The sequence below is a fragment of the Rhinolophus hipposideros genome (genome assembly GCF_964194185.1).
Source record: "Rhinolophus hipposideros genome assembly, chromosome: 10".
NCBI classification, from domain to species: domain Eukaryota; kingdom Metazoa; phylum Chordata; class Mammalia; order Chiroptera; family Rhinolophidae; genus Rhinolophus; species Rhinolophus hipposideros.
Genome location: NC_138056.1, coordinates 11607254 through 11679342, shown reverse-complemented (window position 1 = coordinate 11679342; position 72089 = coordinate 11607254). Strand labels below are relative to the sequence as shown.

At 39.6% G+C, this 72089-nt stretch overlaps 2 protein-coding genes across 2 annotated transcripts in view; both read left to right on the top strand.

The window, feature by feature from the left end:
* Window positions 1-19940: 19940 nt before the first annotated feature.
* LOC308504329 (fatty acid desaturase 2-like protein FADS2B) lies at window positions 19941-51071 on the top strand (the record flags this gene model as incomplete). Its single annotated transcript, XM_081064674.1, has 12 exons — window positions 19941-20303; window positions 28825-28935; window positions 32285-32482; window positions 33783-33884; window positions 38821-38946; window positions 41508-41568; window positions 44155-44231; window positions 44430-44527; window positions 45517-45613; window positions 47449-47528; window positions 49407-49532; window positions 51020-51071. The coding sequence occupies exons 1-12, from the start codon at window positions 19983-19985 to the stop codon at window positions 51069-51071; spliced, it is 1449 nt and encodes a 482-aa protein (XP_080920800.1). The 5' UTR covers window positions 19941-19982.
* Window positions 51072-71199: 20128 nt separating this feature from the next.
* LOC308504323 (putative olfactory receptor 5AK3) overlaps window positions 71200-72089 on the top strand; it is a gene marked incomplete at both ends in the record, with an annotated part of 930 nt that continues 40 nt past the window's right edge. Inside the window, one exon of the mRNA XM_081064669.1 lies at window positions 71200-72089. This exon is cut by the window's right edge and continues 40 nt beyond it. Within this exon, the coding sequence (XP_080920795.1) occupies window positions 71200-72089 (890 nt within the window).

Genomic DNA, 72089 nt, shown 5'->3' with positions numbered 1-72089 from the left:
ATTGTAGAAATCCCAGACTCCCCAAGAATTCTAAGATCCAATCACATTGGCATTCAAAGCCTTTCACAATCCAACACTAACATTATAATTCCCATTTTACCTCTGAGTTCCTGCTTTCATTCATGCTGTGACCCAGAAACTTTGAGTGTTCTCATTCCCACTCCGTACTCTATATTTTTGCAAATGTAGTCTCTGCTCATCTTATTACCTCTGCCCACATGTACTCCCCTGGCCACTGCCACTGGAAAGCTTCTTTATCTTTCCTAGTCTCATTCCGTGTTGTCTCCTTTATGAAGTCTTCCTTGATCATGTCCAGAAAATGCGAATTCTTCCAACTTTCCTAACTCCCCACACTAAGTTGTTTATACCACTTTCATGACAGTTTTAAGATGCCGCCTTGTGTTATCGTTATTTGTGAAATTATTTTGTTACCATTATAGACAGTGAGCTCTCTAAGGGCAAAACTAATCAATTTATCTTTAGATCTCCCAAAGGCTGTAATACAATGCCTGGGGTGCAGTGAGTGTCAGTACTACCTTTGATGAAAGGAAAGTATCAACAGCTCCCGTTTAGAACGAGCCCATAGAGAACAGGTCAGAAGTTGAAGTGAGATTCCTTTATGAAATATCCAAAGGCTGTGTCCAAACAGAGAGGAAAGGTGCAGGGTCATTGCCCTGCAGCTTGACAATAAATAGGCATCCAATAAACTTAGTCATAGCTGAATGACACGGTGTCAAAATAGAAAGAGTTTCGTCTATGAAGTCAGATACAACCATATCCAAATTCCAGTCACTTCCAGCTTTGTGACTTTGAGCAGGTTCTTGTTTATTCTGAATCTCACCTGCAAAATGAGGCTAAGGGTTAGGTGTGAAGCCTGTTTGAGAAATTGCAATTCACATTTTGGAACCTAGTAGTTATGCGGCAAAAAGTAAAAACGACTACAGGAATCAGAAAATCAGCTACAGAGCTGAATGTTTATCACTGAACATCATCCTTCAGAAGCATGAAACTGCCACTTGCAGTAGCAAACACCTCTCAGAAAACAGAAATTTGGGTCTTTATCTTGTCCCCTGAACAGTCTGTTAGCCCTTCAGAAAGCACCTTTCTCCCTCCATGAGAAGTTGTTATGCAGGCTTTGCAATTATCATCAGATCCAAAGATGATGTGAATGACAGAGTGTACATAGCACATCCAAATGAAACAAAAATGAGTGTATCTGGAGTGAAAGACATAAGGACACTTCTAATTATGCTGGAAGAGAGTAATCAGGGATGACACAAAATAAGTCACAAGGTTTAGCACTGCTAAGATGAGATGGGAGCTGGAAGTTTATTTTCAGAGACATGTACCCATCCACCCTGCCCCCTCCATCACAGAGAATATATTGCCGACAGAGTAGCGTGCGAACATCGCTGGGTCATAGTGAACCATTGATCCATTCATTCATTCTGTCATCAAGTACTGAGCACTAGTGAGTGCCAGGTTTGAGAAATGCAGGAATGAAAAAGGCATGATCCCTGCCCTCCAACAATTCACAGTGGAGGAAAGAGAAAACAATGATGACAATGCAAATAAGATGTGACAGAAGCTATAATCCCACCGTGGCCAAAGGACAGGGAGACCACAAAGAAAGAGCTCCAGCTTAATGAAGGTTGGTCATGAAAAAAATAAAAGTGCTGCTTAAACTGAGTTTTGAAGAATGAACATGAGTCCCTGCACAGGCAGGGTGCTGTGCATATGCCAACGCTCAGCATCTTCTTTGTGGCTCTACACACAGTCTAGTGCAGCAGCACAGAAAATATTAGGTTGGTGCAAAAGTAATTGCGGTTTTTGCAATGATTTTTAACCTTTTAAACCGCAATTACTTTTGTACCAGCCTAATACAAGAATAGCAGATGGCAAACCACTGGTGGGTAGATATCACACACTGTCCCTTTCTTGTGTATCTTCTAACAATCCCTAATGTAATGCTTGGCACGTAAGTTCTCAGGAGAGAACGTGTTATTAAACCTCATGTTATTTGTAGATTTAATTTCCATATGTGACAGAGCAGAATCAGAAGTATACTTTGTCTATGGTCAGACAAGAGGACTGAAGAACTTACTACAGAGGGGAATTCAGACATAGCTTCTTTTCATCTTACAGATGGAAGGAACCTCAGCCATTAGCCAATATATTGGTCCTCAATTTGGCATCCTCAGCTACGCTATGAAAGATTTCATTCCAATTGTAAACAGAAGGTGTATATTAGAACGATGAACTTATTATCAAGTTCCTCCGTGCCTTTTGGTAGTCAAGTTTTGTGTTTGTGGTTTTGAACCTCTTGACACCAAATGATCAGCTCAAGCGATAACTGTTCCCTTCTATTTCAGTAGTCTTTGGGACCCCCAAGTCCTCAAGTGTGAGAACAACTTTGTTTTGATACAATCTCTCAGTGCAAGATAAGGATATGGAGACCCACAAAGGAGAAATGGCTTTATAACGCATTCAGCCTATCAGCAAATTCAGCCCCAGATGCCTGGATCAATGTCTCCTGGATCAATGTCTCCTGCATCACAGGTCAGCCGCCAGCCCTCTGATGAGGCAGCCACCACTCTCATGGCGTTAAGGGTCTCTAAGTACAGATCCCAGTTTATAATTCACAATGGTGCAATTTGCCTTTATGGTTAGAGTTTCTGCTTCCAGTTTGTCCTGACTGGTTCTGCGCCCCACCTCTCTGAGAGGCAAGCAGAGAGGGTCAGGGTAAATCACTCTCCAGCTTAAGATAATAAGAATAGCTTTTTCAAAAATCCATACTCCCTGACCCTCTTATACTATAGAATTTGTGATTTCCCATATATGAGAGGGATTTTTCTTATATTCTGATGGGATAGTATCATGAAACTTCTGACCCTAAATAAGTATTACTTTTTTTGTTCATTGGAGGAAGGTAGTAATTGCTTCCCTCTTAAGAAATTTTAAAAGCAGAGCAGTCAATCAATTTGTGCCGTGCTTTACATACATTTGATGCTTAATAAGTAGTTGCTGAATGGATGATAAATTAATGTTACCTAAAACACCCATCTAATGCAATAAATAGTCTAATTTAGAACTGGGAGTTGATTGAACTGCAGGTGTGGCAATTCATGGACTTCTGAGAACCTGGCTCTTCAGCAGAATTACCCAGGGAGCTTTCGGAAAATGCAGACTCTGGAACTCCACCCCAGACTAATTGAATCAGAATGTTCACAGGCTGATACCCAGAATTCAACATTTACAAAAGCCCTTTAGGTAACTTTCAGGATTATGTAATCTGCCCAATGAACTCTTGCCATATTTTTCAGAGCAAAATATTTTAAGTTACTATGAAGGAATCAGTTGCAGTAGTCAATTATAATCCTACCTGAGATATAAGAACTTCCAGCATCAAGGTAACTAGTACGAGGTCTCCCTTTCCTTAGTCCAGCTATTTCCTGTGCTCGGAATCCTCCTTATTCATTTATTGAACAGATCAATGAATCTACCAGGCTAGACCTGGGGATATAGTAATGAACACAACATAAATGGTCATTTTCTCATGGAGCCTGTAAATCTCAGTCACTTGAGTATTACAAGTTCTATCCAGGAAATCTTCCTGAATTTATAAACTTGACTTTTTTTCTCACCCATGCTACAGACAATCTTTTTGGCTTCCCAGTCCAAATGGTGGAAAGCAACCATTGTCAACAACTTTTAAATTTTTGTCTCCTCCATTCAAGACAGTAGTCAATTCCAAAAGAAGCTCACTGGCTCAGGGCAGGTTGGGTAAGTCTCCTGGACCAGCCACTGTAGCCTGGAGGAGAGGGGTCCCATGACAGGGGAGTGGTTGCCCTGATGGAACTATATCATCAGAGTGAGGTTGGGGCAATTACACTAGGCAGAGATGATAGACAGACAATTTGATACATTTCAACCCCACTTCTCTGAGGGCAATTCATGCACCTCAGTGCTTAAATGCTGTGCCATTCATCTGCTTACTGTCTGAATTTTGGCTCTGTTCAGATAATTAAGTGATTGTAGTCATTCTTTCATTATTCACTCATAAAGCATTTCTTAGACACCATCCTGGTCCTGGTCCTGAGGATAAGAAGAAGAAAGAAGCAGTGTTATTTCTCTTGGAGCTCACAGTTTAGTGACGGAAGCAAACATATAGACACATGATGATAATTTAGTATGATAGAGTCATGTGTCAAGTACCTAGGAAACACAAGAAAAAATAGAGAAATCATCACAGATTTCCTTAAATGGGGCTTCATGGAGTTTTCTAGGTTAGGTTGAGTGAGGAGGCTCCCAAACAAAGCATACTATAAAAACAAAGTTAAGGCCTGTGTAGCAGAAGAGAGTTTCATGGTTGACAGGTGAAGTAGTAACTGTGGCTAGAAAATTAGTCACTTTGTAAGTGACTTACCAGCCCTAACACTTAGGGACTATGTAAACTTGGGCAATTTGCTAAACCTTTCTGTACTTACAGGATTTCTGTGAGAATTCTCTTTTCTAATGCATGTGAAGTGTTTAGAATAGTACTGGCATTTCTTGAGTGCTTAATAAATATTTTATTATTATTGTCATCATCATCATCATCATTATTACTTCAAACAAATGTGCTCCTACCTGGTATGTTTGTTTTACTTGTAAGAGAGAGCCCGATTTGTTTATCATCATACCACCCAGATTGTGATTTGGACTTGGCCCAGGGTAAAGAGTAATAAGTTCAAAGATCACATGCATTAGGTTGCGGGCAAGGTCATATAGGCTGAGCAGAGGAAATTCCCGTGTAACCTCGCTCCCCACAAAATCACATGCTGCTTTTGAATAGTTTTATAGTCTGATCATGAGGTGTCAGTCCACTTTGTTTAGTTAAAGACTCTGATTGACTACACCAGTCATTCAGCCCAGTTCCCACCAGGGAGACTTAACGCTTAACTGTGATGATGATGAGGATGAAGATAAGGATGAAGATGATGGAGTGTTGGCTACAGGCCAAGCACTGTGCTAAATATTTTAAATATATTATTTCAATTCATCCTCACCAACGTTCCTGTGAATTAGATTCTATTAAAATCTCCATTTTATAGATGAGGCTGAGAGAGGTGACAAACTTTTCCCAAAGTCAGTGAGCCTGTTTAATTTTGAAACTTAGAATTATCTAGCTCCATAGTTAGACCATGCTATATGACCAAACGAACACCCTTGGTGTCTATATATAGACACCATGCTATATGATCAAACGAACACCCTTATCTTTGGGAAGTACTTTTATTAAAAGGTCACTGACCTTGGGCTATAGACCCTGCGTGCTGCCTGGGTCTATAATTTATTCCATGTATGACACTGGGGAAATCCCAATCTCATAGCATTTCACCTGTTAAATGAGGAGGTTGAACTCTAGGCTCTCTCTGGTTCATGACCTTTAGGTCACTTGACATTCTATGATCTTTGTTCTAGTTGATATGCCAGACATAGTTCATTAGGTAATTAACAATCCAAGTCACCTTGACTATATGCCAAATGAATGGAGCAGACTATAGATAGCAGACGGGTTAAAGGAGAAATATCTCCAAGAGCTATAGCAGGTAGAGAAGGCTTTTAGGACAAAATGGGCCTAAACCATTTACTATTTTTCTCCATAGACACTATATACACAGATTTTATTTTCACTTAACCTAATGTGATGGCATGGCCTAGCAAAGGCGAGCAATTACAACCCCTTCGATAAAAAAGAGGAACCCTGTAAGCCCCAGAAAGAGTCAAGCAGGGAGGCAAGTTGGGGACTGCATGCTTACTGCAGACCACCACAGTATGAGGACAGCATTTTGTCATCAGCTACAAGTCAGCCAAAAGTTGTAGCCAACTGCCCAAGAGTTGTTCAGAGTTGAGTCGTCCATCCTCAATGGGGCTTATGGGAGCCTCACCCATCCACACCATCCTTGCCCTTGTGGAAATTATCGTAGAAGGTAGGAATCCCCTACCAGGGGTGATTTTGTCTGCCACTAAACAATTGGCAATATCTGAAGAGACACTTTGAATGTCATGACGTGTTGGGAGAGGTGGAGGAAGCTTCGTACTGACACCTAGCAAGAAGGTAGAAGCGAAGAATGCTAGTAAACATCCTACAAGGCTCAGGACAACTCCACCCCCCCCACCCCCTCCAACAAAAATAAATTATCTGGTTCAAAAGGTCAATAATGCTAAAGCTGAGAAACTCTGATATAAGGGAACAGCGATTACAGCAAAGGAAAAGACAGCTAACTCACTAAGAACAGCCACAAATAGAAGCATCTTATTTCTAGTCTCTCCTGCCTCCTCCAGTATCAGAGGTAATGGAGAGTCAAGTACCTTGAGTCACTAGGTCAACTTTCACAAGGTTTTTGCGGTAGTGTAGGAAAAGCTTTAAACTGAGTATGAAGTTGACTTTTTTAATAAATTTTTATGTTAAAATAATTTAAGACTCATGAGTATTAGAAAAATAATGGTACAAAGTTCCCATGCACCCTTCAGCTAGCTTCTTTCAGTTATATGTTACATAACCATAGCACATAGTCAAAACCAGAAAATTTATTGTCACACAATATTTATAATACTATTAACTCAGAAATAGACATTACTTGGACTTTATCAGTATTTACGTGCAAGTTTTTTGTCTCTGTTTTGGCATACAGTTCTATGAAATTTTATCACACATGCAGACTCAAGATGCAGAACTGTGACACCATCACAAGGAAACTCCATCATGTCACCCCTTGAGACACACCCTCCCCACCACACTAATCTCTGATAACCACTGATCTGTTCTCCATCATTATAATTTTGTCACCTTAATCATGTTATGTAAATGGAATCACATAGTATTAAAAAGCCCTTTGAGGGTTTTTTTTTTTTTAAACTTGTAGTCACTTTTATTTATTTATTTTTTCTTGCTGTTAATTAGTATTTCTTTTTTTTTTAATTAATTTATTTATTTATTAGTTTCAGGTGTACAAAACAAGGTAATACTTAGACGTTCATCATTTATATCCCTCATACTGTGAACCCCCCTCCCCCCTTCCACTATCCCTCCGACCTTTGAGGGTTTTTTTCACTTAGCATAATGTCCTTGAAAGTCATCCACGTTGATGTATGTGTCAATTATTTATTTCTTCTTACTGATGGAATGTATTTGTTATATTCCATTGAAATACAATGTACTCTGTTGTATAGATGTACTACAGTTTAACCATTTACTTGTTGGTCATCTAGGTTGTTTTCAGTTTGGGCCTATGGTAAATAAAGCTGCTATAAACTTTTGTGTTAAAGTTTTTGTGTGAACATAAGTTTTAATTTCTCTAGAACAAATACCCAGGAGTGCGGTTGTTGCATCATTTACATAATAAATGTATATTTACCTTCATTTACTAAACTGTTTTCCAATAAGTCTGTACCATTTTACATTCCCATCAGCAATGCATGTGAAATCCATTTATGAGACTCATGTTTTAAAATGTAAAGGGCTATGTTTTAATAACCCAAATGAATAAGTTTTGATAACTAAAATGACTGCACAGGATCTGACTGCAATCATATTAATGGAACTCACTGCCCACTGAAAAGGGAGGTTCCAAAGAGAATAGAAGGTAGCAATTATTAAAGAAGATAAAACTATTTATCTTTGTATCCCAATTAGTAGAGACTCTTCAATCAAACGTTATGTTAGTAAATGTGACTTTCTTTGAAAAGCAAATTTCTACTCCCAGTTTTTATTTCTTAAGGACATAGGTAAGTGCCACTTGGAGCTTCTGATCACCATGTGATAACTCGTGGCATCACTGAGATAAACAAATTCCAGCCAAATGCAAAGAACCTGAATTCTTAGTGAGTCTAGTTGATGTTATATATATTAAAAAATCACTACATTTAGTAAACCTGGAAGCAACTGGATCTGCCAATTAATGATATGGGTCTGATATCAAGTAAGTTACTTAACCTTTTCAAACTATTGCAAAATGTAGCAAACAAGAGTTTCTACATCATACTTTTTATGCAATTTGATAATATATACAAACCACTTACTCCAATGCCTGAGACATAGTGAATGCTTAACAAGTGTTCACTATTTCCAGGAGAAAATGGCATGTAAGAGAGCAGAATAAAAGATTACAAGATTTTTGATTTCTGGTGGCTGAATGCATAAATCATCCAAAAAGAAAATCAATAAAGAAACATCAGCCTTAAACAACACATTGACTATATTTAGACTACATTGACTTAATTAATATATACAGAACATTCAATCCAAAAGCAACAGAATACACCTTCTTTTCAAGTGTATTCTCCAGGATACATTCTCTGAGATAGATCACAGGTTAGGCCAGAAAACAAGTCTCCATGAATTTAAGAAGACAGAAATCATATCAAGCATTTTTACTGACTATAATGGTACAAAAACAGAACTCAATTACAAGAAGAAAACAGAGAGAAAAAAAACACAAACACTTGGAAACTAAAGAACATACTACTAGTTAACCTATTAATGAAGAAATGAAAAGGAAAATCAAAAAATATTTTAAGACAAATCAAAATGGAAACATTCCAAAATCTATGGGATGCAGCAAAAGCAGTTCTGAATGAGAAGTTCATAGCAATACAGGCTTTCCTCAAGAAACCAGAAAAATCTCAAATAAATAATTTAACTTTACACCTAAAGTAACTAGAAAAAAAAAGTTCAACGTTAGAAGGAAAGAAATAATAATGATCAGAGTAGAAATAAATAAAATAGAGACTTAAAAAAATAGAAAAGATCAAGGAAACAAAGAGCTGGCTTTTTGAAAGATAAACAAAATTGACACACCTTAAGCCAGAATCATTAAGGGGAAAAAAGAGAGAACCCAACTAAATAAAATCATAAATGAAAGAGAAGTTACAACTGATACCACAGAAATACATACCTCTTTTGAGAGGCTACTATGAACAATTATATGCCAACAAATTGGACAACCTAGAAGAAATTAGTAAATTCCTAGAAATACAACAAATTCCAAAACTAGTAATGAGATTGACTCAGTAATCAAAAACCTTCCAACAAACAAAAGTCCAGGACCACACAGCTTCACAGGTGAATTCTGTGAAAGACCAAACACTGAAAGAAGATTTAATACCTATCCTTCTCGAACTATTCCAAAGAACTAGAGAGGGAATGCTTCCAAAATCATTTTACAAGGCTAGCATGACCCTGATATCAAAACCAGACAAAGATAACACACAAAAAAAGAAAAATACAGACCACTATCTCTGATGAACATAGATGCCAAAATTGTCAGTAAGATATTAGTAAACTGAATTCAACAATACACTAAAAGTATCACACACCATAATTAAGCGGGATTTATTCCAGGGGTGCAAGGATAGTTCAACATCCACAAATCCATCAACATGATACACCACATTAACAAAATGAAGGATAAAAATCATATGACCATGTCGATAATTGCAGAAAAGGCATTTGACAAAATTAAACATTCATTTATAATAAAAACTTTCAACAAAGTAGATACAGAGGGAATGTACCTCAACACAATGAAAGACATTTATGTCAAACCCACAGCTACATCACAATTGTGAAAAGCTGAAAACTTTTCTCCTACGATCAGGAACAAGACAGAATGCCCACTCTCATCACTTTTATTTAGCATAGTATTGGAAGTCTTAGTCACAGCAATTAAGCAAGGAAAAAAATAGAGAAAGCATCCAAATTGGGAAGGAAGAAGTAAAACCATCACTCTTTGCAGATGACACGACACTATATATAGAAAACCATAAAGACTCCACCAAAAAGCTTTTAGAACTAATACATGAATTCGGTAAAGTTGCAAGATACAAAAATCTGTTGCATTTCTATACACTAATAATGAACTATCAGAAAGAGAAATTAAGAATACAATGCCACCCACAATTGCATCAAAAAGAATAAAAGGAATAAATTTAAGCAGAGATGAAAGACCTGTACTCTGAAAACTGTAAGGTATTAATTAAAGAAATTGAAGAAAATAAAAATAAATGGAAAGATATCCCATGCTCGTGGATTGGAAGAATTAATATTGTAAAAATGTCCGTACTGCCCAAAGCAATCTATAGACTCATTGTAATCCCTTTCAAAATTCCAATAATATTTATCACATAACTAGAACAAATAATTCTAAAATTTATATGAGCCCACAAAAGATCCCAAATAGCTAAAGTAATCCTGAGAAAGATGAACAAAGCTGGAGGTATCACACTCCCTGATTTCAAACTATACTTCAAAGCCACAGTAATCAAAACAGTATGGTACTGGTACAAAAACAGACACACAGATTAATGGAACAGAATAGAGAGCTCAGAAATAAGCCTATACATATATGGTCAATTAATCTACAACAAGGGAGGTGAAAATATACAATGGGGAAAAGATAGTCTCTTCAATAAGTGGTGCTGGGAAAACTGTACAGTTAAATGCAAAAGAATGATACTGGACCACTGTCTTATACCATGTACAAAAATTAACTCAAAATGGATTAAAGCTTTGAACGTAAGACCTGATACCATAAAACTCCAAAAAGAAAATATACACAGTAAGCACCTTGACATCGATCTTAGTAGTATTTTGTTTTATATGACTCCACAGGGAAGAGCAACAAAAGCAAAAATAAACAAGTGAGACAACATCATTAAGTGGGAGATGATATTAACAAATCATACGTCCAACAGGGGTTAATATCTAAAATACATAAAGAACCCATATAACTCAATATCAAAAAACAAACAATCCATTTGAAAAACAAACAGAGGACCTGAGTAGACATTTTTCCAAAGAAGATATGCAGATAGCCAATAGACACATGAAAAGATGCTCAACATCACTAACCACCTGGAAAATGTAAATCAAAACCACAGTGAGGTAACACTTCACACCTGTCGGAATGACATTATCAAAAAAATAAATAAATAAACAAGTGGTGAGGCTGTGGCAAAAGGGAACCCTCATGCACTGTTGGTGGGCATTGTAAATTGGTGCAACCAATAGGGAAAACAGTATGGAGGTTTCTCAGAAAATTAACAACAGAACTACCATACAATCCAGCAATTCCACTTTTGGGTATATAGCTAAAGAAAACAAAAAGGCTAATTAAAAAAGATATATGCACCCCTACATTTAATGCAGCATTATTTACAATAGCCAACATACTCATATGCAAGCAACGTATCTATCAACAGATGAAAAGATAAAGAAGATGTAATGCGCGCGCGCAAACAATGAAATATTACTTGGCCATGAAAAAAGAATGAAACCTTGCCGTTTGTGACAACATGGATGTACCTTAAGATTATTGTAATAAGTGAAATAAGTCAGAAAGATAAATATAAATATTGTATGATTTCACTTACATGTGGAAGCTGAAAAACAAAACCAGACTCATAGACACAGAGAACAGAATGATGGTTGCCAGGGGACTGGGTGGCAGGGGGTGGAGAGAAATGAGTAAAAAGAATCAAGAGGTACAAACCTCCAGTTACAAGATAAACAAGTCATAGAGATATAATGTACAGCACAGGAAATATAGACAATAACATGATGTCAACTTTGTGTAGTGACAGATGGTAACTAGACTTATTTTGGTGATCATTTCATTATGTATATAAATGTCTAACCACGATGGAGTACACCTGAAACTAATATAATATTGTAAGTCAACTATATCTCAATAAAAAAAGTAAGTGTCATTACATATGAAAAAATGCTCAACATCGCTAATCATCAGAGAAATGCAAATGAAAACCACAATGAGATATCACCTCACCCCAGTCAGAATGGCTATCATCAACAAAACAAATAGTAACAAGTGTTGGAGAGGCTGTGGAGAAAAAGGCACCCTCATACACTGTTGGTAGGAATGCAGACTGGTGCAGCCGCTATGGAAGGCACTGTGGAGGTTCCTCAAGAAATTACGAATAGAATTACCATATGACCCAGCAATCGCTCTCCTGGGTATCTACCCCAAAAATATAAAAGCATTTCTCTATAGAGACACGTGTACGCCAATGTTCATTGCAGCTTTGTTTACGGTGGCCAAGACATGGAAACAACCAAAATGTCCTTCGATAGATGAATGGATAAAGAAGTTGTGGTACATATACACAATGAAATACTATTCGGCATTAAGGAAAGATGATATAGGAGCATTTGTGACAACATGGATGGATCTCGAGAGAATAATGCTAAGTGAAATAAGTCAGACAGAAAAAGCAGAGAACCCTATGATTTCACTGATATGTGGTATATAAACCAAAAAGAACAAGACAAACAAATGAGAAACAAAAACTCATAGACACAGACAATAATTTAGTGGTTACCAGAGGGTAAGGGGGTGGAGGGTGGGTGATGAGGGTAAAGGGGATCAAATATATGGTGATGGAAGGAGAACTGACTCTGGGTGGTGATCACACAATGGGATTTATAGACGATGTAATACAGAATTGTACACCTGAAATCTATGTAAATTTACTAACAATTGTCACCCCAATAAAATTAATTTAAAAAAAAAAAAGTAAGGGTCATTAAACAACTAGAAAAAAAAAAGACTCTTATGACGGGCTTATGTATATTTGAAGGAGATGGTAAAAGAAGAAACCTGGGAAAGTGGAGTTTTAAAGGTTTAAAAAGTGAAACTAGAGGTGAAGGGAATGTGTAATGAGGAGAGATACATAGGATTATAGTTGAAATATAAGTCAGTATCAGAAAAGCATCTAACAAAACATGTTGCAACACTTATGTTTTGAATATTAAAATTTCAAATGTCAAATATAATAAATATTGAAATCATAAATAGTGAAATCATCAAAAAGGATGGTACTTCCTTGCTGTTGAAAATCATGTAGCCTTTTATAGCTGTGATTTTCAGAGACTATTATACTGAGAGGAAATGTTAAAGAAAAATATGTTAGGTGGATAAAAGCAAAATATAAGACAGCATTGTGATTTAACTCAAGTTCTTTTTGGGGGTTCTTGAACTCTATGCAATAACTCTCTAAAATGTCCCTATTCTCTCTTGATTCTATGCTTTCTGAATCCCTCAGCTGTTCCCACATTTCTTTATTCTAAATTCCCTGAAAATTCTGCTCTCTTCCACCAGTATAAGTAAATATATTCAAGCACTTTCCCTCTCATTTTCAGCACCTCTACTATATAAGCCTTGAACTTAGCATTAGAAACTTACTAACTAAAATACATGCTAAGCATCATATCAAAACAGTTTACCTTTTGTAGGAATTAAGAATGGCAAAATTTAGCATTCTAATGAAATGGAATGTGAAGACTGTCTGTGTGAAAGAGTTAATTAAATTTTAAAATGGATGTGTGAATGATCGGGGTGAGATTTTACTGATCAATGATCATTGCATCTCTAGGTTTCAAAGAGATGAAACTTTTTATTACCAGAGAGTTTTTGAAGTCCATAGTTCACAGTCATTTAAAAACGAAGTCACTTGGTCCAATTATCGCACCCCCACACAAATTTTTATAATCTGAAATCTGCATTAAAGATGCGAGAATAGGGAAATGAATATTCATATACCTACGATCTGGATTCACCAATTGTCAAAATTTTACCACATTTGCTTTATCTCTTTCATGCATGTGAAGGACATCTATCTATCTATCTTTATGAGTAAGGACTCATGGTTTTTCTGTGTGTGTTTTTTTGTTTGTTTGTTTTAAATCAATGGACTTTAATCTATTCCTATCACTATTCATTTTGCACTTTTTACCAATTATGGCCAAAGATAATCCTTTCAAGTTGACTTGTCCTTTTGACATAACCCCATCAGTGAGAGAGACTCATATACATGCATTTAGGGGAAGTACCATTGAGATCTTGAGAAACACAGGTTAATTTTCTTTACAACTGAAGAGACATGGTGAAAAGATATACTTTACTAATCTCTGAAAGGTCCACAGAAAGGTAGAAAAAAAGGAGAATGAAGCGAGAGAGAAGGAGGAAAAGGATAGGGAGAGGTGAAGAAGGAGAGGAGAAGGACCAAGACATGACATCAGTTGTGGGAGAGTGTCAGTTTCAATAAATGAGCATATTGTAATAATATTTACCTACACATTTGACCCCATGCATCCACAACGGGTACGTAGGAAGGGTGTAAAAACACCTCTAAATGTGGCCTCCATGATCTAGATGCCAAGTGACATTATGCAAGGTTCACCAAACCCGGGGACCATGGGCCAAGGTCTCATGAAACCACACGGTAAACCTACAGTATCTTCCAAAATTGAGATGAGACAACACTGGATATGACTGAGCAGGAAACAAAATTTCCATGAAGTTTTAAAACAAAACTGCATTAACCAGTCACTTGAAGCATAACCACCAGGGCATGCATTTATTGTCCTTGAATATTAGAGTCTTTAAGAGGAAAATTTCAAGAGGCCTTCTCTATCTCCACCACTTGTGAGCTATCTGATTTCTGGCACAATATTTAATCTCTCTGAATCGGATTTCCCCAGCCTGAGAAATGGCGCTAATTACAAGCTAATGATAATGATAACAGCAATAATGTTATTGTTGTATTAATGATAATAATAACAATTATATCAAGGTCACCGACAAACTGAAACTCAGTCCCATTCCCCTGGTCATTTGCTCCTGTATTTATCCCCTTGTTTAACAAATATTTAGTGAAGACCTGATGCTCGGCCAGTCTTTACAAATAGAGTGATGAGCCAAACAGGCAAAATGTCTGCCCTCCTGGACCTTAGGATTTAATTTCCTACTCTGGCCTTTGGCCCTCCTCGTCAATTCTTTGACTAAATCAACACAAAGTGTTGGGTGTCCCTCCATGTTTCCCTCTTAGGAACAGGCCTCCATTTCTCTTTTCTCGCCATGAAGTAACAGAGTGGCTGAGGCCACAAGAATATGTTGAGTCTGCAAGAACCTAAGGCCATGCTACCCCACTAGAATCCTGCCCAGAGCAGGACCAGGGCCAACCAGCTGCCTGCTGAGAGGGGACCAGCTGCGTGCTGGGAGCATCTGTGACTAAAGCAGTCCTTCCTGAATGTCTGCGTTGAGATATTGAGATTCTTCAAAGCCAAAGCACCAGTAGATAATTGGGGGTGTTTCTCCAACGAACTTCGTTGAAATGATAAAGCAGCACTTTGGAACAGTTGCCCTGGGGAAAATGGACGTGTAGTTAGTTCACACAGTCACTCCACTTACACAGAGCCAGGGCGTGCCCCAAGCCAAATGAACTTTCTGGAAAGCTGATCAATGATAGAAATAGTTACATTCACAGGCACTTAGATAATGTCAGTCCTCAAGGAGCTCAAAGCACTTGATAAACAGATAGGTAGGTGGATGGCGACTAACCGTAGTGAGTCAACATTCCGCATGCTTCTGTAGTTAATAAGAATGGTTACATTTTTTTTCTGTCTGTGACACACCGGATCCAGTTCCCTTGAAGAATTTGGGAAATCTTGCACTCATTGTAAAATCACAGTTATCATAATAACAGGTTTCTGCTGTAAAACCACACTTCTACTTCCATTATCTCTTATGAGCCTCACAACCCTTCAAACAACAGGCAGAATGGGTGCCATTCTACCCAATTTAATGGAGAAGGAAACTGAGATGCAGAGAGGATAAGTGACTTCGATAAAGATGTTCAGCTTGTAAGAAGGAAACAGCATAAAAGAGGAAAGACCCGTCCTGCTCACCCTCTGTGCTATTTTCAAAGAAATGCTTCTTTCTCCATTAGTAGAGTTTGAATCCTCAGGACCAAAAAGTGGCATAGACTGGTATCCAAGCCTGTTAAAGAATTTCTTTTTAAAATATTTTCAATTTTTTTACCTGAAAGAACAACGCTCTGGTTTTGAGGACATGACTACTGGATTGCATATAAGTTGGGCCTTTTGTGCTGGTTTATGACATTGCAGAGCTGGAGAATGGTCGTTTACTGATTTTAAAAAAAGACAAGGAGCCTGGAGGAGAGATTCCAAGTGGCAGAAGGTGGTTCAGAGAACCACACCCGTGACAGCTCAGCCTGTTTGCTCAGTCTGTGGTTTATACTTTGGTATTTTTTCCCACTACTTTAGTTACTGAACTGATACATGCTTGTCTCTTTTTTCTTGCCCATTTTGCTGTCTTCCCACTTTCTTTATGAAAACAGAATTATTGTAAAGATGTCCTGTCTGGCAATAGCAAGTGCTCCTCAGATATTTGCTATGGTTGAATAATATGCTGACTCAGAGATAAGAGAATAATACCAGTAGCAGAGATTTATAGAAAATTTAATACATGCCAGGTATTATCTTAAGCACTTTATATGAATTAACACATGTAATTTTCACAAAAGAAAATCTATGAGGTAGTCAGTATTATTAGCATCATCCCTATTTTGGAAAAAAACTCAGGTTAAAGTACTTGTCTAAGTTTATAGAGCTAAACGCAATAGCCCTAGATTTTGAATACTGGAAGTCCGACTCTCAAAAAGAAACTAAATGCTTGGTGGGGCAGGGAGGGAATTTTGTTAATCTGTGTTGTTTTCAGCAGCAATCCATACAGAGAAAAGGACTTTTTGTTAATCTCTCATCTCCGGGTTATAAAACATGCAGTTAGAAAATAATAAATTCTCTGTAAATCTTTGATAAATCATATAAAGAGAAGAAGGTCCTTGATATCAGAAGAAATGTCTATAAGCCCTCGACAAGTTTCAGACTGGGGGTGGGGCTGCAGGGATTATGAAGGCCCTGAGTTTGGTCTAACCTGTCTGGCCCAGGGATACTATGTTTGGGGTGAGCATGTGCAGTAAGCAGACATGGCTATATACATGCATTGCACGTACATAAAATGGCTAGTAGGCCCCGCCTTGGGTGGAGATTTTAGTATTATAATGAGGGTATAATGAGGAAAGTTCATGCAGAAGACTTCAAGTGTCCTCTGGTCCATTTCAATTCATTTTCTAGTAGCTTTTCTTATCTCTTCCTTCTGGCCTTGAAGGAAAACATCTCAAGCAAGCATCATTAGGAATCCATCAAACAAACTTAGCAAACGTTTAGGTAATCTAATTCTTAACCCTTCTGTACCAGCTAGGTAGGCTACAACGTCTTTCACATTTATTCACCTCTTCTACCATTTTCTCCTCAGCCCACCCCCTGCTCTGTCTCTCTCTTTCTCCCACAAAATGTAGTAAAACAAGAAAGGAATCCACGGGAAGTCAGTTCCTCCTGAAAGAAGATAGAACAGAACACCTACCTTAGAAAGTCCCAGATGTTGGCTCTTTGTTTTGGGGGTGGACCAAAGGTGGAATTAAAAGAGCCTCACCTTCCATAGTCAAACACTTCTGCTCTCTCCTCCTGGGCCTTAATAATGATGGTTGTTTTAATAACAACATTTCTTTAAAAACAAAATGAAGTGAGGCCCAGGGAGCTAAAAGAATAACTAACAGACACAGATGACTACATTCCAAAGCAAAAATAAAACACGGGCAATAACAACAATAACAGCTGCTACATCTATGCCATATGGCCAAGAATTAGTTACCAGGCTAGCTTTTTCCAGTACATAATATAATTTATCTCCTCCACAAATTTATGAGTATAGTTTTTATTCACCCCATTTTATAGAATAAGAACACTGAGGCACAGAGATAGTTAGAAGCTTGTGCAAGAATACTCAGCTTAGATATTTCTGGTTCCCAAGTTTACCATTATTTCCAGGATTGTAAACAGCCTCCTGGCTGCCAAAACAAAACAAGCACAAGTGTTTTAAAGGAATGTAGCTATTTTTATAAATCTATTTGATATCCAAACAGGCACAGACAGGAAACTAACAATTACAGAACCCCTGCAATACACCAAGTGTTTCCAATAACACCACTGGAGGGATGTGAAGGTCTTTAGCTATCTTCCCCAATGCACGAGCGCACACACACACACACACACACACACACACACACACACACACTTCTCACCGTGTTTCTGTATTGTGTGATATGACAAAATGACGTTAGCTCAAGCTTACATTAAGTGCCAGCCAACTCCCCTAGACAAACCCCTTACCTTCCCCCACAAATTTCCAAACCTCACACTGAAATTCTGAAACTGTCTTGAATTCATGTACATAACCTACAAATACCAAATGTATGTGTGTTGGATTTATTAAACTCCCAATCGGAAATTATGGGAAATACTGAGGGTTTTTGTAGTATAACATTTGTGTTAATTTAATGTAATTGTGAGAATTGTGTTTATTTTTTCATTTTACAGACGGAGAAATGACAGCCCAAAGAAATAAGGTAATTCTACACCTAATAAATGGTAGAACTCAAATATAATCCCAGCTCCATCTAGCTCCAAAACCCATGCTTTTGCTTTCTTTCCTTGGTTTCCTATTTAAAAACAAAAACAAAAAACAACAACAAAAACCCTGCTTTTTCTAAATTATGAAAGTAACATGTATTCATTTCTAGAAAATTTGGGAAAGACCATAAGGAATAAAGAAGAAAAAAATGTCAATAATGCTATATTCCAAAGTGAACTAATGCCAATATTTCAGCATTTTTCCTTCCAATCATATACCATTCAGTAAGCAGAATATTATCGACTAAATTTTTTCACTTAGTATATTGCAAACATCAGTCCATGCCATTAAAAATTTTATAAAAACTTCTTTTTTAATATCTACATAATATTAAATATATACATAATAAATCAGCCCTCTTTATTGTTGAGACAATTAGGCCATTTCTGATTTTTAACAATTATAAATTGTACTGGAATAAAACCCTGAATACATAAATCTTGCGCTGATTTACTTAGGACTGATTTCCAAATATAAGAATGGGCTTTTTCATTATTTTATGCTACTGCTTTTCTTAACATTAAGACCCTCCCGCCCACCATCGCCGCCACCCCAGAATCTCTTCTTCTGCCCCATCTTTAACCACTGAGTCAAGTTATTATCATATATACGTAGACCCCAAGTTCAGCAAACAGAGCAAAGAGGTAACGGCTTGGAATCAGAAAATCTGATTTTACTTCTCACTGACAGAGTGACCGTAGCTCACCATACCTGAGGTCTTCAGCCAGTGTTTTAACACCTGAAAAATGGGACACCAAAAGTATCTCCCTCTCCTTTCATCTGAGGATGAAATCAGATAAAGCATGTGACCAAGGTTTTGTAAATCATCACGTGTTCTAGCCAACATCAGTTGCCATTACCTTTAGATGTGTTGACAGATTTAGACAGCTTTCAAAGGGAAATAAAAGAGGAAAACTGGTTTACCATTGAGCTGCCTCTTTGGTAAATCGAAACCTTTCTTAAAAAAAAAAAAAAAGTCTTTTATTAGAACAGTTTAAAAGTCCTAGGGAGAAATAACAGCTGTCATAAAGAACATTTCCCAAGTCCACCAAGCATTGACGTCATCCTGGAGATTTTGAAAGCTTCTGCTCACGTGTTAAATTAACAAATCTAATTGTGTCCATTCATGGCATGTCAGAGAGCGTGCGAACCCAATTTACCTGGCTGCAGAGTAGGAGTTTTGAGACCAGAGCTTAGCCCCTCCTCCCTGGGGGTGGGCCGCAACATCCTGCCACCCTACGATTGGCCCCAGCTCTTTACTGAGGAACATTTAACAATGGAGGATGCTGCTAAGAGACCAGCCAGCAGGGAGAGGAGACCTGAAGAGAGAAAAGTGGTCTCCCGTCCCAGGAAAAGAGGTGGTCCAGCCTACATCAGGGCAGAAAAAATTCAGGACAGACAGAAGCGAGAGGATGGGGATATGCTCACTCTCAAATTTGGGAAGAGATAACTAGGCTTTAAAAAGTGTTCTGTGCAGGCACCACCCTCCCATGCAATAAAAGAGGAGGAAAGAGTTAGTTTGTGGTCCAACCACAGGTGAGTATTAGAAGTTTCAGGAGTCCACCCAGAAATCTCAAGAGTTCAGTGACGATGACGTTTGAAGAAAAGCATGCCGGCAATGGGAGCCAGGTAGGAAAGAGTGAGCCATACCTGGGGGAGAAGCATCAGGCAGATGGGAAACCAGTAGCGAATGGGAAAACCCAGGTCTCCGTAAAGCAAGAGGCAAATGGGAAGTGTGGCGTGCCCAGGAAAAGCCTCAACGTGTACAGCTGGCAAGAGATACAGACACACAATCAGGAGGCCGACCTATGGCTGGTGATCAATCGCAAGGTCTACGATGTTACTGGCTGGGTCGACAGGCATCCAGGTGGGCGCCGGGTCCTCAGCCACTACGCAGGAGAAGACGCCACGGTAAGGACAAAGCTCTGCCTTCTTTCTGTTTTAGCTGCAGGGTGGCTGGGACCTTGGCTCTCTTCCCAAAAGTACGTGTTCAAGCTCCACAATCGCTCACCTCCTCCCAAACCAATTTTTCAGGATTCTTATCCAGCAAGCATTTGGAAGCAATGTAAGCCTCAGGGCCTAGCTATTACCTGGACCAGGTTTGGGATGAGCTCAGATGTTGATATTGGAAACTGTGTGTGTTCCGACATTGGTTTTGTTCTTGGTGTTCTGTTTTGAAATGGAGTCACTGTTTTGTAAGGAGAAAGTTACAAATAGGTGAGTAAAATCTAGAGGGGGGGGAGCACCCAAGTATAAGTTCTTCAGACTCTTATAATTGGAGTGTCTAAAAGAAAGCCAGTGATTCATCTGTGAGGCATCAAAATGTTAATAACAACAATGAACACCTACAATTACATAGGCTTTTGGACTTTGCAGAGCTCTTTGCTTCGTGTTGCTCATTCCATGGATACAGGTGGTACAACCCACTTTTATGGAAGAAGAAATTAAAATCAGAGATGTTAACTCATTGGCCCAAGGTCACCCAGCAGCAGACCTCAGATTCAAAACCTTTATCTTTCTTAACTTTCAGTCTTTCCACTTTTTTTTTTTCATTTCTTCTCATTACCCTTCCCCAACAAAATGGCTAAGGCAAAAAAAAAAAAAAAAAAAAACTATAACAAACATTTAATGCATCCTTAGATGCCTTAGACACATTCAAATACATTTCCTCACTTTAACCTCCCATAAGGAAAGTGGATAATTTCCCCATATTACAAATGAGAAAATTAATGTTCAAAGAGGCAAATAATCCACACAGCCAGCAAATAATAGTGCCAAATTTTGAAATCAGGTAAGTTTTTTACCATAAAGCCCTTTATGTTGAGTACTTACAAGTAAAATGTCCATTTAACATTTGATAGGGAGTCCTCTCAAATCCTTAAATGCATTTAGGAAGCCCTTTTAGAATAGTCCATAAGGAAATTTGTTTTATCCCAATTAGGAATTTTATTCTCCACATTATGCAAATGAAGAAACGGAGACTAAGAAGGACTCAATGACTAACTCAAGATCAGAAATTAATATATGACTGAGAAGAAATTTAAACCCAGGCTTTCTTTTCTTTTCTTTATTGCCCTTGTTTTCAGTTTAGCATGTAAAGTCTCCAGCTGGTTTCAAAGTATAGGATTGAAAACATTGTTTTACTAAGAGCCGTTCTGTAAATAATGCTAATAATAGCAAACTACACAAGCTCCTGGTAAAGTTGCAAAGTAATCAAGGTTTTGTCTTTGGATGCTATGGACATCTCCACCCCCACCGTCCGAATTTCTCATCTCCCTTCTGTAACCAGGTTCTTCTTTTTCTATCATCTCACTGTCTTGATCCTGCAATCAGATGATGGTCTTTCTGAAAGACCCTATTACATCCCCACTGCTTGTGTCAGATTGATATTTTTCATAAACAAAGTTCAACCTTTTCTTGGGATGAGAATGCACTTGTAGCAAAGGGTGAGAGTATCCTGTGTGTCCGGAAGATAGATGCTGTGTAGGAATCCAGAGAGCTGAGAGTAGAAGAATCAAGATGGAAAGCATGCATGCAAGAATAACAGGAGAAAGAGTAACAAAAATACAATGAAAGAAAACACTACAGATCCCTATCTAGCCTATCCCCCCATTCCCACAACGCAGAGAAAATATGGATGATGCTCTTGTATCACAAGTCATAGAATTAGCTCAGAGGATGTGCTGGCAAAGATGTGGGTCTCGGCCACCTTGAAATTCACAGAGAGACTCACTCTGCTTGACACAGCTCGGGTAATAAATCTGTCATTTGCTGATCATTTTTACCTCCCAGAAGTTAGGGGAAGACCATGATTCTGCATCCAATTCTAGCCAATGAGGAGGAATTGATTAATAAACTAGAAACCATTCGAAGCCTAGAGGAAAATATCATGCCTCCTTAGGATTTATATCCTGAGAGTAAAAATCCTGGGCATGGTCAATCATGTACCTTTGACTTTAGGAAGGTAAATCCAAAAATGTTTGGAGAAAAGATTCTCCAAAGGAAGATGGCTCAAGAAGACTGGAAAGTACCAGGAGAATTCTGACAACCGTGGCTAGGAGTACCAGGAGAATTCAATACTCCATGGCTACTCAAAGTCTGGGGAACCTGGGCTTTGGGATCACAGTATGAACCTGGGAAAGTTACTGGACCTATCTGAGTCTCAGTGTCATGATCTGCAAAAGGAGAATGACACACTCATCTCACTGGTTTATGGTAAATGGGACTGATGCTTGTAAAGTGTTCAGTATAATGCCAGACACTTTAATAAAGTTCCATTCAACTGTAGCTATTACTATTCACATTACCAGCATCCGTAGCCTCAGAGATGCAATTGTCACTTCCTGCTTACCACCAGCTTGGAAATCCTGATTGCATTTGGTGCCATCTGACTGGGAACACAGCCTACAGGGTAGAGGGCATCATGCTCTCTAGGGAAGGAGGGCAGAACATAAAAGTCAAGGGATCTGAGGTCAAATGTTCACTCTCCAACTGAAGAGATCTTCGTGGGTTGTGCCCTAACAAGAAATGTGGGCCTAAGTATGGTCTCTGTGCCAGCCCTGAACCCACAGCTGCACCTGCCCAGAGGGGGTACCTTTTTCTTCCTTACACTAGTGAGGGGCCCAGCCTAGTGATTAAGAGTACAGGTGTGGGGACGAAACAAGTCTGGTTTGTATCTGGTTTCCACCACTTATTAGGAGTGTCCTGAGGAGGTTGCTGAAGATCTTGGAGCCTGGCTCCCTGATCTAGAAAGTGAGGATAACAATCCCTTCATAAATGACCATGCTGTGTTTTATCACTTAATTCTTCTGAGATGGGTTATAATTTTCTCCAAAGAACTTTACCAAGAAAAATAAGCCTATAAAAGAGAATTGGCACATCAGCTCTTATTATTACACATATGAGTTATCTGATTGTTCTCAAATTATATGATTTAAAAGTAATGGCACAACGCTAATAACTGGAATCCAGGCTCAAGTCTTCCCACTTGGAACAGCTCATTTGGGAAAAGCCAGAGATAATCTATAAGTCCAAGAACTGTTTACATACATTACAATATATCCATAGGATGTATTATTTTGCAATCATTAAAATGAGGATTACAGAGCATCTCCTGATAGGAAGTATACACGAATAAATAGTTAGCCACAAGTTTTAACGCAACGGTATGTTCCAGACTCAACAAGAGAAGTAAGTGCAGTCTCATGATGTGTGAGCATGAGCTTCATGTTCAGAACAAAGAGAGTAGGTGTATCATCCTGTGTGCTGGTCAGCCCACGCTATCTCTGGACACCACTGTCCAAGAGGGACACTGAGAAACTCAAGTTCTTTCCCACCAGAGTCAAAGGCCAGCATGACAGGGAAGGGATGACAAAAAATTAGAGGAAACAGAGCAAAGTCCATTTCAACTATTTGGAGGACTGCAGTGTGGAGGAGGGTAGATTTGTGTGTGGCACCAAAGGAGAGCATCCCAAATGCCTTAGGACGCACAGAGCCAAGAGAGACAGACTGAAGCACGGGGAAGGAAAATGTGCACAGAGGAGGAGTACAGGAATAAGTGACCAGCCAGAATGGGCATCCCACATTTCCTTTGTCTTAGCACAAGACTGGCAAATAGTATGTACTCAGTTAATTTCAGTGACTGTCAGGGAATGAGGACAAGAAGAGGAAAAAGAGGAGAAGATGAATGGAAGGGAGAGTTAGGGAAGAGAAAAGAGAAGGAGGAGAGGGAGAAAGGGTCTTGACTGCTGAGCTAAGGAGTCTGCATTTTACCCTCACCGTAAGTCTTCCTCTCCTTCAGCTACGCATGATGGCGCTTGTCTAATACAACATCCCTCCCAACCCACAACCGGAACGACAAAATCAACTGGGGTTTATAAGGAAAGCACTGTGTTTCCCCGAAAATAAGACCTAGCCAGACCATCAGCTCTAATGCATCTTTTGGAGCAAAAATTAATATAAGACCTGGTCTTATTTTAAAATAAGACCAGGTACAATACAATACAATACAATACAATACAATACAATACAATACAATACAATACAGTACAAATGATACCGGATATAATATAACATGACATAACATAACATCACATAATACCAGATATAATATAATATAATACCGGGTCTTATGTTAATTTTTTCTCCAAAAGACGCATTAGAACTGATGGTCCGGCTAGATCTTATTTTGGGGGAAACACAGTAGTAATCAGTAAGAATTGCATCTTTGCTGGGTTGTGAAAATGTTATAAATAATCCAATTCTCATTTAAACAATGGTTCAAGTTGGAAAATGGATAAAGGAGTAGAGCGGGGTGAGCAGCAACAAAACTGCCCGAAGAGATGGGAAGCAGTATCTGTGATTGAGTTTTGAATATTCTGGTGAGCTTTTCGTAGGTGAGTCAATCAAGGTTCCAGTTATTTTGTTTTGTGACTAATACATGTATTCACCGTTTGTCTTTTATTTTCTGAATTTTGGGAATTTCAACCCACCTCAGACAAACTAAATAATGATAATATAAAAATGCAGTCATTTATTGATGCTTGATACTAACACCTAAGCTTGTAGCCACTAGGTTAGATCCTCAATAAGATTTTAGAATAAATAAATGAAGGAATTAATGAGCCCATGGGGCAGACGGGAGTATTAGTATTCACACTTAGGAAAAAGACCTAGGCTTGAGAAATTGAGTCATTCCCCCCTATAAACGGCCTACTCCTGTTACCCTACACTGTGCTTTAGTGTGAATAATGTGAACGAGGAAGGTCCAATCTTTGGGAGGCTGCAGCAGATTTGACTGACAGAGTGCCTGCTGGGTTTCAGTCCATCCACATGCCCTGGGCTCGGTGCCTTTCTGCTGAGCACAACCTAGATATAGCGCTTAAGGGTAAAGGCAGGACTTTGTCTTGGGCCTCCTGACTTTGCATACTTTTCACCTCCCCTGGGGATCACACAGGTTCTACAGTGAAGCACATCTCTTCATCCCCCATTAAACAACAGCAAAACATTAACAGGATTGCCAAGCTATTTGTGAAAGCACAGTCACAATCCCATCTTTCCCGTGTTGGTACTGTTTTGGAAACAATCAGTTTTGAGATAAGCTATGACATACATTTATGAATAGGCTAAAGAGTAGAGATGCTGCTTGAAAAGGAAATCAGAAAGGCTAGCAGATGAAAATGAGAAATACGACAGCAGCAAAAAAGGTCAGAAAATGAGGGATGCTGCGGGTATTTCTTAAGACCTGTATCCTCTGAGCTCAACAGTTTGATCATCCCAACGTTCCCTGTATTCACCTGTGCATTCACCTGTTCCCTTATTCCTTAGGCATCCATTGATCACATGCCATTTTCCAGGCATAGCGCTCGATGGTATATATAATTTAAGCAACAGGATATGGTCCCAGTCTTCAAAAAACTCAAAAACCACTAGAGAAGGGATAAATACACAGATTTCTTATAACATCGTTTAAAAAGTTCTAGGCACAAAGTGTCATGGGAGCCCAGAGGAGATCATAAATAATGTTCCTGCATGAGTTAGGGGAGGCTTGTATTTCCTCTGGATCATGAAGGGTGAGGAGGAGCTTTTGTGTAGAGAAAATGGAGGCAAGCAATCAAGGCAAAAGAAACAATATGTGCAAAGCCTCAGAAGCATAGAGGGGCAAGGAATGCTTATTGAATGGGAAGAGATCCAGTGGACAACGTGGGGAATGAAGGGTAGGGTGAAACATAAGCCTAGAGCGGTAGGTGGGAGCCAGAGGCAAAGTGATTCACGTGACTAAAACCTAAGGTGGGAGACACTGTTACTATCTGTTCAGCGGATACAAACTGATTTTAGCACCATCCCCCAAACAATCTGGTGATGTTCCTCTCTTGAGACGCTTTTCAAAAAAAGAATTATGCATGTCTAGGTTGGAATGGACCTTCAGAGCTTCATGGCTTTAAAGTCACAGAGCCCTGAGTTCAAATCCTGACCTCACTATTCACTGTGGCATTTTGGCCAAGACACTTCTCCCCTCTGAGAATTGGTGTCTTTATCTTTCCCACTGCAGCGACGGAACCTCACAGAACTAAGATGATGATTATGAATTGGCCCATAGAGTGCCTTGTACGTAGGACATACTCAATCACCGTTGGTCGCATCTCTTCTCCCCTTCACGTTATCCCTTCTCCTTCCTTCAGCAGGAACATACTTGCCCAAGAATGTTGACGACAGAACCCGTTTTTGCAGGTCTTTCAAGAAGAGGATTTCACAACTTATTCCATACTCAGTCTCTATTAGGAAATTCTTCTCAATCAAATATTCTCAGACTACCTAAGCTTCTTTGTCGAACTGCCCATCAGTACAATGAACAGAGTTCCACAGAGCAGGGCAATGCCTACTATTCTAGAAGACTCTGTAGGTCTTCAGTACCTGTTATCACAGTATTCATCTGTGCAGGTGGCTGGGAATCAGACGAAACAATGAAGCCAGGAGAATGTTATTGTCAGCACTGTTGTAGGACGCTGGATGACTGCTCAGTGGAAGATGAAATTGCAATAGCTTACCTCTCCTTTGCACTCTGATCTTAATCTATCAGAACATTTTCCATCCTCATCTGCTCCTAAACAACAAGCAGAACATGATTTCTCTGTAAGGATCATCCTGAAATCACTTTCTTATTCACTGAGTGACTCTCTTCCTGGTTAGGGGAACTAAGGTTTAGAATCATGGAATGTGATAGTTAAAAAACACTTTTAAAATCATATACTTTAGCATTTTCCAAGAGGGTCAGAGGAGATATGCAGAGCAGACTGTTCTAGCAGATACAAAGCCCTTTTTACATCATTGAATCTAGGAAAGTAAGTTTAAAAAGTTGATATTTCATCCTTCCAATTAACCTTATTCATTACATAAGCACCTTCTTACAAATACGCTCATATGTACTTCTTAGATATAGCTAAAGTTGCTTTATGATTTAAAGATAGAGAATTCCTTATCTTCACTAAAATAATTCAGAGCTCACACCACATTAGGCATTAGAATATAGGAATTTTAAAAATCTTTGAATTGCTGTCTTGAAGAGAAGGTAGGTACTGTTTCCCCAAAATAAGACCTAACCAGAAAATAAGCCCTAGCATGATTTTTCAAAATGACATCCGCTGAACATAAGCTCTAATGTGTCTTTGGGAGCAAAAATTAATATAAGACCTGGTCTTATTTTGGGGGGAACACAGTAGTAAGTTCTTATCACTAGGAGTATACATCTAAGAAAGATAACTAACATGTATTGAGAGTTTACTACATGCCAATCAGATTCTAATTAATGCACTTTGTCCTTATAATATCTTTTTGCATTGAGTAGCTATTATCATGAACCCCACATAAGAGAAAAGAGGAGCAATGAACAGGTCAAAAGACTTGTCCACAATCATAAAACTAGTAAGTGGTAAAACCAGAATTTAGACATATGAAGGCTGCTTCAGGGTCCATTTTCTTAATCCATACTATGCAATACCAGCACTGCACAGTAATGTGTATTGTTCCCATGCATTCAAGTTACAACCTTGGTTATAGTCCTTCATTTTAATCACTCCCCTTCCCAAAGCCATCATAACAGAAAGTCCAGTATCTTCCTCTTAGAGAATTCCCCTTCAAAAACTATTTAAATCCCTGAGCCAGAAGATACTCTTACTTCTACATATAAGCAGGACTGAGGAACCACTGCTGCTCCTCTTATTCACTTGGAGTTGTTACTATAGTGGGACCTGAGATGGAAAAATACAGTTGGTCAACTCAGTTCCGTGCCTGGCTATCGCAAGCCCTGCAGAGACTGCCCTAGTGTTTCTCAGGAAGAGTGATGAGATGCCTTCAGCTTTAGCCAAGAGTGTGATACTTCAGACAAGCCAGAGCTCAAGGGCTGTGCTCCCACACTCTCTTACACATTGGTCTTAAGCAACCATCAACTTTAACCTGTCTTTTGTTGGAAATAACTTAATTCCAGGGCTTCATTCCCCTGGTCCTTCGCTAAGGACCAAGAGGCAGACTTCGCTGGGAGATGGGATTTGCATAGCCAGTTTGGGTTGCTGCAACTTCTACACCAAGCCTAATGCTGGACTTCAAAGATGTATCATGGCCCATAAATTCAAACCAACTCTCTCTTCTGGTGCTCGATGAAATGGATAGCAGTCTCTTGCAGTGCTTGGGGATAACCTGGCTGCATTGGACTTGCTTGGGGAAGCAGGGCATTTGGTAGGCGGATCCCAGGTTTCATGAAGGATTTCTAGGAGTAATTTTGCTCAATCAACTTGAAGCATCAACCTGGAGTTAGAAGCAGATGCTAAACAACAGAGTGTGCGTTGGTTCCCAAGATGCGCACAAGATGCAAGAAAGGGGACTAATCTGTCATACGCATGTCTCTTCTAAGCCTCTAACGGTTCTCTCTGATTTACAGGATGTCTTCAGAGCCATGCACCTGGAGCTTGACATTGTTCAACTGTACCTTAAGCCACTGCTCATCGGAGAGCTTGCCCCGGAAGAGCCCAGCCAGGAGAGAAACAAAAACGTGAGTGAGGTCCCAGGACTCAAGCATACGTGCAGTGGGCTGGACCGGTGGCTCAGGTGGTTGAACTGCCGTGCTCCTACTCCTAATGCCGAGGTCGCTGGTTGAAACAGAGTGTGGGGGAAGCAGAAGAAGGGGAAAGAAGAAAAAAAGAATATGTGCAGGGATGGGGCTAAGGTATATTTTAGGTCCAATTTATCACATTTCCTTTGGTAAGCCAGCCATCATGCCTGGCTGGGCCTGTAATAGTATGAATGAGTGGATGCCACCTCTTTCAAAACAATATCATCTTCCCACTCAGAACTCTGAAGTCTATGTGAAACAAAGGACTGGAATTTTTGGTCTTCTGCCAAAGAATAATCCCATGTCTGCAAACACCTACTCTATGCCAGGCAACTCACACATATAATTTTTTTTTCAGTGATTGCTTGTAATTATTTATTTAATGTCTATGTTCCCCCACTAAACTAAGTTCCATGAGAGCAGAGGATATGTCTATTTTGCTTATCTCTGTGTCCTCATTTTCACAGGATCAGACATGTAGTAGGAACTCCATAAATAGCTGTTGAATGAAGGATGTGACTATATCCTAACTACAGCCCTTTTTACACTTGAGGAAATTATAGTCCAGGGACAATAAATTACTTTCTGAAAGTCCCACAGCTGGTGTGTTGAAAAACTGGGACTCCCAGTTACTTCTTTCTGGCCCCAATTCCTTAGGTATTCCCAAGGAAAGGCATCATTCTTTCTTTCTCTAATACTTTGGCTACCTGAAATACTGTCTTCCAAAGGACGGGGTCTCTATAAGACTAAAAATACACTAAGATGGTTTTACATAGAGCTTAAAAGAATTTTAATATTGAGCATTTCCATTTTTTTGCAATTTACTTTTTTTAAAAAGCTTACATTTAGTTCTTTTTCTACAGCAATGAAAAGGTATTTACTGGCTTGTTAGTTTTTTTATTATATTAGTTTCAGGTGTACAAAACAACATAATGATTAGACATTTACACCCCTCACAAAGTGATAACCTCCCCCCCAATCTCCTACCCCTCTGACATCAAATATAGCTGTTACAATTCCATTGACTATATTCCCTGTGCTGTACTTTACGTCCCATGACTATGTATTCATTTATTTATTTTTAAATTCTAGTTGACATTCATATGGGGGATATAATCAATAATGTTGTAAAGATCATGTAGGGTACCAAAGGCTACTGGGCTTATCAGGAGGGTCACTTCATAGATTGTGTAGATGCCTGACCACCGCACTGCACACCTGAAGCTGAAATAGAATAATATGGAATGCAACTTCTTTTGAAATCATTTGTACAAAGTGCTGATCCATCTATCACTGTGAGGCAGATAGGAGAGGATGATGTGTCCCCTCTAAGAAACGAGGAAGCAAACTCACAGGGAGAATCCGAAGGTACAGAACTGGTTATGTGCAGACCTGACACAGACACCTACGCTCACCCCTTAGGTCCACCTGCACCCCTCGAGGCTGTGTCAGGAAGTGTGGCTCTGTGTGCAGAGGCGTGGGCCTGGGGGTGGACAGCTTAGACTCACAATAGCCCCGCCTCACATTGCATGGGTTTAGGACAATTACCAAACCTCTCTGCAGGTCACTTTCTCTCTCTGTAAAATAGCAACAAAAGTACCAATGTCATAAGGTTACTGGGAGATTATTGACAGAGTTAGAGGCATTTACAGTGCTCAGAACAGTGTCTGGAGCACAGTAACTTCCAGATACATTTTAGATGCTATCGTGATGGTGAACTCAGTGGGGGCACTAGTCGCTGACAACCCTCCAGATATGTCCACTTCGTTTAGAGAAGGAGGCTCCAGGTTGGAAAATGAAGATGATGCAAAGCTTAATTGCTTTACCTAAAAATATTTTCTAAGGAAAAGCAAACCCCACTAAGGCTAAGATCTATAGGCTAATCATTCGATGTTTGATGGTCTACCATAAATTTTCTTTAGTTTTATATACTTATGTATATACATACATATCTCCACATAGATGCACTAAAGAAAATTTATGATAGTTACCTCCAGAGACCAACACAAAACAACTATCCATTGTTTTTAGACAATGAATAATTATCTTATATTTAACCAGATACATGTACTTAGACAATTAGTGTTTGGGCATAAAACTAGGTGTCAGGAAAAATAGGTTTAAGTCTAGCCTCTGTCACTGAATTGCTGATAATTTCAGGCACTCTTCTGGGCTTTGGTGACCCCTTCTCTGTACAATAAATGGGTTGGAAAACATGACACTCTAGAGGCACTCTAGAGATGACCCATTAAAATTATCTATGGCCTCCAGAATTCCAGGGTTGATGAGGACTTGATAAATGAGTCCATCCAGACTTTTCCCAGGCAGTGAATCCTTTCAAAGTTGCATCAGTGAATTTTTAAATGGAATTTTTGGCTTCTAGAATTATGTTTATATCTTTTCTTTATTTCAAATTTCTCTCCTTACATCTGAACAATCCTGATCTCTTTCTCATACTATGGACACTTTCTCAACTGTGCAGGTTTCAAACACATTAGAGTCAGTAAGCTAAGAGGTATTTCTTCCCAGCCCTTGCATTAACTCTCCGGTGTGATGTGGCAAGCTTAGAAAGCAATGCTGGCATTGTACACACACACACACACACACACACACACACACACACACGCATATGTACACAGAACCAGGACACTTCCCACCAGCAGACACACTAATGCAACCAGAGACCCTGTCTTGTTTCTGGGGATCCACTGAGCAGCTCACAGGAAACACATTCACTGAGCTAATCTAAGTAACCTATATTTGTCTATGTTCATTGTCTTCTGTGAATGAACCCTTTACACATATAAACAACTGTAGAAATCACTTTGTAAACTGTACCAATAACTATAGTAACACAGGTCCATATAGACAGCAAAGTTCCCCAAAGCATAACCAAAGATCAATCAGCACCTGAAATAACACTGATGGTTTAAAGGGCAACCGTTAGACTTCCATGTCTCTTTACTGATCACCGCCACACACACACACACTCACACACACACACACACACACACACCAATTGTGAGTTTCATAACAGTTTGAGGACAGGTTACAAATCATTACCCATCTTTCTCTTCTCTAGACAAAAAATAAATTATATTTTTCAAAGGTTTTGTTTGTTCATTGTTTTTTGTTGTTAGTGCTACCCAATTAAATTTATTAAACTAATAAATTTCTATTCATAAAATTGAGGTACTAATAAGGTAATAAAATAGACTGTTAATTATGCTCATTTGCATTCCCTTTCTCCTGAAGGAACTAACTTCTTCCTTGAATATTGATTTCACAGTCCCAGTTGGTGGAAGATTTCCAAGCATTGCGGAGGACATTAGAGACTATGAACATGTTCAACGCCAACTTGGTGTTCTTTTCTCTTCACTTCATCCAGATTTTGATTTTGGAAGCCCTGGCTTGGCTAATGCTGTGGTATTTTGGCAACGGTTGGCCAATTACAATATGCATTTCCTTTCTTCTCACAATTTCTCAGGTAAGCAGGTATCCTAAGCTCAGGCAGGGGCTTCAAGGGATAGGCTCAGAATTTTTTCTTCTCTCTTTTGATTGGTGTCAGCAGCTGCCTGACACCTCCTGGCAAACTACTCATGTGTTACACACCAGTAGGTTATCAGACCGTGCTGGGCCTCAGTTCTGTTGTCTGTAAAATGGGGATAACAATGTTTTGTGGAAACATTCTGAAGAGGACTAAACAAGTTAATGTGTAAAACACCTAGTACAGTGACTGGCATAATGTAAGTATTTAACTCAGGACAGTTGCTACTCTTTGCCCAATTTATCCACATAAGTTCAGTAACTGAAGTTCCGTTCTTGGCCCCTCTCTTTATCTCTCATTCATTGACCAAACGAAATTTATCAATGCATCAGACCATGGATTCTTCAAGAGCAGAGACTACATCTTATTACATGAGAATGAGAATGTACGGATTCTGCTGTAAATGACAACCAGCACCCGGCACATAGCAGGGCATTTGATAAATCTTCATTGAATAAAGTGTGACTCTCTAAACATAGCGTTCTACGAGCACACTTTGTTGTGGGCACATAGGGAAATGCACCTGGCCCCCGTCATCCAGTGAGGGAGATTGTCATTCAGATATCTAAACATATTACAAGACACAATGGCACTGATGCCACAGAGAGGAATGGCATGTGCTGTTGGAGCAGGAAGAGGCATTTAATTCTAATGGAACAGCTATGGAAGGTTTCGTGGCGAATTAACATCAATGTCAATTCCAGAATTGTTTTAAGTTAACTTTTTTATTGAAAAGCCAATTTGCACTATTCTTTGAAAATGACTTTGGAGGCAAGAAAGGAAGCATACACGTGTTTGGTTCTTAGCATAAGCCAGGCACTTCGCATACACTGAAGTTTCACAACAGGCCTATGAGTAAAGTGTTATTACCCCTGCTTAGCAGATGAAGAACTGAGGTTCAGAGCTCCTGAGAACTTGCCAAGAGTCGTGCAGGTAAAAAGTGGTGAACAGTTTCGAACCCAAATCTTCCTGACTCCAAAGGCCATGCTCTTTCCACTCCACTTTGGAAGATTTTGACAGCAGCAAGGAGAGTGTTCTAGGCTAAGAGAACCACCTGCACAAAGAAACAGAGGTGGGAAAGAACGCGACGTGTGTGGGAGATAGAAAGGAAACTTGATTTGAGGTCAGGCCAGATCTCCCACTGTTCTTCTCAAATAGGCTCCTGAATCAACTAGCGGGCATGTTTATTAATTTCCTCTTGCCTTCTCAACTTCTCTAAGAACAACTTCATCTCTTCTAGGCTCAGAGTTCATTTTTACAGCATGACATAGGACATCTTTCCATATTTAAGAAGTCCAAGTGGAACCACTTGACGCACAAATTTGTGATGTGTCATCTCAAGGTACAGGGTGCTCAGGGTGTAGGATGGGATTCTCAAAGGTCGTTTCCTAAAGGCAGTGGTTTCCAAGTTTGTGTGTGCACTCAAATCAGTAAAAAAGTGTTTGTGCACACCCCACAAATAAATGTAGATATACTAACAATGTAGGTACCATATATACGTTAATGTGTAAAATTACATTATAATATATGCTAAATTTAGATTTTTAAATTTTTATGAAGTGGTTTATAATATATATGCTAAAATTAGAATTTTAAATTTCTATGGAAAAGGTTTATTTGTATTTAAGACGTTGTAATTTTTTTTCTTACCCCAATAAACTACTTGGCCCAATCCCCGACATCCCCCATTAAGGAACTACCTTGCAGGAGAAGGATTATGCCTTTAAAAATGAAGATGTGCCATGTAAAATCATGAGTGGGAATATTCTTAGAAGGGCTTTGAACATTTACTGCTGGGAAGCTAGGGGAATCCAAGGCTGATTAATCCTGGAAGAGTGGGAAATAAAGGAAAAGATGCAGGAGAATGGATAAAAGTGAAGAGAAAGAGGAAGAGTGGGCAAGGAAGGTCAGATGGCTCTGTTCAAGGGTTGAGGATTGCTAAACCCAGAATGATGGAAAAAACAGGTGGCGGTGATGGCAGGTGGCCTTATCCCCGCTGACATAAGCTCCAGGAGGGCATGCATACTGTCCTATGAACAACCGCAATGCAATGCCCAGCAGAGTGCCCAGCACATAGTAGGCCATCAATAAGCATTTGTTGAATGAATGGATGAATGAATGAATGAACCAACCAAGGTCTGCTAAGAGTGGCTTCTAGTCCTGACTCTGTTCATGCTCACTGAGTGACCTTGAGTGACTCACTGTCTATCTCTGGCCCTCAGTGTTCTCATTTGTACTATTAGGAGTTAAATTGGGTCTCTGCTTTTCTACAGCATTCTAGGACTTGGTGACTATGTACCCTGGCCCAGGAAGATAAGAAACACCTCAGAGCCTTCCACTAAGCCAAATCCTTGCCTTCAAACAAAGCCCTCTCAGGAAAAACTCAAGCCCCAACTAGGAGCCTTTTTTTTTTTAATGCAGTGGTTTTATGTTCAATTAGAAGATATTTGGTTAGAATCACCATCATATCCTACCCTGTTCTCAGTTAGGCAAACTGAGGCTTAAATACATTAAAATAACAGTTGGATCAGGATTCATATTAGATATATGTCTGTCCCCCAAACAGAATGAATAATATGTTGTCATTTTATGTGACAAGTTTTGTTTAACGGGAAAATTCTTGTAGGCACACTATTCTGTCCTTTGTCCACCGGTGTTAAATGGATGAAGTGTTTCTAGATTTACTCAGAAATCTTTATCAGAGAAATTAAGCAGAGATGGTTTCTTATGTCATTGTAAGATTCAGGTAACAGACCCTCCCGCCCTCCCTTCCCTACTGTGAGGAAGTTGAAGGAAAAGTGAGACTCATCTCCCTGGAGATAATGGCAGTTGATTTGGTGCCAGTGTGTGGAATGTGTGGAATATTCCAAATAATATTTAATATCATTTAAAATATTTAAAAGTTGGCGCTTTTTTTATATCATTGATTTCCCATTGGTCCAAATTTATACACAGCTCTCTCACTATAAATTGTGTCTCCAGAAACAATTTTGCACTAGTTAAAATGAATATAATCTTTTTTTTCCAGTTTCGGGTGTATAAAACAATGTAATAGAATGTTATAGAAAAGAAGAAACCCATTTAACTATTTAACTCCTAATAGTGCAGATGAGAACACTGAGGGCCAGGGATAGACAGTGAGTCCCTCAAGGTCACTCAGTGAGCACGAACAGAGTCAGGACTAGAAGCCACTCTTAGCAGACCTTGGTTGGTTCATTCATTCATTCATCCATTCATTCAACAAATGCTTATTGATGGCCTACTATGTGCTGGGCACTCTGCTGGGCATTGCATTGCGGTTGTTCATAGGACAGTATGCATGCCCTCCTGGAGCTTATGTCAGTGGGGATAAGGCCACCTGCCATCATCGCCACCTGTTTTTTCCATCATTCTGGGTTTAGCAATCCTCAACCCTTGAACAGAGCCATCTGGCCTACCTTGCCCACTCTTCCTCTTTCTCTTCACTTTTATCCATTCTCCTGCATCTTTTCCTTTATTTCCCACTCTTCCAGGATTAATCAGTCTTGTTGGATTCCCCTAGCTTCCCAGCAGTAAATGTTCAAAGCCCTTCTAAGAATATTCCCACTCATGATTTTACATGGCACAGCAATTGATTTCATATCCAGTTAACCTCCCCCCTCCCAGAAAAGGCAACAATATTGACAGATATTGTGAATCTTTGTAATTTTCCTTCACCAGCTGTGAGACAAAAAAAATATATACATTCCAGTCTTTGTGACATTTGCACAAAATAAAAATAAATAGTCTGAAAATAAACCACAAAATGTCTGCATACATTTTGGACTTCTGCTCAGTGTTAAAATCAAAATGGACTCCCTGTAGCATATTTCTCCCCACCCTACCCCCAGTATGTATATTTTGTAAACTATAAGAATCAAGTGTTATTATAGGGATAAAGAAGCAGAATAGTTGAAATTAAGACCTTCTCTGAAAATCTGGTCTATACTGTTTCCATGACTACATCTTAAAACACTTTTGGGGGGAGGAGTGTCAAGCATATTATTTCTTGTAATCCTTCCAATAACCTCATTCATTTTACAGTTGAGGAAATTGCCCAAGGCCACACACCTACTAGCAGGGCTTAAAATACAGGATGGTTTCAGTCCAAAGCCTGGATTCTCTACACTGACCCAAGAAAGGGCCTAACTTGGAGGTGAGGAATGACTTAGGGTGGTTCCTGTATGGAACTTGGTGCCAGGGTAGCCTATTTTGCATGTAGCTGATAATCCTCACCTCCCTTGTCTCCAGTAATTGTACTTCCAGACAGAAGGGCCAGGGTGAAGCCAGCTGCTTTAGATCACACCCACAGTCATCCTGACCACTGTTCTAAGCTCTAGGACCTTGATTTGTCAAGATCTGCTCCCTTACCTGTCACGAACCAAAACTTGTCTGTCATATTATCAATTTCCATAGATACTCATTAGCTAAAGGGTACAGTCAGCTAGTAAAAGAGGCCAAGATATCGGCTCTCAGAAGATTTAATTAAAAAGAGAGAATCATTGCTTATCGCAGCGTCCTTGTTTAATTGTATACTGCTCCCATTAGATTATATGTTTCATAAGTGTGGGAACCCCACTTTATCATGTCTATCTTTACATTCCAAATACTGCTTAGCTTAGTATTCGATACATGGGACATACTTCAAAATAAATAATGAATGGGTGAATACACAATTGTAAGAGTGAGTGAATGCTATACCATTTGATAGGAGAAAGGCAGTCTGTTGGAGCCCCAGAAAGGGGAATAGAAACTGATGAGTACACATTGAGTTTGAGATATGATGAGACATCCAAAAGGAAATGTTTGGAAAGCGATTGCCCTTTCATGCATGAGATTCAGGAAAGAGATCGAGGCTGGAGAGAGAGAGATTCTGAGGATATTAGGGAATGTTAGAAGTGAGGAGAGACTACTGCTCCTAATAGACTCGGTGGTGGATTCAGGTTGCTAAGAGAAGGACTGCAACAAACACTATGGGAAGGCAGCACTTAGAGATTTTCAAAAAACCCGTCCCCTGTACTGTGGACGTATAGTGTCTAGACCATCATGGTGCAACAGAAAGAAAATCAAGTCACGTTAAAATGACATGAGTTATTTTAAATTTCCTAACAGCCACATCTTAAACGGTAACTTTATTACTCTCTATATACTCAAATATCACCATGTCAACAGGTAATCAGTATATAAATTATTAATAAGACATTTTTCATTCCTTTTTTCATCCTGAGTCTTCAAAATTCAGTATGTATTATACACTTATGGCCCACCTTAATTTGGTCCCATTTCAAATGCTCAATAGCCACACGTGCCTCTGGCTACAGTTTTGGACAGTGAAGATCTAACACATGTATAGACCAGTTATTGGGAGATTTCAAATACACTGTAAAAACATACTACGTTTATTCTTCTGGAAATGATTAACACAATAGGGGAACGGAGGGGAAACTGAATATTTCAGTGTGCCAACCTTTTACATACCACATCTCATATCTCCGCAAATGACCCACAGCGGTAAATATCTTATACAATATTTACATGCAATTGAGCCTTAAAGAGGGTGGGTAATTTGCCCAAACCACGCAACATCTCCTATATGAAATGAGGTTGGTGTGCCTCTAGATCCTGTGCTCTATTAAGATCTTCAGACTTTAATTCAGAGACTTAAAAATCACAAACAACTTAATCAGAGATGATTGGAGCTTGGCATCAGCTAAACTATTTTTATTCTCGTTTACTTTTACGAGAGCATTGAAGCCCAGACATGCAATGATCTGAGCCAAGTCCCCCCAGGAGATCACTTCAGATCCATGATTCTTTGAAATATTCATTGAAGTAGGATTCCTGGGGCCATTTTTTTTTTCCCTAAAAAAACTAATTAAAGTCTTGGAGCTAAGATTTCTTTTTCTTTCTTTTTTTTAAAAAGAAAAAAACAGGAAGAATACTCTCTGCCCCACTTACCTTCAGAATTTTTTTAAAATGAGAATCAAAAAAACAGAAGGATGGGAAAACATTTCATTTCAACAGATTTTTGGGTTTTTGGTATCAGGTGTTACTTGAGCAGGAACTTATGTTCCTGAATGAGATAATTATTTATTTGTAGGCTTTGAGAGCCTCTGTCCAATGAATCATTCTTTGATCCAGCAGTGGGGGCAAGTTATGTCTCATTCTGACTTTGCAGATGCATGCAGAAAACTCTGATAGTGAGGGATATTTCAGGCGAGAAATCTTACCACAGCTAATGAACACTCTCTTCTCCTCAGGGCCTGTCAACAAAGTGGTGGAATCACCGACACTTCCAACATCATATAAAACCAAACATTTACCCGAAAGACCCAGATATTGATGTGGGCCCACTTTTCCTGATTGGAGATTTACAACCTGTCAAGGTATGTTTAGAAATCCTAAGCATCAGAAAATGTTCCTGGAAGTGGTTCTTAGAAAGACCTATAGCTAGTCTTGGAAAGATCAAGCTGGAGGTTCCAGCTTCATGCATGTTCTTTGTAAGTCCAGGATATAGATTTGAAATAACTGTTGTAAAATTAGAAGGACACGTGGAGTGCCTGACTCTATGTCCTTGAAAGTTATTTCGTCTAACCTCCTAGTATAAGAAATACGACAACCCCTATCACTCTGCTCAAACAATCCTGGTGATAAACAGATCCCTGCCAGTTCCTGTCAGTGGCTCTGAGGCAACACACACCGATGTTAGATAGTGAAACTAGGTGACTGAGGCTGGCAATGACTCTCCAAAGTTCAATACGGATGTGGAGACACTCACCCAGAGAAGACAGGTCTGTACATTCCATCAGCACCAAATCACAAACACCTACGAGTAAATATCCAGTTATTTCAACTAATTCTAGCTCAGTTAGAAGAGGTATGCTGTTATTTTTAGTTCATGCTCATTTCAGTTCATTTATATATGAACTACAGCCCAAATGCCTTGCAAGACACTTAGAGATCCCACCTCTAATTTGGACGTCTTAAACAACAGAAAAAGGAGAAAGGTCAACTGCACAATTTCTTACTTGCTGATATTTTTTTCAAAACTCACCTTAAAGTTATCATGTAAAGGACTACCATCAGGTTTCTTAGGAGGAAGTCTTTCAACAGAGGAGGAATGAGGATATCCACTGATATGTGTCTCCTCAAGGAGAAATGATGGGTCCTGAGAGTCAGGCACTCAGGAAGAGGCTGCCCTCTCCTTCTAGAAGAATTTAGGAGTTTCATACAAATAAGAGTATAGTTTTGTCAGTTGCTGCCTGGGCACGGTGATACATAAACCAAAAATTTACAACTTTTTGAAAATAGGTTTTCCTAGCTTTGGGAGACTCACTCTTTTCTCCAGCTGATTGGGAAACCGTCCCTTGACTAGATTTTGAAAAACACTCTTTGGCTGTAATCGTGGATCAGTTGCTTTTGACCATGGCTCCACAAAAAATTGGACCTCTCTGATGTTTGTGAACTCCATGCTCATCACTAAAATTGTGACATTTGTCTTCTCTAATGCCTACCCCCCCCAAAAAAAGGGAGATTTGTCTCACTGAAGGTCAAGAAGCAGCTTAATCGTCTCCAGAAGTGCCTTCTTTAGAGCTTCACAATTGATGGAGTCCACCTCTCCAAGTTTTACAGCTACTTTTGGGACATAGCCCTAGAATCTTAGGGATCTATACAATACAGTTTCAAAGCTACTGTATAAAACATTACTTAAAATTGTTTAAACTTTTTCAGTAAAGTTCAGTGTTGCACATCAAACACTAGTTCTGAGGAGTCCTGAACTCTTCCTTTCTTCCCATTTTACTGCCAATCTTTCTATCACTTTCTTCATTCATTCCTTCAACAAGAGTTAATTAAATCTTGTATGTGTCAGGTCCTGTGCACCTGGAAGACTGCAAGTCCTCCTTTGGAGTGATACTCAAAATCAGCCTTTCACCTAGGTTTGCCAACTTCCAAGCATTTTTCACGAACTCCCTTTTCCCAGCACTTAAATAGTTGGAAGTCAGAGAATAACTGCAAAGAGCTGCTATTACTTCATCACCATGATATTTCTTTTTATTTATGACAGTACAAGAAGGAAGGACCAACCCTACTATCCAAATAAGAGAATAAATCTGTATCTAGGTAGGAAGATATTGAAAGAATAGGAAAAGCAAGAGTCAAACACTGCCTATGGTGTAACTAAGTGAACATACAGCAAAAATAAAGAGCAGGACATGAATTATCATTCATGCACTCATTCCTTCAATTAAACATGTATTGAATGTCTGCTAGTTACTTGAGATAAAACCATTACTTCTGTGCCTCCTCTCAGGGCATTTGCTGAACACATTAACTAAGGAGACCCCTAGAAAATGGATCAATTTCCCAGTAGTGAGATTATATATGATATCATTGTGTCATACAAATAGTAAATCATAGCATGAGATCCATGATGAGAACACAAAGGAGGAAAATAGGACAGATCAGAGAGGCCATACCTATATCTTTTATCACATGACAAATAAATATCTGCTGAATGAATGAATGCAAATGGTGGAGACTAAGCTTCAAGCATAATTTTAAACACCACAGTTAAAGAAGAGCTTAAAAAAACAGATAAAAACTCTTCAGAAATGTGTCTTTTCGATCACTACTCTACTCCACATAAGGACAAAAAAATTCAAAATGGCTTCTATGGGAATTTTTTTAAGTGATCACAATCCCCATAGTCAAATGGAATAAACCATCCATGCAAGATTTTCTACAGTTAAGTAAAGCAAAAAGATGCTACAGTATTTCCTCCCATTCCAGTTCTGCTTCTTCCAGTGCCTCAAGTTTAACGCAATGAACTCTGATCAGATGACTCTTTCCATAGAGATTTTAGACAGAGAAAGAAAAAGAGAGAGAGAGAGATGTCCTTGAGTGTCATGACCAAAACTTATTTAAGTTTTATTCTCTCTCCATTCAGTATGGCAAGAAGAAAATCAAATACATTGACTATGAAAAGCAGCACCTGTACTTCTACCTGGGTGAGTCTCCTTGGAGCCACATTCCTTATCATTCCATTTCCTTGAAGCAAGCAGTTGTCAAGCCAGAAGTCATGACTGGAATCCTCTCACAGAGAGATCAGCCCATATCATATTGCATGTCTTAGAGAAAAGCAGCATGTCTTATTTCAGACTTACTGAGAGCTGATAATCTGAAAAGGACAATGGAGACGCAAATAGGAATTTGCAATAGGCATCTCACCACTCTAGGTATTGGGCAGGGTAGGAGATGCTACAAGAAAGATGGAAGACAAGATGCCAATCAAGGGGTCTTGTATGTGGGACTCTCATTGTGGAAGACTAAATACCTATCAAGAAGAAAAGAATAGTGGTATTTGGATAGGGAGGAAAGCAAGATTTAAAAAAAAGAATGCCGAAACTGACAGTATGACGCCAGAAAAAGTAGAGGCCCAGGCATAAAAGGCGACTAGCACTTCCATGTGAAGGAAAGCTTGCTGTTTCCATGGCTTTCATAAACCTGTAGAAGATATTTTGGTGAATAGAGACAGATAGATGAGAGAGAGAGAGAGAGAGAGAAATAGATCTAAATGTGGGATGTAGGTCTAGGCTTGAAAGAAAATAGGGTAGCTGAATAATGCTGATACCAATTTTAAAAAATCAGGAGCAAAATGCTTTGCTCTTAACCAAAATCAAACTCATGACAGCTCACAAAGAAAGGTTCGTGGAACCCAAAAATATGCTCATCTAAAACATTTGGGAAATAAACCCAAATCAGGGGAGGTTCCAAACATTTCCTATAGATCAGTGATTCTCGACCAGGAGTAGTGTTGTTCCCAAGGGGACATTTGACAATGTCTAGAGACATTTTTGTTTGTGACAAGAGAAAGAGAGGAATGGTACTAGACCCAGGGGATAGGAGCCAGGGGTGTAGTTAACATCCTACAATACACAGGAGAGCTACTAACAACAAAGAATTATGTGGCCCAAAATGCCAACAGTGTTAAGGCTGAGAAATGCTGTTACAGATGATCTGATTTCCCCAAATGTTGGTTGCCAGTGGCCATTTCTAACATGCCTGAACAGGATAGCCTGTGTGCCCATTTCTGGAGATACGAGGGTCAACTGCCAATGGTGCCCCTCCCATTGCTGGAATTCTGCAGCCCCATCCCATGGTAATCACCTGCTCCTTCTCTTGCATGACCAAAAAGAGGAATGAGGACATCAGTTCCCCATTTTGAAACGTAGCTGGTCTTCAACCCAATCCAATGTGGGTTCACATAAGAAAAAGTTGTTAGAGTTTCTTTTTCTGAACTCTCCTCCCCTACTGCAGTGGTGCTATATGCCCTTAGGTTATGAAGAATGAATGAATGGTGTGGATCTACTGCAGAATGCCCACCTCACAAACCTCACTGCCCTGAGGAGCTGTTTCCTTGCGTCCTTTCCCTTCAAATTTGCCAATCAATTTGCAAATTTCCCTTCAAAATGCCAGCTTAGCATCTCAGGTACAAATTGAGTCATACTCAAACTGTCAAAGAGCAGCAGAGCAGGACACTTGTTAAAAAAGGCAAGACAGATTTTATTCAGGCTACTGCAGTAAGGGAGAGAGATTTCAATATAAACTGAGCTCAACGTTGCTGAAAAAGAAAAATGGGGGACTTTTTAAACATTGTGGCATGCTAAAGGAAATTACCAAAAGATGTGGAGGGAAGAGAAAGTTGGTCAATGGGATTAGGTCATCTATGTCTGCTAACTGGTGAGTATGGCAGTTAAGCTCCTACCCTCCCACAGATACTGGGAGACAGGGCCCTATCCTTAATGATTATATTTCAGAGGGATGACTCCCAGGTTCTTGAGGAAGACATTTCTGGCTTGTAAAAGATACATCTCAAGGGGACAGAGAAAGGATTTACAGTTGTAATATTTCTAACATAAATGCTCTAATAAAAGGGAGGTCATCCCAGGGAGGTGACCCTGAGCTGTCAGAAACTATGCCAGTGCTTATTCAAGTCTCTTAGTGTGGATGGTGGATGAAATGGTTTGTGCTCAGAGTTTGCAGAGTTTGAGAGTTTACAGACCAACACAAAGCCTAGTCAGGAAGTGAACTCAGAGGACCTGACTAAAGTTTGGTCAAGAAGAGAGTCTGTCAGAGCCCAAAGGGTCTCCATAAGACTCCTTTGTGCTCTATGCAGCCTCCCTGGTCCTGGGAGAGAAGCCAGCAAATAATTCTCTGGCCGGGAAATGAGCACAACTTCTTTATTTCTCCCACCTTGCCATATTGTGACAGGGCCCAATCCTACAGATTGTGAGGGACTGAAGGATTCCATGGACCCTGAGAAAACTTAAAAGCTCACAGCAGAAGCTTGCTTAGGATGCCTCCATCAAGAATGACACAGATCTTCAAAGATTCCCTAGTCTCCTTGAGAGAGTTTGAACAAAATTACTCGTTCACCCTCAAAGACTCAAAAGACCCCATGTTGTTCACCATGCTTCCCTTCTCCAGGAAAACATTGCAGAGGTGGCATGTTAAGGAGGTAGACTCCTGCTAACCTACATTTATGTCCCTTCTGCTCATTTACTCACCATCTTTTTGTTGTTGTTCTTTTTCAGCTGGGCTTCCCCTTCTCATGCCTGTATATTTCAACCTACAATCCATGCAAGTGATGTACCTTCAAAGGTATTGGGGGGTGAGTAACTTGACTCTCTCTGAAGCTAAAACAAGTAGAAACCAGGAAATGAAAAATGCTTGGTCCCTTCCAGATAGAGCTTCCTTGAATAACAGGACAAAAGATTCAGCCAGTACATGAAGGGACCCTAACCCAAGGAAGGGGAAACCAATGACATTGTGTTCCGGGCATCTAATTTTCAAGCACTTCTCTCTACAGGATATTGCCTGGGTCAGCAGTTTTTACATCCGCTATTTCATCACATTTGGCCCTTTCTATGGAATCTTCGGAACTGTGTTGCTCATATATTTTGTCAAGTAAGAAAGCAAGAAAATCCTCTTATTCCCATAACCTAAATAATCCTTTTACCTTCCTTATCTAATCTATTTATGATTAGCATAAGATTATAACACCATGAAAATATAAAAAAAAAAAAAAGAAAAAGTTGAAATAGTTGAATAATAAGAGCTCTTTACGGGGAAAAAAATTCCCAATCTTCTCTTTCTTCCCCCCACTTTCTTAACTCCCAATTGCAGTATTCTACCTGATCACCAAATCCTTTAAAACTCTAGTCCAGTTGGACATGATAATCCTTGCCAAAGATAATGGAAGGAAAGGAATTGTTTAAAGTTATTTTATAACTAGATATTTTCCCAATACCAAAATGACTTTCCACTGAATAGCCCTCTTCAACTTCCCAATTTATTCCCTCCTCATTATTTCACTTTATTATTCTATATCCTATGTAAGAATAAGGATAGGTAATACGCATCAGGCACTTTTCTAAGAGCTTTGCATGCATTATCTTATTGGATGTAATCCTCACGCAGTCAGTAATGTAGATAGTATCATCTTCATTTTTCTAGGAAGGAAATTGAAGCTCAGGGAGATTAAATCGCTTGCCCAAGGCTATGGCACAAGTAAGGGCCAGTGGCAGTGCCAAACCAGAATTTGAACCCAGCTCTATCTGATGACAAAGCCCAGGCTGTCAATCACTTTGCATGTGCTCTTAAGTTACTTAGGTATCTTTTGATCCTTGCTCTGATGGTACAGCAAACTGAAGCACTGTTCCCACACATGAGGCATCAAGACAGGTCATGTGACCAAATGCCTAGTGTGTCATTTCTAGATACTTGTATAAAGGGCCTCCAAAGATAAAAATAAATGACCACTACTTTATCGGGATCTTTGAGTCCCTTGAACTTCCTCCAATACTCAGCCAGCTCTGCCAGCCGTTATGCAAGCCCAGTGATTGGAACCATAACACCTCAAGGAGTCATCACTTCCTCCTTTTATTCTCCACAAGGTTTCTTGAAAGTCCCTGGATTGCATATGTTACTCAGATGAGCCACATACCAATGAAAATGAGCGAAGAGGAGAACCGAGACTGGTTCACTACTCAGGTGAGAATGAAGTTCCTGGGAGAGGATCCTTCAAAGCATACTGATTTAGAGTCTGGTTACTTTCCATAATAAGAATTCATGTTTATCGAATGCTTGCCAGAGACCAGACACTGTCAAATGCCTGCATGTAGCTACATGAGATAGTTGCTATGGTTATTCATTCCCACTTGACAGATGATAAAACTGAGGCATGAAGAAGTTGAGTAACGTGCATAAGATCACACAGCTAACAATTGGTACAAGCAGGTTTTAAACCTAGGCAATTCAATTTCAAAGATTTTGCTATAAACTACAGTCAGTAAACTACAGTCCAAGGGCCAGATCCAGCCCGTTGCCTATTTTTGCAAATAAAGTTTTATTGGAACACAGCCATTTTTATATTATCCATGAATGCTTTCATGTTACAACAGCAGAACTGAGTAGTTGTGACAGAGAATTAAAATATTTACTGTTGGCACTTTACAGAAAAGGTTTGCTGACCCCTGGTTCCATATGACACAGCCTTTCCAGTAAATCTGAGACTCCTATAATTACGGAATGAATTGTATACCTAGAAGGACCCAAGAGCACCTCATTTCATTGTATAGAGAGGCCCCATACGGTGATTTGACATGCTCACCAAGCACGCTGTTAACGATTCACAGAGTTATGACCAGCGAAGGACATCCCTGCCTCCTAAGCCTTCCACTAGCTGTGATGAACTGGAGTATCCAGACATAGTACTGCTTCCTTCTCCAAGCTCATCCCCAAATTCAGTGGGCCTCCCATGAGGCGTAAAGTCGTGGTTCTCAAGCCTTTTGGTCACAGAACCACTTTATACTCTTAAAAGTTATTGAGAACCTACCTTAAAGAACTTGTGTTTGCATAGGTTATATTCATTGATATTTACTATCTTTGAAATTAAAACTGAGACATTTAAAAAATATCTCTTAATTAACTTATTAACTTATTATTAATTAAAATAAGAATAAAACAAATACATGTTGACATCAGAGTGATGACACCATCCCATGTTAGTAGCCTCTGGGAAAACCCATTGTACTAGCATGAGAGAATAAGAATGAAAAAGGCAAATAGTGTCTCAAAAGTATTATGGAAATAATTTTGACCTTGCAGATCCCTTGAAAAAAAGCCCAGGGAACCCCAAGTTTCTCTGAAGTACACTTTGAGAAACACTGACATAGAACAACCACAAAAATAACATTCAAAATGGCAACCACCCCACCTAAAGCTAAGCCTTAGAAAGGCATTCAACAAAGTAACCTTCACAAGTGTTTTTAACCTTTGCAGTTTGTAGAAACCTACAAACACCTTCTCAGGATAAGGCTTTTTAAATGCATACAATAAAATGATTAGATTACCACGGAAAGTTCTTACAGTCAATGCACTTCTATGCACAGAACCCTTGGTTAGAAGCCTTGAATGCCTTATTCCCCACTTAGAAGTCCTTCAAATCTACTGTATAGAAATGGTGTTCTAACCCCTATACTCTCCACCAAAATCCTATAATCCTACTTCCATCTGCCAAATCCTCATTCGTTGACACCATAATCTTTGTATCCAAAAGCTAATGGTGACTCAGTCCCCTCAAATCCTACACACTTTTTCATACCTACTGCCTTGCATATACTTCTTAGCAAAACGCTGTATTGCTTTCTTAAATGTAAGCTCCTTGAGACCTGGGATTGTGTATCTTTTTCATTCCTCATAGTTTCTTACACAAAACAGGAATTCAAGCACTTGTTCAATGATTGATTTAATAAAAGAATAAATACATATTTTCTCTGTTTGACACATGAGCTTATTTACATCTAACATAAGCTTTGTCTTTGCAGGTCTTGGCCACCTGTAATGTTGAACAGTCCTTTTTCAATGACTGGTTCACTGGACACCTGAATTTCCAAATCGAGCACCAGTGAGTGATAGAAACAGTCCATGATAGGGGAAAGGGCTGTCACTTATAATAGCCACCCATACAATCCTGAGCAGAGCCCAAGGCTAGGATCTCAGAGGGAAAAAAATGAACCAGAATTCTCTAAAGGCTGCTAGCTTTCTACTAACACCAATGGTAAGGAAGGAAAGAAAGAAAAGAAGTGGGACAACATGGATGGACCCAGAGGGTATTACGCTAAGTGAAATAAGTCAGATGGAGAAAAACAAATACCACATGATCTCGCTTACATGTGGACTCTAAAGGACAAAATAAATGAACAAACAAAACAGAGACAGAGACTAAACTGATGGTTACTAGATAAGAGGGGGATTGGAGGGCTGGGTGAAAAAGGTGAAGAGATTAAGTACAAATCGGTAGTTACAGGAGAGTCATGGGGAAGTAAAGTACAGTATGGGGAATATAATCAATAATGTTGTAAAAACTATGTATAATGTCAGATGAGTACCAGACTTATCAGGGGATCACTTCATAAATTATATAACTGTCTAACCACTATGCTGTACACCTGAAACTAATACAAAATAATATTGAACATCAACTATAATTTTAAAAAATTATCATGGGATATGTAGTACAGCATAGGGAATATAGTCAATAATATTGTAATAACTATGTACAGTGTCAGATGGGTAATAGACTTATTGGGGTTATCACTTTGTGAGGTATATAAACGTCTAATCGCATTATTTTGTGCACCTGAAAGAAAAATTTTTTTTTTATTTTAATTTTTTAAAATCTAAACTAAGTAAGAGGAAGGAAGGAAAGAAGGAAGAAAAGAGGTTGTAACAATTGTGAGTAAATGGAGTGAAATCTAAGGGAAAATGTCAGCGATTCAGTTTCCAGATTCCTATTAATCTAGGAATTGATTGTTTCCTTTGCATTTGGTTTGTTGGCAAAACCCAAGAAAAATTATAACACAAAGTTGTGTTGAAACTTAATTGTAGTTTAAAAGTCTATCTGTATCTATGTATTTAGATCTGAGGTTACAAAATAATCAACAATGAAATCCAGTCCCTGCTTCAATTTCCAGAAGTACTTTACCAATGGATCAGTTAGGTGGACATGCCCTAAAAGAAGAGAAAATGAGGGTCGATCTCATTTTTGAGGGTCGATCTCTCCAGAATATTCAGGGGAGAGACGCTCAACATCCTCTTTGTCTGAGCCATATCTGTGATAGTCAGAGAGGGAAAGAGATCTTATACCTATTCATGGAATTTTCTTATGCTTTTTCTCATGTTAGTCCTTTAAAATCTCATGTTAGTCCTTTAAAATCTCAGCAAAACAAGACAAAATTATTATTCATATTTTATCAAAGAGGAGGTGAAAACCCAAGAAAGTCATCTGGCTGATTAGTGAAAACCTTGAATAAAAACCCATCTTTCCTCACTTTTTATTCCTATGCTAGGACTTTCCCCATATACCATAATTATCACATATTGACTATTCACCTACTCATGATGTAGAAGTTAGATAGATAGATACAGACACAAAGAAAGAGACAGAGATAGAGGATGGATATCTCCAGCTCTCTAGGTAATTCAGAATGGTAGAAAGCCCCATACTTTCATTCGGGCTGGCCAAACATAAACATTTTTGATGGAGCTAATACTTATTTTCTTTGTTCTTCAAACATTCACCACCCACAGGGCTTACCGAGGGTTAAGAGATGAGATAAGAGTGCTGGTAAGAGTTTTTGAACTTCCCAGAATACAAGTACTATGAAAGGTCAAGGTTGGGTCTGCATTGCTGATATAATTTCATTTAGTAATGGGTCAAAGAGAAGTCCATTGGGTTTCTCTGTAAGTCTAAGTTTCATGTCTCCTGTCTCTGTTTCCCTAGTCTGTTCCCCACTATGCCGCGCCATAATTACCACAAGGTGGCACCCCTGGTGAAGTCACTGTGTGCCAAGTATGGATTGCAGTATGTGAATAAGCCCTTGTTGAAGGCATTTGGAGATATTGTCAGGTAATAACAGAGTCTCCTCGACTCACAGCTCTCATTTCCCATCACTGCCGGTTCCCAACCAATTTACTGGCTTGTGAATCATTCACCCAACAACAATTTATCATCAAGGGGCACCTGTCTGCCCAGCATGGACTTGAGACTACAGGGAGCAACATCAGCAACCGCAATGATAATAATTCTTACCATTTACCTACTGCCTTCTAGGTACTTCCTAGTGAAAATGCCTTCCTGCCCTACTAAATTTCACGCTTCTTAAAAGCAGGACTGTGTATCATTTGTCTTTTACATGCTTTAGAACTTAAGTGGTAGGTAGGATTGTCGAATCATCTGGTCCAGGGTCGCAAACTTAGATGCCCAGGGTCCAGTGGAACATAAATCTATGAATCAGGCAGGGGTGACCAATCCCCTGTATACTGACTCCAGGGGTAACTGACCAACAGTGGTGAGGCCTCAGGGAACTGAAAATTTATAGCCATCTGGAAGCATCCACAATTCCTTAGTGAAGATTGTGCTGGCCAAATTAACAGCCAGTGACCTGGGTTGGATAATGTTCTTTTTCTTTTAGGATTGGGGTGGGGGGGCTGGAAATCACAACAGTATTTTGAATGAAGCCAACATGGAGAGGCCCATTCTGATCTGATCCCTGACTAGTACACCAGGTTCACACTCTACCACTCCCCTCCTCCTTTTCTGCCCTCCAGATGTCTGGCCTCCCTTCGTTTGCTACTTCCCCTGCCCTTTGCCTTATCACTTCCTTTGCCACTGTTTCTTCTGCCTAGAATGTTCTTCGAAACCATTACCTCTCCTCACATCACCTTGTCAATATCCATTCATTCTCCAAAGATCATCTGAAATGCCTTTTCCTCCTCTCAGTCCTCCCTGACCTGCATGACTAAATCCATCACATGCTCTTGCAGTACCCCGTTCTCTTGATTCATGATCTTTATCCCAATCATGACTAAATAACATACTGGGTAATACATCCTTTAATTATGTGTCTCCCAAGCTAGGCCAGGAACTCCACATGGACAGGACTCACCTCTGTCCTATTCATTGCTGTATCCCCAGAGCCTAGAAAAATACTTTTCCCATTATAAAATGGGGGGTGGGGAGTAGCTGGAGATAGGATGGGTGGATATATAATTGTATGCTTTATCTCATAGAAACTCAGAGAAGGTTTTTTGTTTTTGTTTTTGTTTTTGTTTTTGTTTTTAAGACTAGAGAAAAGGTAGGTGATGGTTTGGGGTACAAAGAGAATAAATGCCAGAAAAACTCAATCTCCTCCATAAAGGAAAGGTGAACTCACCTGCTCAATAACAATTCAGTGTATTTGACTCCCTCCACTGGGCAACAGAGAAAGACATTTTTCAGATATAGCTGAAAATGACAACACGGCCTCAACCACATAAAAGAGTAGATGTTCCACAGAGTAGCTCCTTTTCCATGAGCGTCTCACCTCCTAACGATTTTGTTTACTCCTCCCACAGGACCTTGAAGAAATCCGCAGCCCTCTGGATGGATGCTTACTATGAAACATGATGCAGAACGTCAGTCTCTACGTGCATGTAAATCCATCTCTGTAGGGGGCTGGTGAACGTGCAAGAGCTCTACCTGTCAGTACCACCAGCATACCTGAGGGGGCCAGGATGGTGAATTCCAAGGACATATAATAACCCCTTCCCTGAAGATTTCCTCTGCAAATAAGAAGCACAGGAAACACATGATGGCTCTGGCCGGGTGGCAAAGGGAAATGGGAGCCCAGTGTTTTTATTTTTTCAATAGGATCTTGAACTTAGTCCAACCAATAGAACTTAGTCAATTCATCTCAGCCACTGGGGCATAAACAGGAGCCATGGGAAAGCTTTACTGATGAAATGGACATAGAAAGAAATAGGCCACGTAGAGACCGCCAAGGGGGCACTTTTCAAAAAACAGTGCAATTGATCTTAGAAGAGAATCATGTATTTAGAAATTCCTGTTGAAGCACTGATTTTTTTGCTTATTCTTTTTTTAAATGTTTGAACTTCTTTTTCTTTAAAAATTGAGTATACTTAACATTAAAATCTCTTTCAACAGTTCAATATTCATTTCATATATTCATTATTGTACTGCATATGTGAAATTGAGGTGTATATATGTTTCCAAGTTATAACATTTCTTAAAGGTGCTTCCTACATTCAGTCCCAATGACAACTGATCAGGCAAGTTAATGTTTTATATTTAAAGGTGACTTGTGCTCTGCTAAAGAACAGACTGTCCTTGAGCATAAGATGTATTGGCCTAATCCCTAACCGCCAGGGCAGAACTACCAAACCTCACTATTGGGTGACCCTCCTGAAGGAAAGGGATTTGTTTTCTATAAGGTAGACCCCAGGCTGAATTAAGGCATTTTCGAGCTTCACGCTGAATTAAGCATGTTTTTCAGAGTGTTTCAGTGCTAGAAAGATGCGTGCACATGCCAGCAGCATACTGACGCTCAGTGTCTGTGCTTTTGCTCATGTATTCATGGGGGGCAGGTTACAGCTGACCTTAGCTGCATGGAGCTTTCGCACAACAGCGCAGCCTCCACCCCAGCTCCAAGCAAGTCAGCATTATGGGCTTATCTGTTGTCTGAAATTCTACCAGGCAACACTTCCTTCTCCTCTCCCAAACTGCAAAATACTCTTTTGGGTTGTTTTGTTTCTTAATGTAATACTTGGCTTCTGGAGCAAAGACTCTTGGCAGAAGCACTTGAAAGAAGCACTGGGGCTGAGGCAGAGGGAGCGGGGCTCAGGGTGGTACAAATACGTTAAATTACCCACAGGTCCTAGGGGTTAGCCATTTGTATCAAAGCTGAGAAAACAAGAACCTGGTCTTCTGGGAGGACTGAGCATTGAAATGGTCACAGTATCCATAGGGAAGGTGCGTAGGGAATTAAAAGGAAGAAAAGCTGCACGGACTTCATGATTCTTCATAATGTATGTTCTGGATGGATCCGACAAGAGCCCAGACCCCCCCGGACCCCCCACGGCTGGATCTACAGATGATTTTTCCTGCCCGAAACCAGGGTTGCGAGTGGGAGTGGAACACAGTGGTGGGTTTCCTCTGTCTCTGCTGGTCCAACTTCCAGAGATGCTCAAGCATCATTTGTTTTCCTGGTCACTAGGAATAGAAACCAGACCTCTCCCTGGACACACTTCCTACCTCAAAGGCGTTCCTCCCTCAAGGTTGAAACTAGCCCACTTTGCAGTCCCCCAAATGGGGTTGGGGTGCATGGGGAAGGGCCAGTGCAGGCAAAGTCTGTTGGCAATCTTGCATGTGGTAAGGCATGTGACGATATTTCTATTACTTGTTCAATAGCTTCCCAGAGGAAGGGAACCAAGGCCTGTTACTTTGACAGTTCCCCAGATTGCTGAGCACTGAAATAGAATTTAGATGATCCATTCTACAGTCAGCCCACTTCTGCCTTCCGTACTCTGGGGCTCTGCTCTATGGCTGTATGAATGAAGATGGCTTAATGGGCCAGGCTTCTGACTCTCTAAACTAAATGACTCCTGAGAGTTATGTTACAGCCCTGCCTGAAATTCTTCAAAGGATTCCCGTGGCTCTTGGAATAAAGACGAACCTGGAAGATTGCCGACAGGCTGTGCCTGCAGCGGCCCTGCCCCATTCACCCTGCCCCACCCTGTGCCACTCCAGTCTGTGCTCTGCCTGCTTCAGCCCTACTGGCTTCTTGGGTGACCCTCCTGAAGGAAAGGGATTTAAGGCATCACAGTCCCTTGTGTCACAGCACCTTCGTTCCTAAACCCAGTGTCTGAACCTCTCTGTCACCCTCCCACCCTCCCTGCTCTTACCTGGCTAGCCTTCACTCACCTGTAGATCCCAGGGAAACATCTGCACTAAGTCATGGCCTCCTGTGATACACTCTGTAGCAATTACTACAGGTATAATTTGACATTCATTTGTGTGATTCCTTTATTAATTTGTTTGTCTTCCACCCTAGCCTGCAATAACCGTGAGAGTAGGGACTGCCTGACATGTTAGAGAAACTCAGTATAGAAGTGCTAAAGGACGGGAGGAAGGAAAGAAGGAAAATGTAATTCTTTCTAATTAGATAGAAAGGTAAATTTTATATACGTGAAAAACACTACTATATTCTAATTCTGAATTATTACAAATCTTACCAATACTTCAGAGCATCTACCAAGCAATAAGTACTGAGCTACACCCTTCGTGGGCATTATTTCATTCAATCCTCATAACATCCCCATGGGGAAAGTCCTATAATTAATCTCATTTTATAGAGGAAAAACCTGGGGCTTAGGGAAGCCAAGCAACTTATCTGGTGTCACAGGTAAGAAGAGGTGGAGTAGAGTGTCAGACCAGGGGTGTCTGACTCCATAGCCAACGCTCATTAATTTCCATGCCAGGAAATTCAAAGTAAAGGAGAATTAAGTGGCATTAGAAGACGTGGGCATTTGACATTTCTGGAACATCTCTAATAGCATCCCAGAAGCTTATGGAATTAGCATTAAGGTAGTTATCTTTCTACCACAGCAAGAGGAAGTGCCCCAGGAGGGGAAGGCAGGAGGAGTATGCGTGACAAGCATAGTGGCAACGTGGGAAGGGTCCCTGTTGACTAAATTCTACTCACTGATCCTCACAGAGTATCCAGCTCAGAGAAATTTCACTTGGGAGTAGTCAAGCTGAGATTTAACCTTTCAGAAAGGACAGACACTGCATTAAACATGGAAGAACAGGTTGAAAAATGGATTTGAGATTTAGTAGTGACTTAGCATGAATTCGACCGAAGGAGTATCCATCTTCCCTGTGGCTATCTTTCTGTGACCTTCCCTGAATTCTATTTCCTTTAAAGCTGTACTCCTATTGGCTAAATCAGGCTATGAGAATTTGCATGCATTTTCAGTTAGATGTTAGGTAAGAGTGACTGGATTTGAAGCCAAGAACCTAGATTCTCATTTCAGCTCCTTAATTTAATATTCCACAATGAAATTGGCCAGATCGTTTATGCACTTCATATCTCAATGTGTAAAACAGGTGTGGTGCATAATATTACGTGGCCTAGGTGCATCATAGAATGGTAAGAATGATCAAATGAAGTAAGGAAAACGGAATAGTTTCATAAGCTGGAAACACCCATCAGAAGCTGATTATTATTATTATAATGAGGCTTCCTACCAACCCAGGCCCAACAGAAGCAAGAGAGGCCATCAAGTCACACAGAATGGAAAGACACTGAATCATTTTGACAATGACGGTCGGAGAGGCTTTTCCCAGATGAGAGGCTTGTGAGTCACGAGCAAGAAAATGATTTCCCCCATCACAACTAGTAACACCCAGGAGTCACCCTCCATGTCTGACTGTCTAAAATCCCCTGGGATCAGCATCCAGGTCTCACTCTGGAAAAACAGTAGAGAGCCAGGGGTTGTAGTTATCCAAACATCTGGTTCACCATGTCAGTGCACAGTTCCCAGGGGTGGAAATCATGCCAAATATAAGTATACAAATTAAGCACTCAGTATTGCTTAATCAGTATATTATAAAGGACTTTCTTGATTATTTCCCTGCTAATCATCTAATCATCCACCTTAAAGAGGCAGAAAGTGTAGGAGATTGAACTTAAACTCTGTGGAGGGCAGGAATATACTCAGGTACTTTTTCTTTCTCAACATCATTTTTGCAACATGCAAAGACACTAATGTTGAAAGAATTTTATAGTGAACATCTGTATCGCCAGCACCTAAACTTCAACTTGAACGTCTTAGTAAAACTTTTCATTTCATACCTACCCATCTACCTGTCTCTTGATCCATTAATGCCTTTTATTGTTTTATTCGTTTCAAGGTAAATTTCCAGGAGCTTACTTTTAAAAAATAAACCCCAGACTGTGCAAACAACAAAGGATATCTCTTTTCTTCAATAAAGAATTGGTAAAAAATGAGTAGTAGCTTCATCTTTGGGGCAATTTTAAGGGAATTTTGCTATGTTAAGGGACTATAACATAGTTAACTTTCTGTAAAATTAATTATGCATATATTTATGTTTTGTTTTCTTTTATTTATGCGTATATATTTATCTTCATCCTTCTCTTTCGTTTGGCAACAGTTATTGAGCACCTATCACGTGACAGATGTTGAGTTAGGCGATGTGAATAAAAGAGGGAGGAGCCAGACTTGTGGAGCTTACCTTCTACTGGAGAAGACAGTCAATAAACAAGTAAATATAGAAAACCCAAAATGATTACATATAAAGAAAATAAAAGGTTGTTTGTGAGATAGAATGATAAACAGGGGACTGGTTTGGATAAGAGGTCAGGGAAAGGTGAATGTGTAAAGAACACTGCCCTGAGATCCTGACGAGCAGAACCATCAGAAGCAAGTACAAAGGCCCTGAGGCAGGAACACGCTTCTGTTGAAAGAACAGAGTAAGAGGTCTGTATGACGGTGCAATAGCATGACATGTTTTTCCTCACTGTCACTTAACTTCATTTCTTCATGAGTGTGTTTTGCCTTGCCTTTTCAGCAGCATTCAAAAATAATTTTCTATTATTTGTATGAGCACAGTTTTCTCTGGGAAGTCTTCCCAGATTTAACTCACCAGGTTAATTCTCCCTTTATATGCTCTTCTGGCCAGTGCACCTCACTGATACAATTTATTTCTGCCTGCACACCCACTAGACTGGAAACTCTATGAGAGCAATTACCTTATGTGCTGTTACTTACTCACCATTTCATGACCAGCCCCAGCCCATTGTTTGGCATTAAGTGGGTGTTCAATAAATGAGTTAATGAATAATTAATTAGTTAGAACAATGGTAGATAAGTCTGGAAAGTTAAATTGGGTTCATATTGAAAAATATCGAGAGAGGAGAAAAATGGCGGCGTGAGGTGAGCCTCTGTAACGCTCCCCTGGAATTTACAATGAATCGGACAACAATAACTCCACAAAGGACTCCTTGCACAGCAGACAGGCAAGACGAAGAGGCCGACTACTGAATTCACCTCCAGGTGGGTGAATCGCGCGAGCGGGGGAGGAGGGAGAGGAGAAGTGGGGAGACGGAGCCGCGCGGGCGCAGGACACAGACCTAGCTCAGTGCTCGGAGCCCGCTGCTCCCGGATCTGCCGCAGCTGCGGGAGAGGGAAGGACTCGGACTGCTAGGGCTCCGCTTACGGCCCACAGGGCTGAGGGGGCAGCATACAAAACCGCTGAACACAACGCTCGCTCACGGCAGACCTCGGAGCAAAGACTGAGGGAAGAGGGCTGAAATCGGTGGTTTAAGCCCTCACTGCCGAGCGGAGAACGGAAGCCTTAGGCACGGAGACTAGCCGCCCCCTCCCTACCCTCCCAGAGCTCGCCCCGCCCCCACCTGCCCGGTGCTAGAAGCGATAAAGTAGCAGTGTCGGATCAAAGGACAGAATATTTGCTGCTCTGAGAACTGTGGACCGCAGACACAGATTCGCAGCTCAACTAGTTCCGGCAAAGGGGAGGGAGCTGTGGAAGCAGGACTGGCTGTGGTGGTGGTCGCCGCCATTGCTCTGGGCCACCTCTCACAACTCACCCCGCCCCTGGCCCCACCTATCTGGGCGGATCCCTGCAGGAGTAAACAGAACTGCTGAAACAAACGGGCTCTGAATCTGGTGCAGAAAGAGCTTTGGAACTCCAAAAGCTCTTCGCATACCTATCAACCTGTTGCAGAAGACACTCCTGTAGATGTCTAGGAAGAGAAATAGTAAATCAGTGATTGCCATGAATAACCAAGGCAACAAGATAGCTCAGAAAGAAAGTGAAAAGTCTCCAGAAAAGGAACTTAGAGATATGGACCTTTGTGATTTAAATGACAGAGAATTCAAGATCGCAATTCTGAAAAAACTGAACGAGATGCAAGAAAACACAGAAAGGCAGTTTAATGAACTCAGAAACACGATCAAAGAACACCATGAGCATTTTACAAAAGAGATTGAAATCTTGAAAAAGAACCAAATAGAATTTCTGGAGATTAAGAACTCAATAGAAGAAATTAACAATAAAATATCCAGCTTAGGTAGTAGAGTGGACCAGATGGAGGAAAGAATCAGTGACATCGAAGATAGGAACCTGGAATTTACACAGAGGGAAGAAGAAAGAGACTTGAGACTTAAAAGAAATGAAAGAACTCTACAAGAACTTTCTGACTCCATCAGAAAGAGCAATATAAGAATAATGGGCATACCAGAAGGAGAAGAAAGAGGGAAGGGAACAGAGAATATATTCAAACAAATCATCGATGAGAACTTCCCAAACTTGTGGACAGAACTGGATCCTCGAATCCAAGAAGCAAATAGAACACCTAATTACCTCAATCCCAACAGGCCTTCACCAAGGCACATTGTATTGAAGCTGTCTAAAATCAATGACAAAGAAAGAATCCTCAAGGCAGCCAGGGAAAAGAAGACGGTAACTTACAAAGGAAAGCCCATTAGATTATCATCAGATTTTTCAGCAGAAACTCTACAAGCTAGGAGGGAGTGGAACCAAATATTCAAACTATTGAAAGAGAGAAATCATGAGCCAAGAATAATATATCCAGCAAAGATCTCCTTTAGATATGAAGGAGGAATAAAGACCTTTCCAAACATCCAGAAGCTGAGGGAATTTTCTAATACACGACCTGCACTACAAGAAATACTAAAGGAGGCTATTAGACCACCATCAACAGGGACAACTTGTGGCAACCGAAACATAAAAAGGGGGAGCGTAAAGGCCTGAACTGGAATATGGGAATAGAGAAAGTAAGCGTACTGAAGAAACTGGAATACTCTAAATATCAAACTTTCTTTTACATAAACTCAAGGGTAACCACTCAAAAAACATCCAAATCTGAAATATATACTGTAATAAAAGAAGAAACAGAGGGAAACATCATAGAATACCACCACACAGAAATAACAGATAACAACAAAAAGGCAAAGAAACAATGGAGACACAGCCTTACCAGAAAACTAAAGACAGAATGACAGGAAATCCTCACATATCAATAATCACCCTAAATGTAAATGGACTGAACTCACCAATAAAGAGACACAGAGTAGCAGATTGGATCAAAAAACTAAACCCAACCATATGCTGCCTACAAGAGACACATCTCAGCTACAAGGACAAGCATAGACTCAAAGTGAAAGGGTGGAAATTGACACTCCAAGCAAATGGTACCCAGAGAAAATCAGGCGTAGCCATAATGATTTCCGATGAAACAGACTTCAGGGTGAAAAAGATAATAAGAGACAAAGATGGACATTTCATAATGGTAAAGGGGACTATACAACAAGAAGACATAACAGTCATCAATATTTATGCCCCCAATCAGGGAGCACCGAAATATACCAAGCAACTACTAACAGAACTAAAGGGAGAAATTGACCAAAACACAATTATACTAGGGGACTTAAATACATCATTGACAGCTATGGATAGATCATCCAAACAGAAGATAAATAACGAAATCGCAGCCCTAAATGACACATTAGATGAATTGGACATAATTGACATATATAGAGCACTTCATCCTAAAACATCAGACTATACATTCTTTTCTAGTGTACATGGAACATTCTCAAGGATAGACCATATATTGGGACACAAAATCAGCCTCAGCAAATTTAAGAAGATTGAAATCATACCAAGCATATTCTCTGATCACAAAGCTTTGAAATTGGATATCAACTGCAAAAAGAAAGCAGGAAAAAACACAAATACATGGAGATTAAACAACATACTTTTAAAGAACGACTGGGTCAAAGAAGAAATTAGAGGAGAGCTCAAAAGATACATAGAAACAAATGACAATGAAAATACATTCTACCAAAATTTTTGGGATGCCGCGAAAGCAGTTTTAAGAGGGAAATTTATATCATTACAGGCCTATCTCAAGAAACAAGAAAAATCCCAAACAAATAATTTCATGTTACACCTTAAAAAACTAGAAAAAGAAGAACAAGCGAAACCCAAGGTCAGCAGAAGAAAGGAAATAACAAAAATCAGAGCAGAACTAAATGAAATAGAGAACAAAAAGACAATAGAAAAAATTAATGTGACAAAAAGCTGGTTCTTTGAAAAGATTAACAAAATCGACAAACCCTTGGCTAGACTCACTAAGATAAAAAGAGAGAAGACACTAATTAACAAAATCAGAAATGAAAAAGGGGAAGTTATCACGGACACCACAGAAATACAAAGGATTATCCAAGAATACTATGAAGGACTATATGCCACCAAATTTAATAACTTAGAAGAAATGGACAAGTTCTTAGAAACATATAGCCTTCCAAGGCTGAATCATGAAGAACTGGAAAATCTTAACAGGCCGATCACCAGTAACGAAATTGAATCAGTCATCAAAAACCTTCCCAAAATCAAAAGTCCTGGACCAGATGGCTTCACCAGTGAATTCTACCAAACCTTCAAAGAGGATCTAATACCAATCCTGCTCAAACTCTTCCAAAAAATTGAAGAAGAGTCAGTACTCCCTGACTCATTTTATGAGGCCAACATTACCCTGAAGCCAAAACCTGGTAAGGACAACACAAAAAAAGAAAACTACAGACCTATATCTCTGATGAATACAGATGCTAAAATCCTAAACAAAATTCTAGCAAATCGAATACAACAATGCATTAAAAAGATTATTCATCACGACCAAGTGGGGTTCATCCCCGGGGCACAAGGATGGTTCAACATTCGCAAATCCATCAATGTGATACATCACATAAACAAAATAAAGGACAAAAATCATATGATTCTATCAATTGATGCAGAAAAAGCATTTGATAAGATACAACATCCATTTATGATTAAAACACTTACTAAAATTGGTATAGAAGGAAAATACCTCAACATAATAAAGGCCATATACGACAAGCCCTCAGCTAATCTCATAATTAATGGTGAAAAGCTGAAGCCCTTTGCTCTACGTTCAGGAACACGACAAGGTTGTCCCCTATCACCTCTGCTTTTCAACATAGTGTTGGAAGTCCTCGCCAGAGCTATCAGGCAAGAGAAAGAAATAAAAGGCATCCAAATTGGGAATGAAGAAGTTAAATTGGCACTCTTTGCAGATGACATGATGCTATACATAGAAAACCCTAAAGACTCCACCAAAAAGCTATTAGAAACAATCAATGAATACAGTAAAGTTGCTGGCTACAAAATCAACGTACAAAAGTCCATTGCTTTCCTATATACCAACAATGAAATCTCAGAAAAAGAGATAGAAAAAACAATTCCTTTTGCAATTGCAGCAAAAAGAATAAAATACCTAGGAATAAACTTAACCAAGGATGTGAAGGACCTATATGCTGAAAACTATAAGACATTTTTGAAAGAAATTGAAGAAGACACAAAGAAATGGAAAGACATTCCGTGCTCATGGATTGGAAGAATCAACATAGTTAAAATGGCCATATTACCCAAAGCCATATACAGATTTAATGCAATCCCCATCAAAATCCCAATGACATTTTTTAAAGAAATAGAACAAAAAATCATCAGATTTGTTTGGAACCACAAAAGACCCCGAATAGCCAAAGCAATATTAAAAAAAAAGAACAATACTGGAGGTATCACACTCCCTGATTTTTCCTTGTACTACAGGGCTACAATAAACAAAACAGCTTGGTATTGGCGGAAAAACAGACACATAGACCAATGGAATAGAATTGAGAACCCAGAAATAAAACCACATAAATATGGACAGATAATTTTTGACAAAGAAGCTAAAAACATACAATGGAGGAAAGACAGCCTCTTCAATAAATGGTGCTGGCAGAATTGGATAGCTACGTGCAAAAGAATGAAACTGGACTGCTATCTGTCACCATGTACCAAAATTAATTTAAAATGGATCAAAGACTTAAGCATAAGACCTGACACAATAAACTGCATTGAAGAAAACATAGGTACTAAACTTATGGACCTTGGGTTCAAAGAGCATTTTATGAATTTGACTCCAAAGGCAATGGAAGTAAAAACTAAAATAAACAAATGGGATTATATGAAACTGAAAAGCTTCTGCACAGCAAAAGAAACTATTGACAAAATAATGAGGCAACCAACTGAATGGGAGAAGATTTTCGCAAACAGTTCCTCTGATAAGGGGCTAATATCCAAAATATACAAGGAACTCATGAAACTCAACAACAAAAAAACAAACAACCCAATTGAAAAATGGACAGAGGACCTGAAGAGACATTTCTCCAAAGAGGATATACAAATGGCAAATAGACATATGAAAAAATGCTCAACATCACTAATCATCAGAGAAATGCAAATGAAAACCACAATGAGATATCACCTCATCCCAGTCAGAATGGCTTTCATCAACAAAACAAATAGTAACAAGTGTTGGAGAGGCTGTGGAGAAAAAGGAACTCTCATACACTGTTGGTGGGAATGCAGACTGGTGCAGCCGCTATGGAAGGCAGTGTGGAGGTTCCTCAAGAAATTACGAATAGAATTACCATATGACCCAGCAATCGCTCTCCTGGGTATCTACCCCAAAAATATAAAAGCATTTCTCTATAGAGACACGTGTACGCCAATGTTCATTGCAGCTTTGTTTACGGTGGCCAAGACATGGAAACAACCAAAATGTCCTTCGATAGATGAATGGATAAAGAAGTTGTGGTACATATACACAATGGAATACTATTCGGCGTTAAGGAAAGATGATAAAGGAGCATTTGTGACAACATGGATGGATCTCGAGAGAATAATGCTAAGTGAAATAAGTCAGACAGAAAAAGCAGAGAACCCTATGATTTCACTGATATGTGGTATATAAACCAAAAAGAACAAGACAAACAAATGAGAAACAAAAACTCATAGACACAGACAATAATTTAGTGGTTACCAGAGGGTAAGGGGGTGGGGGGTGGGTGATGAGGGTAAAGGGGATCAAATATATGGTGATGGAAGGAGAACTGACTCTGGGTGGTGAACACACAATGGGATTTATAGACGATATAATACAGAATTGTACACCTGAAATCTATGTAAATTTACTAACAATTGTCACCCCAATAAAATTAATTAAAAAAAAAAAAAAGAAAAATATCAAAAATGCTAGGATGGAAAGCATATGCTTGGTTTAGTAGACTAGATGGGTCTGCAGACAATCTTCAAGCTGGAGAATAGTGGAATTGAAATCGGGCTTTGGAAAGGCTCTTCTTGAAGCCAATAAAAGGAAGATTGGAAGAATGAGTGGCATGGAGGTGGGAGACCAGCTCAGTGATTATTGCAACAGCTTGGGTGAGAGAACCTGAGTTTGAATGGTGGTACACACTGTTGGTACAAACATAAAACAGAAAGGAATAAATGGAGGCACATTATGGAGGCTGGATCAATAGAACATGGTAACTAACTAAACATGGGGGAAACCTAAGACAACCCAAAGTTTATATTGTAGGTAATGACATTAACTAAGAGAAGAAAAGGAGGAAGTGGAGCAAAGACGAAGGGTTGCTTTCAAACACCTTGAGTGTACATTATTGAAAGAAAACCTAAGTGGAGATGTCTAGCAAGTAATTGGAGAAAATACTCTTTTGGACCTTGGAAAAGGAGAATGGTTAGAGGAGTGGCTAATCAAAGTGAAATATGGAGAGAATGCATTATAGAGAAAAGCCCATTTAATTTCACTTAACTGCTCAGTTTGCAAAAGTTAGTTGGATTCATCTCAAGAAGGAACTAAACACCCAGCTGAAAAAATGGATACTGAACATGTTGCCACAGTATTCTAAAGGATTATTTTGCTAATGTTTGAAAGTTTGTCATCATTTTTAAAAACAGAGAGAAGGATTTTATATTTGCATACCACCCCAATTTTTCTGTAATGGGACAAACATGAAATGAGATTGTTTATATGAAACATAAGGGTAAATGGAATAGGTTGTTCATCTCCCAAGATGACCCAAATAGAACTATGGCTGCCCCAAACCCCATCCAGCTAAAATGAAAAGTGAGGGAATCAGGAGTCAGCATGTCAGGATGTCCCAGCATATGGATTAGAAAGTTCTGGTCTACCCCACCTCAAGGGACATGTCTGGACTTCACTGCTAGTCCTACAGGCAGAGATAGCATTCAGCCGCTTCAACTGTATCATTGATTAAATGGTGGATGGGCCGGCCCAGTGGCTCAGGCAGTTGGAGCTCCGTGCTCCTAACCCCAAAGGCTGCCAATTCGATTCCCACATGGGCCAGTGCCAGATGGCTCAGTTGGTTGGAGTGCAGGCTCTTAACCACAAGGCTGTCAGTTCGACTCCCGCAAGGGATGGTGGGCTGTGCCCCCTGCAACTAACAATGGCAACTGGACCTGGAGCTGTGCTGCGCCCTCCGCAACTAAGATTGAAAGGATAACTTGACTTTGAAAAAAGTCCTGGAAGTACACACTGTTCCCCAAAAAAGTCCTGTTCCCCTTCCCCAAATAGAAAGGAAGGAAGGAAGGAAGGAAGGAAGGAAAGAAGGAAGGGAGGAAGGAAGGAAGGAAGGAAGGAAGGACAGAAGGAAGGAAGGAAGGAAGGAAGGAAGGAAGGAAGGAAGGAAGGAAGGAAGGAAGGAAGGAAGGAAGGAAGGAAGGAAGAAGGAAGGAAGGAAAGAAAGAAAGGTAATGTGCTCAAATAACATTTTTTTTAAAAAAAAGTGGACATCCTACCATGTCAGCTGGTAAATAGCCACCACCTTCTACCCTAAGTTCCACACCCCCCCTCTCCCTGAAGCCCACTCCCTCTGCCAGGACACACTTCACCACTGCCTCAGAATGGGGGTAACTTGGTGACTGGGTAGTACTTCCCCACATCTTTTAAGTCCTGTTCAATGTACCAAGAAAACAGCTTATTTACAAAAGACTAATATCCAGTCCAAAATAAAATTTAAATTCTAGATCTCAGATGATTTCAGTTTGACCATTATCTCCCAATTAAGAGACACAACCAAAGCCACAAAATGTTGCTACCCAGTAACGAAAACAGTAAATACTCTTTCTTCTCATGACAAACATTCCAAAAATTTTTCATCACTGCTGCCTAGAAACGAGCTATCATTCCAATGTTCTCTGCTCAGTATGGAGACCAAAACAATGCTGAAGTGGAGGGAGTTGGTAAAGCCTGTTGCTTTGAACCCTTGCTCAGGCAACTGAAAAAAATCTTACAAGAACAATTTGGATCCTTGTTATTGGGACAAACCCACACAAACAATAAGTTTGAGTTCTGGTACGTTACTTATTGGAGGAAAGACTGGGCAGAGGTAAAGAGACAAGAAAAGGCTGCCCTAAGCCAAAATGGGGAGTTTCTAGCCATCGGGGTGCAAGGACCCGAGCCCAGAACTTGGGTTCTTTAAATAGTTACACATCTTCTCCTAACTAACAATGTCATCATGAGCTTGACCCCTCCTCTCCAAAATTATCTCCGTTATTCATAAATGATGAATGAAATACAGGAATTAGTTGAGGTTTTCAAAATACAATGCATGTTTCAAGTGTCAGTACCATCCTGCCACGGGCCAGCTGTCAGAGACCATGGCATTCTCTTCTCAAGTGTTCTCTTCGCTTCCTCTCTTCTTCCCTCATCAGCACCCATTCAGCATTTCCACAGCTCCACTCCTTACCCAGCATGCACGGTGCCACAGATTGAAGGATTGAACCTCTGACTCCTTTTGTAACAAAATCCCTTAGCCCTGTAGAAATCATGAGGCACCAATCATTTTGGACAACAGAAAAATCCAGTAAAATGCTATCACTATAAATCTCACCTTCCACTGTTCATAGAACTACTTAAATGATCATGGGATATTATTAGCTTAGGAGAAAGGCCCCTATCAAAAAATATTTTAGGAATTGAGGTCAAAGCATAGTATCGGCTGATATGAAGAGGGAGACCAAAATGAATCAGAGCCAGGTGTCCAGGGAAGCCACACGTTCTTTGTACAGCAGGGTGGAGTGGTAATCAACAGGGAGGTGTTTCAGTGAAAAGGATCAATGCACCTTACTTTTGGTGCCTCCATAACAAACTGTAGACTGTCTATAAAGGAATGGGTTTGAAACTAGTTACTCCTGCTCTTGCAAAGCTGTTGGGTACCTGCTTTGGGTACCATTGTGGAGTTCCTGCTCCATGTCTACAGGAGCCTGTCAAGGACCCAGCTGAGCCCACGCTGAGGACGCCGGCTGGCCTCCCCTCAGGTACTTTAAGCAGCTAGGGGACTAACTGGAATGGGAGCTCTGGTGGTTTGGTTTCGGGTTCCTTGCAGCAAGCTGCCTGGATTCCCACCTGCCCCGTGCTGCTGGGGGTGCTCCATGGGATTGTTTACTCTGCGACTCGCTATGAGAAGGTCTATAACGGGGTGGAAGGAATCCAGTCTCTGTCTCCTTGGACCCTTTGCACCATTTTCAGTTTTGCCAAAGTCCTTTACAAAGCCTTTTGAAATCCATTTTATGTTTCAATTACACTGAGGGTTGTTTTTGTGGGGTTTTTTGATTTAGCTGCACTTTGTTTTAATTTAGGTCTTCTATCTTCTCTATCACAGTTAAATGGCACCACCATTCACACAAATGATCAGAACAAGAATCTAGGAGTCCAACTTCATTTTTCTCTTTCTTTTACTTCCTGTGTTCAAGTCAAAAGCAATTCCTGTAAATGCTACCTTCTCAAAATAGTGCAACTAAGTACCATTGTCTCCATTTCCCTTATACTAACTGCCCTAGTTCAAGCCACTATTATCTCCCAATCAAGAAACCACAGAGCCTCATGTATGGTCTGCCTGTTTCCTTTCTTTTTTTTTTTTTTGTTAGTTTCAGGTGTACATAACAATGTAAGTTAGACATTTACACCCCTCACAAACTGAAAACCCCCCTGCCCCAATCTACTGCCCCTCTGATATCGTAGATAGCTATTACAATTCCATTGACTCTATTCCCTAGGCTGCACTCCACATCCCGTGACTATATGTATATTTGATTACAGTTGACATTCAATATTATTCAGCTTCAGGTATACAGCGCAGTGGTCAGTCATCTACATCGCCCATGAAGTGGTCTCCCTAACAAGACAAGTGCCCATCTGACAAGGTAAAGGAATTAGAAAGTACAAATTAGTAATCACAATATTGCCACAGGGAGATGAAAGACAGTTTGGGGAATATAATCAATAATGTTGTAAAGATTTAATAGGATGTCAGATGGGCATTTGTCCCAGTTTCCATTCTTACTCTTATAATCTATACTCTAATCAGCAGCAAAAACAATCTGTCCAATGCAATGATTTAATGTCACCTGCCCCACTTACCCTGCAATGACAACCTATCACTCTTGGAAGAAAATCCAAACCCACCAAGACCCACAAGGCTCCACATGATAAGGCCCTTGCTGGGTCTCTGACCCAATGTGTAATGTGTTCCCCTTCAATCCTTCCAGGCTGCTTTCTCGTCCTTGGAAAACACAAGCCACGCTCATTCCAGTTCCAACTTTACAGATTTTTGTACCACCTTTACCCTCGGTTGGGTTTGCTTTTCCACTGTACCATCTCCTTACAGAGGCCTCCCCTGAATGAGATGGTGTCTCCTCTCAGGCACTGACATGCCACAGGATTTTATTTCCCTTCCAGCACTTACCCCTGTCAGGAATTGTCTTGCTTCTTAGTGAGTTTCTTTGTTTATGGTCTGTTCTCCACGCACACCAGGATGCAAATCCCATGAGTCCTATCCATGTGTTCCTATTTTCTATGTGTCCCCAGTGCCTAGCACACAGTAGGTGCTTATGTCTATTGCATTAACATTGAACATTTAACATAGAATCACTGAATGTATGTGTTTCCTAGAGAAGACAGAAGATTTCTCCATTTTGGTTCTTTTCAAACTTTGGGTCTTTTCAAACTCCCTGGCGGCTGAGATCTTCAATTCTGGATTCAAACTGACTTATTTGAATTCCACCTTCATCCTATACTATCCGTGTAGTCATGGCTGACTCACTTCCCATTTCTGAGCCTCAGCTCCTTTACCTATAAAATGCAGATAATGACAGTACTCAAGCCATAGGGTTGTGTGTGGATTAAACAAGACAACACATGTAAAACCTGTCAGCCCAGTGCCTTGAAACGGGAAGCCCTCAGTACATATTGTCACTGGGACCAGTGTTGGTTTTGTGCTCTGAGTACTCTTGGTCTCATTATAAAGCAGAAGGTGTAGCTTTCTCCACCAGAGACTGTGCCTCTTTCATTTACATACATTCATGTATTTGTTCCATGAAGAGTTTGATACATACTCGTTCCAGACACTGTGCTAGGTGTGACTGACACAAATACAATTAAGTATGTTTGTCTTCAAGGAGGCCGCCACCCAAAGCAAACATGTGATTCATGTTAGTAATTAGCACATAAGGACAAAGGATAGATATGTGCCTATTGGCTCTAGGAAGAAAGAGAAAAAGATCTAAGTCACAAGGGTGGGGAGGGAACAGATGCCCATTTCCCTGAACCAAGCGTCCAAGGATGAGTTATGCCTCTGCATTTGCTCTTCCCACACCACTGAGGCAGCCATGTCTGGGTCATTAGCCCTCTTTTACAGATGGAGAAACTGACGTTTTAGTGGAAGAGTAAGTGGAAGAAGATCCAGGATGCAAGGAGAGGTTTATAAAATCCAAGATCAGCCCCAGGTTGGAACCAATGGTCCCTAAGCTCATGGAAGTAAACAAGACAAAAAGTTCCTAAAGGACAGAAACGTGGGGGGAAAAATTTTTTTTAATGGTCTCAACTGGGTTGCTCAACACAATTATACACTCACCCCAGCCCCCAGTGTCTGTGATTCTCATGGGAATAGGTCTTATTCTCACAGCCCTCAAGAATAAATCCTTCATTTGTAACAAAAGCAAAAACGTCACCTTACGGCAAGTGTAGAAAGGGATATTCTAACATAAATACAACCTTTTAAAAAGTAACTCTTAGTGTATTTTTCTAAGCAGACGCTCGCGGTTGTGTCTAGAAGGACAATCCAAGCTTGGAAGTCAGAGAAATACACCAGGAATTTTATCCTTGGTTCTTTGCAGACTTCAGAAAATCAGAAGTGGCAACAGGAGCTTGATCTGCCAACGGGTGAGTCAGGAGCACTTGGGACATTCAGTACCTAAAACAATGTTTCGGATATTGCCAGTACTCAGTAAAAGTTGTGCGACTGAAGTAATCCATCTTCGTTACCAGCTAACACTTGGGAAAGGGAAAAGTCAGGTCTACACTCAAAATTCACTGAAGAATATCTTTGAGTAGAACCGTGGTGGCCAGGGGCTGGAGGGTGGGGGAAATGAGATGTTGGTCAAAGGGCACAAACTTCCAGTTATAAAATAAGTAAGTCCTGAGGATCTAATATACAGCATGGTGACTAGAGTTAACAGGACTGTATTGTGGTCTTGAAAGTTGCTGTAAGAATAGAGTTTAAATGCTCTCACCATAACAACAACGTGGTAACTGTGTTAGATGAAGGATGTGATAACTAGTCTTCCTATGGCAAACATTTCACAATATATTTGTGTATCAAATCATCACATTACACACCTTAAGCTTACACAGTGTTACATCCCAGTAAAGTTGGGGTAACGGAATATCTCTGAAAGAGACACCGGAAAAGTCCTGTGATTTAATATAGAAAGTGCTACTAATTCACTCCTTAATTGCGACACTCCTTAATTGTATACAATGGGAGTCCCTATCGCCTCTTGCCCTTAGCTTGTGCGGCACATTTTTGTTCCAAGTACTTCCTCTGCTTGGAGTTGCCTTCCCTAGCCACACCGATCTCCATCTTACACAATCCCAAACATATTTCTAGAACAAATTTTAAAGTCACTTATTTCAGGGAAAGTCCCTAGATCCTCTAACAAGATGAGCTCATCCCCTAAACTAAAGTAGAACAGCCTTCGGTGTTTATCTGTTTTTGGACACTGTTAACTCTGACTTGTGTCACAGAGAATCACCGTAACACTTGAACTTAAAGACTATAGGTGTAACTAATTCACCATTTTAGATCCTAAGTCTCTGAACATTGTTTTTAACAAGTGAGATGCTCAATTTTTACTTTGGACTGAATTGACCTCATATAACCCTTGAAATGGTGCTACCCTTGTACCCTGATGTTTTATAAAGGTGTGGCTTTGATTTCATAAAACTGGAAGCATGTTGATGTGAGATGTATGTCTGTGACCTGTGCTTAACAGCAATTTAAAAGGTGTAAAATACATACCAAAAAATAGTTAATAATTACCAAAAAGGCATACAAAAAATGCAATGAACATATGTAACCAACAAATAGCTATAGATATAAACTATCACCAATAGCATTGATGCCCCAGTATTATACCTACTGTAATCAGTCAATAAGCTCTTTTCCTCAACATTACATTTTTAAGATGTAAGTAAAAAAATGTAGCTCTTGTGATTTATTTTCACTAATGCATAATATTTTTTCTATACCATTATGTATTTAATCATTAGTTGTTTAGTTTCTTTTCAATTTTTGTCTATTATATCACATGGCTTGATTTATAATTTTAAATCCAATTTGACAATCTTTGAATTTTAATGATAAGTTTAGTCCACTTATATTTACTTTTCTTTCTAATTCATTTGGATCTGTTTGTGCCTTCTCAGGTGATTTCCATTTGTCTTGATAGTTTCTATTATTATTTTCATCTCCTTTATTACGTTTATTTAGATTGATTGATTTTAAAATTTCATTTATTCCCCGAAACTTAAAAAAAAACTTCAGTTTTATCTTTTCTAATTACAAAAATTATATACATGTAAGTAAAAGTCTAAAGTACACTAATTTTTGAGCACCTTAAATCTAATAAATCCTCTAATCCAATACATTAGCATTAGCTGATATTTTTTGCTCATTTTTCCATGGACAACATTAATATTTTATACTGCCTCTATTCCAGTTGCCCCACATTTACCAATTTCTAAGCTCACCATTTCTTCTTGCTTCTGAGATTTTCTTTGGAGATCATGTTTCTCTTTTCTGAGCAAGTCTTTAGAAGAATCTTTAGTGCACCGCTCTTGATGGTAAATGCTCCTCATTTGTTTTTGCATGAAAATGTTTTTTAATCCATGTTTTTTATTAACTTTATTTTTAAATATAAACCCTTCATAAGAATTAAAATGATAGTACAAGGAACACTGGCATACACTTCACCTAGATTAACCAATTCTTCTTCTTTCCATTTTGTTTTAGCTCTACATAGACAAATTTCAGGAGTTTAAAACAGGATTAAACTGATACATGACTGAGAAAAACTATAGGTTGTTGAAAGTGTTCAAAATCAGATTTCAGTATTGCTTTAAGCCAATAGATACCTGTTTAATGTAGTGAGCACATGTTTTAATCTATGTTTCTTAGAATCACACGTATTAGTAGTCGGTCTTCTTCTATGAAATCTTCTTCATTTTGAAAATGAATTCATGGCATATCACTTTTGTTGTGGTGGTTTCTTCTAAAGAAAATAGAAGAAATATTTGGAAAGCAATAAACCCTGTTGTGTTTGCCATGAAAATCCAATTCAAAAAAGTGACATGTAATGAAAGAGCCTTTTTTCTTTCAAGAAGTCACAAAGATTTCCCTTCTTTTCTTGATCTTCCTCTTGGTCCTTTCTAGATTTGTTGGTAACCATGACACAGGGAAATAGCACTGAAGTGACTGAATTCTTTCTACTGGGATTTGGTATCCAACACAAGTTTCGGTATGTCCTCTTCATTGTATTTCTAGTCATCTATGTGACCTCCATGGTGGGTAACATTGGAATGATTCTACTCATCAAGACAGATCCCAGACTTCAAACACCCATGTACTTCTTCCTACAACATTTGGCTTTTGTTGATATCTGTTATACCTCTGCTATCACTCCCAAGATGCTGCAAAACTTCATAGTAGAAAATATATCAATATCATTCAGGGGTTGTGTTGTGCAATTATTGGTTTATGCAACATTTGCCACCAGTGACTGTTACCTCCTGGCTGCTATGGCAGTGGACCGTTATGTAGCCATCTGTAACCCGCTTCACTATCCCATCGTCATGTCCCGAAGAGTCTGCATCCAGTTGGTAGCTGGTTCATATGTCGTTGGCTCAGTAAATGCTTCTGTGCACACAGGTTTTACATTTTCACTGTCCTTCTGCAAGTCCAATACTATCAATCACTATTTTTGTGATGGTCCACCAATTCTGGCCCTTTCATGCTCCAACATTAACATCAACATCATGTTACTTGCTATCTTTGTGGGATTTAACCTCATGTTCACTGTATTGATCATTATCTTCTCCTACATCTACATCATAGCTGCCATCATAAAGATGTCTTCTACCACAGGGAGGAAAAAAGCCTTCTCCACATGTACCTCCCATCTGACAGCAGTCACCATTTTCTATGGAACCCTAGCATACATGTATTTACAGCCTCATTCTAATGATTCCCAGGAAAATATGAAAGTGGCCTCCGTGTTTTATAGCATTGTGATTCCCATGTTGAACCCCCTGATCTATAGTTTGAGAAATAAGGAGGT